Genomic DNA, 69,815 nt, shown 5'->3' with positions numbered 1-69,815 from the left:
GCTGGAAGCAGCTTTGGCACTCCCAGCACCGTTCTCAGAGCCTCAGCTGCTGTGCCTCGCAGAAGATATCTCCCAGACTGCAGGTGTTGCTTCAGAACAGCCACGGAAATGTAGACAAGCTTTAAGCATTATGTTTAAAGGAAATATTCAGCTGTTAAATGCCTCAGCTGTCTACCTCTCTGCAGAGAAGGATGCAAATTTCTGAGTCTAGGCAGTTTCCAAAAAAAAAAGGCAAATTTCTGTCTGGCACTGTTACTGTAGAGTTCTAAGAAATATTTCTCTTTTTCTGAGAATCTGGTAAACTCAATCCAGGAGAGAATTTAATCTTACACTCATATTTCATTTGGCTCAGCTTGACAGACCCTGCAGCTCTACCCTTCAGCCACCTAGAAGCTCTTCCTTGTAGACATATCCATGTCACAGAAACGTGGGGAAAAGCTGTAAATCAGGCTTGGCACTGAAGGGGACGGGGCCTTGCTTTCCATAACCCAAGGTAAAAGCTCCAGGCAGCAGAAGAGCACTGCAGGTGTGTTGGGGTGACTCCACACAGGGCTGTGGAAGGGGAGCAGAAAGGCAGGACTCAGAGCACCCCCAGCTCTGCTGCCAGCACATCCTCTGCCAGTCTGTGCCACTTCCTTCTGCTGCACAGCTGTGGCAAAACAAGCAAGCAATTCTCACTTCATCGTGTGCACATCCTGATTTCTAGAGCTAGAGGTTAGATTTATGTAGAATAAATGTTGGTAGGTCCTGTGTATCCCCCAAGGGCTCCTCAAGGAGAACAAATGCCTTTGAGATCTCTGAATGAACGTGATGTAGGACCAAAGTCATGAGGCTGCAAAGAGCACTGAGGTGAGATCTTAGAGGAAAATATCCTCCAAACTGTGTGAAAACAAACTTCTTAATTGGCAAAAACCACAGTTGGGAAACATCCCAGGCAGCTGTTCCTCAGCTCTCTGGAGCCCTGCCAAGTCTTATATCTATATCAGCTTTGAGCCAAGAAGGTAATGGTTTTGAGTTATAAGCACCTAAAAATAGTCATATGTAATGAAATTGCCTCCCCAGCCATGACTGCCATAAGGGTACGGTGCACCATGTCCCCCCAGAGCTGCTGGGGTCCTGCATGCACTGAGGCAGGGCATCACTGGCCCGGGGTCTGCTCTCACCTGGGCTCATCAGGCTGAAAACCAGCCAGGGCAGAGCCCTGCAGCCAGGGCAGCAGTGTTTGCAGCACCAGCTCCACTGGGAGAGCACAGGATGATCATTCCTAAACATTACCCTTTCAGCACACGCAGGAAGCTCAGTCTTAATCTCATAACATTTGCAAGGAAATCTTTTTAATCAGTAATGAAAGCCAAACATTATCCAGCCTTTATTGACCTGCAATAACAGAACACTGCTGCTACATTTCCCCTGTGCCTCTGCACAGGTTCATTTGACTCGATCTGTGGCTGGTGTTTGTTCTTAGCTCACAAAGCTCAAAGAGTTTATATTATTGATTTGCTGTGTTTCAGCTTCAATCCCTTGGTGCCCCTCGCCCTGAATGAATGAAGTCAGAAAGAGTTAACACCTTTACTTCCAAGGCACAAACACGATGTGGGGCATCCAACCCCACATCCCTCTGCCAGAGCCCAGCACTTTAACCTGGAAGTGCCAAACGCTGCACCAACAGCAATATTTGCAACTGCAGAAGCATCCACAAAATGCAGAAGCATCCACAAAGTGCAAAAGCATCCACAAAGTGCAAAAGAATCCACAAAGTGCAAAAGAATCCACAAACTGCAAAAGCATCCACAAACTGCAGAAGCATCCACAAAGTGCAGAAGCATCCACAAAATGCAGAAGCATTCACAAACTGCAGAAGCATCCACAAAGTGCAAAAGCATTCACAAACTGCAGAAGCATCCACAAACTGCAGAAGCATCCACAAAATGCAAAAGCATCCACAAAGTGCAAAAGAATCCACAAAGTGCAAAAGAATCCACAAAGTGCAAAAGCATCCACAAACTGCAGAAGCATCCACAAAATGCAAAAGCATCCACAAAGTGCAAAAGCATTCACAAATTGCAGAAGCATTCACAAAGTGCAGAAGCATCCACAAAATGCAAAAGCATCCACAAAGTGCAGAAGCATCCACAGACGGGAGTTTGCTCCTGGCAAAGGAAAAAGTGCTGGGTTCAGAGCAGGAGAGTGGAAAGGGCCAGCAGAGACGTGCACCAGGCTGGGAGCAGCCCTTCCCTGCTGCTGGCCACACGCTGGGCTATCACCTGTGTGCAGGTGCAGCCTCTGCAGCCCCACACCCGGGTCCTGCTCCCCTTTTGCCTGCACCTCTTTATTCCAGGAGCACTTGGCCCACAGGCTGGGCATGCCTGGGGGCAGGGGCTGTCCCTTCGCCGCTGTTCCAGGGCACTCACTCAGCATCCCCGAGCAGGAGCTGAGGAGCACCGGCTGCAGGCAGCAGTGGGAGGCTGAAAGCCAAGCGAGCCCAGCAGTGCAGAGAGCACTCAGCACCCCTGAGAGCTGCATGCCACCAGCCAGGGGCTCCCTGCACCGGCTGAGCCTTCCCAAGAGCATCCCCCTGTCCTCAGGAGAGGCTGGCCCAGTGTTTATTTCCAGCTTAGAGGGACCCAAAGCCACAGTAAGTGCTGTACGATTTTTCTCTCAATGTGTTGCATCCCCGAGGCCATGACAAGAGGAGCTTCAAGAAGATTGAATAAGTGGCACAGAGAGGGTGGGAACAGACTGGACCACATCCTTATCTGGAGAAACTGTGGAACAATTTTCCCAGGTATGTCAGCTGCACGAAAGTGTTATTTCTCTCACTCCTCAGAGCCCCCAGCACCAGCCTGGGGCAGAGCTGCCTGTGGCAGCCACAGGAGCATCTGGGAACTGCACTGAGCTGAGCGAGCTGGGAGAGCCCATACAGAGATGCCACAGCTGCCTTTATTTTCCATTCCTTGGGAGCTTTTCCAACGAATCTGAGCTAAAAGCTTGCATTCCTGGGTTTGACTACACCCAGCACAGCCCCTGCCATGCACCCTGGGTAGCACTAACCTGCCCACCTCCTGCCCCCAGCACCAGGGCTCCATGCCAAAGCCTCCTCTGTAATCAGACAGTTGTAGCCTCTCAAGGGCGTTCTGGTGTAAAAATATACCTACACAAGAGAATACAGCAGAAAAAGCAAGCTACTGAACTAAAATGTGGAGGCCAGGAACAGAAGAAATGCTGGCTAGAGTGCAGCCAGGAGAACCTGGCTTCAGTAGCAGGAATCTTGAAAGAACTACTCCAGTGGCTCATGTACTACTGATGCTAGCCATTAACCCCTTCTTTCCATGCAAAAAGCTTAAGCAGAGTTCTGAGTGCCTGCTGGCCCCACAGTCACGGTGTCACTGGGTGCCCCGGGGCATTTCACACACTGGGCTCAGCCCTGTTCCATCTCTGACAGCCCTCAGAGGCTGTGTGCAAACGTGAACAACCAGCCTCTGCATCAATGCAGTTGCCTAGGTAAGGGTATTTCAGAAAGGTTTGTGCTGGGGCTGCGTGCCCAGCCACAGCAAATTTACAGTGACCACAGCGTGACAGAGCACTAAAATATTAAAGTCTTTGTGTTGTGATTGTACTTGGGGATTGCTCAGCTGGCTCTGAAAAGTAGCTGTGACTCTATAAATAGTAAGTACTTTATCATTTCTTGCCTACTTTAAACACGCTGCTGTATTTCAGCTGTGATTCGGAGTAAATCAAATTCCTTGTGAGGTATGGCAGAAAAGTTGTGTGTGCCAGAGGTGCACCCTGAGCTCACATCAATCAGCAGAGCCCCACGGATGTCTGAGGAAAGGATGCCAGCTTCTGCCAGCTGCAGGTCTGCAGGGCAGTGTTAGTGTCACTGGTGCAAGACTGAGATACAAATAAATAAACATCAAACACCAAAATATTCACTGTGGCCCTCACTGTCCCCCTGAGAGCCACCCAAAGCAGCTCTGTAAAAGTGCTTATCCCCTCTGGTGTCATTCACTCCTATAAAAGGATTAGAAGTGTTGTTTAGAGCTACTTAATATTTGCCATAAATCTCCATGCTGTGTAACAGTACACTTTGTTTAGGAATATTACCTGGAAATTAGAAACCCAGTGAGCCATTGATTTTTAAAATGCCATGGGTCCAGAATTCCTTCACAACAGGATGCAAATAAACTCAAAGTAAATTAGTGCTTACCGGAGGGGAAAGGAGAACAGGATCTATATCCTAGGTAACATTAGAAAACAAAAGATTAATGAAACCCTGACTTGAAAACTCTAATGACCAAGGAACTAAAAAATGTACCCGTAAAAGGTAACATTAATTGAGGAGCTATGGGGAAATACACAGCTGGGAGAGCAGAAATAGATTTCCCTGCTCCGAGCAGCACCAGAGCTTGCTGTGCCCCTGTGTCCTCCCGTGAGCTGGGTCAGAGCTGTCCTTTAATGCCCAGCTCCAGGGAGTGTGGCTCACAGGGAGATGGGAACTGCAGCCTGGCACTGCTCAGAGCCCAAGGCTCTGCTCTGCACACTTTTCCCTGCACCTTGCACCCTGGCACGGGCTCTGTCTTGGCCTCACACAGCACTTCTTGGGCTCAGCCAGAGCGTTCTGTTCCCTCTGAGCATGGCTCTGCTCTGAACAAGTGCAAACACTTCCCTGTAGCTGCCTGCAAAGGACTGTGAGGTGCCACAAAGGTAGCAGCAAAGATCCGTGTTACCCCATGCTCCCGAGTCCTGCTTTTCAAATACTCTGCTGGCATCAAAGCATGCAAGTCTGCTTCTGCTCCCACAGGAGAGTGCAACAGGCACAGACACCACGCAGGCTCCCCAGCCAGCACACTGACACCTCCTGAAAGGGTTAAACCACCACCACGGGAAAGCAGGCTGCAGTGCTAAAAATAGAAAAGTAAAAAAAAAAACCAAAACAAAACAAAAAAAAAAAACCCTTCAACTCATCTTAAATAAATCCATTTATTCCAGGGTTTCATAGAAACCATATAGCTGAAATTGCTACAGGATAATTCCTTATAAGCCTTATAAGAAATGTTGCTGTCCCAGAGTCCCACTACAAATCCTGGCAAGAGTATTGGAGATAACAGATTGGATGCCATGGAAACCGAGACAGACCTAATTTGAGCAGTAACCATTGCTGTTATTTATTTAATTCTGATAAGCCATCTAAATGTAGAATGACTAAAGGTTCCACTGTGCTAAAAATAGCAGCCTTGCAATATTTTAATTCGCAAATCGCTGGTGTTTAACAATATTTTGGGCATCTGACATTAAGATTCCTCGTGCACTTTTGGGAGCTCATCATTAACCCCGTTCTGTTCCATTCTGTGAGGAGGAGAAGGGTGCCTTGTCCCTTCTCCTGCCACTGATTTCATACATGCAGGATGCCTTCCACCAGCCCAGGCTTCTCGTGGGACAGGGGGAGCTTGCAGCTCCCTGCTGCCTTCTTGTCCTCCCCCAGGCCTAAAGCAAATGTTTCAAAGAAGGCAGAACTGGGCCATAGGAACCAAATTCCCCTTCTCTAGATGGTGCCAAGGACCTTTTGTGATTGTTTGATCTCAACAACTCCACAAATAAAGCACCTCCTGAGGCACCCCACTTCTGAGCTGATAGCTCCCATCTGTTCTTGCAACCCTGCCTCCATTTCCTGAGCTGGAGATGCAAAAACCTTCAGGTGTAAATTTGCAATTCCTGTGCCTTTGGGGTTTTACAGTGATTCCAAAATGCCTGGGAACAGAAGAGAAACTGCCTTTGGGATGTCAGGACCACAGACAGACCAAACTGAATTTCCTCCTGTCTGACTGTGTTTTTCCCCTTGTAATCTTTGTCTCCACAGCAGGAATAACACCTCCATTTCTCCCCTGCTCTGGATTTTAACCTTAAAGTGTGAATGCAGCTGTATTCCCTGGGAGGTTGTACACAGCATGTACTACAAATAAAATCCTAGATGTGTTTTTGTTCCCAGGAATTCTCTGCTCCTCGCTCTCCTGCCTCCAGAGGGGTCGTGGGGAGCCCTGTTCCTGGCTCCTCAGGGCACAACCCCTCTTGTCAGGAAGAGGGCTTCAATCCCTTGGTGCCAGGTCCAGCTGCCCGAGCATCAGGCACTCCCCACGTCACACCTTCCTCAGGCACTGCCCTCTTCTCTGACAGCTGCCTCAGTCTTTCATTTTCCCACCTTTGGAGCTGGGAGTTTGTGCTGTGGGAGGCATGGATGGAGCAGTGCTGGCAGCACTGTGTGCCAGAGCAGCCAGAGCAGCCCCTGGGCTGATGAAAACACCAGCCTGGATCCTCCCCAGTGAAACCAGAGTGCTGATGGCATCAATGCAGCAGTGCCAGGGAAAAGCAGATAAAGATCCTGGCCCTGACACCTAATGGGAGTCTGGATTTGGTTCAGAAAGGAGGGACATGACCAATAGTGTGTCTCACTCTGCAGTCAGCTGGGCAGAGCCTCTCCTCTCTGCACAGGGCTCAAGGGTGAGTTGTCAGTGTTGTTTTCTTCAACAGTTCAGAAGTAGGACTGCAGGAAGGATATTCTGGGCAAGAATCAAAATGAATAAGAATGGCTTTCAGGATCTGTCACAACCAGAGACAGCATATATTTAGCTTCCATTGCTCTGATTTAGAAACAGGGAGTAATGCTGGGATATTTAGAGCCTTCAAAGACCTTTTTCAATGGATTGCAGCTCCAGAGGTTCCTGCTGGGGTGGACAGGCACTGATACTCTGTATTAGTGTACAGTGGTACACCAGCCAATCTGTATGGGGCACAGTAAGACTGGAATTATTCTGAACGAGCACAGGTTGCAATTACAGGTTTTTACCATTTCCCTGACTGTGCCACAGGACTGTTGCCAGTTTAAGGCTTTAATGGTTAGCAATTACTCACAGAAGTGAAGGGTTCATTCATCAGCTAGGGTTTCACCTCCAGCATGATATGGCTGCACAACAAGCTGCTCTGTTATCTGCCTAAAGGAGATCTTGATGGGCAGGCTCAGGATGAAGAATCTGATACGGTACCTCCTCCAAAAACCTGTTCAAGGCTTCTAACAACCAGGCTGTAGCTGTTACAGAAACAGTTTCCAGTCCAACTTTCCCAAAAGCAACAGTTGGGGGGGCACGTGTGATCTCACATCCTGGTCACCTCTCTTTTCTGATTAGAGTCTGCAGAGATGTTCACCTTCTGAAGAGTACCCAAAGGCTGCTTTTCATAAAGGAAATCTCTCCTGAGTTCTCCAACTAACAGCAGGAAGTAGCTGCTGAAAGGATTTTTGTTCAGACAGTCTCACGGCGCGATAAAATACTGATTATTCATAGATAATAGGAAGATGTAGAATAATTTCAAACTGAGATTTCACATAATAGGTATCTCAGACTGTCTATATTTAGCCTCCCAAATCTATACTTAAACTCCTACGTAAAAATGGCCAAAAGGAAATCAGCCATTTGGAGCTGGTTGTCACAGCTCACATTATTAGCGGCATGAATTTGTTGGTACCATTTAATTTTCTCTTTCTAATCCTCCTCCTCTCTGATCCTAAGCTCCTTCCCCACTGTCTTCTCTGCCTGTTAATAAGGACACGTGGCAGCTACGGAAGGCACTTGGAGAGCAGCACCTCCTGGAGACTTCAGGCAATCCTCAGACCCTCAGTGACCCTAAGTGATGTGGTCCCACTGCTGCTGTGCAGCTCCTGCCTCCTCTGGAGAGCCCCTCCACCACTGCCCCACTGCACTGACACCCCAGAGACCAGCAGAGAGCACGGGTGGCCTATGCACCAATTCACTGAATTAAACATAGTATTGTGTCCTAAATGTACACAGACAGATCCGAGGCTCTGTGGACTTGGAGGGATGTGTCTGTACACGTGTGCACACAGGATGAGAGCACTGTCACCAACACTCTGCTGCTCACAACCAAAACCTTTGGCCACCCATTCCCTGCATCAGAGCTGAAGCAATTCCAGCAATCACAGCGGAGGGCATGGGAACAAATTGCTAATTCCCTTTAATTCTTGAGCTGCCCTTCACCTTCAGCAGAAAGACATGAGTGTACTGAAATAAGTGTAAACAAGGTGAACACATCAAGAGAATTGCTCCTAAAGTTGAAAAATGTAGTCATCTGCTGACAGCTCTCTGTTCTCTCCACACAGTCATAGCAGGGCCACTGTGACTGCAGCCACAGTTGAGTCAGCATTTTCATTATCACCTGCCATTTCCTAGGATTTATATCTTGGCCATTAAAAAAAAAAATAAAAAAGGAAAAAAAAGAGTTCTTGGCTGAAATTTCCACAGAAGCTCCTTGGGCCTGATCACACCTCTGTTCTCCACCTGGTCCTGTCAGCTGTTCCTGCCCAGCACGAGGGTGAAACGCTCCAGCGTGGAATCACTGCCTGTCCAATGACTCTGCACAACCAGGGCTGACCATGGCAGGGGCAAGAGAGCACAGAAGCCATTCCTGCAGAGCTGCTGCCGTGGCTGAGCATGAATTCCAGCCAGAGCTGGAGATGCTCGAGTTAGCTCCCAGTAATGAGGTGTGGCTGATGCCACCCCTGCCGTGCTGTGGCACAGAATCAGGCACGTTAGCACCTGAAATCACAGCTGGGGGTTGGCAGTCGAGGTTTTGCCCTTAAAGTCAGCTCTGGAAGGGTTTGCTGTGTGTTCCTGCTTGCAGCAGACAGGCAGGCTGAGAGCTCCTTTGCCATGCAGCATTCACAAAGCTACCGCCGGCTTTTAGAAACTGTTTGTAACAAATTATTCAGCTGCACAGGACAGATCTTCTGAAGAGATTACTCAGTGGCTATCAGCTTAGGCACAGGAAGATGCACCCCTTATCAAAAGAGGGAGCAGAAGAGCAGCAGAGAGCACATCAGCTGCCTCACTCCCACCCTCGGAGCCCAGGAGTGCTGTACACACAGGAGGTTTGGCTCAAGACTGATGTTGAGCTTGTCGAGCTGGCTCCAAGTCAGACCACAGACTCCCTGCACTCCATCAGCCCTGGGACTGTGGGAGCCACCAAAGCTCACAGTGCAAGCCCACCAAGGCCTCCCATTAATCACAGCCCTGTGCTGCCAGCCCTGCTGCCAAACCTCTGCTCACAGAGACCCCGAGCTCATCTGGCACCCCTCGTGCACGTCCCACAAGCAGCTGGTGCCCAGTAGCAGCAGGTACAGCTGAGAGTGGCACACATGGAACTGCAGCAGGGCCAGCTCCCTGAGCAGCTCAGCCTGCTCCTCCGTGCTGTCACAGCAGCATCACAGCAGAGACCTGCTGCTGGCCCAGCTCCCAGAGGCTGCTCTGGGATGCAGAGAGCATTTCTGCACTGCTGCATCTGCATCCCTCCCTGCCCCCATCCGCTCACCTGTGTCCTGTGGCTGCAGGAGCCCTGGGAAGCAGCAAAGCACCCGCCCCACCTGCTCTCCTGGGCATCCCTGTGCTGGGAGACTTCCAGATCCTCCTACCTGTGGCACAGCTGAGGTCTATAAGAACCACCTTTGGTGTTGTTTACTCACAGCCTTCCTCAGCTCTGTGTTTTCACTGTTTTCTTTGTACCATTTTCCCCCAGAGGAGAAAGGTTTATCCTGTTGGTTCTCATGCAGTAGCCCTGAGTTTCTACGTTTTGTTCACTTCTTTCTTGTGTCCTCTCCTGCCTCATGAAGCCTCCAGAAGCACATCCCACCCCCCGTGGCTGCTTCTTTTCCTCCTGTGCTCTATCCTCACTTACCTTCCAGTGACATTCAAATGGAAGTGCCCTGCCCTGCTGGCAGGCTACTCAACACTCACAACATAACTTAAACGATGGGCCAGTCTTCAGAGACTGGGTTTAGTTGTTTTTTATGTTAAAGAAATTGGAGAGAAACAAAGATAAAATTTCAGACCTCAGCGTATGTTCAGGTAAATGGTGCACGTGCAATTTTGATGAGAAAACACCTCACAGAACTATTTCTGTGAATGCTGAGAAGTGCCTCAATGAGAAATGTAACTCATCTTTTCCCTGGTTTTTCCTAGCTAGAGCTAAATATTGCCATTGGGATATTTTATGTTACATGGAAGAATGAACTGAAGTCTCGGTGGGAGGCTTCAACACAGCAAAATACTTAAGCCCTTGTGTAACTTTAAAAGGACACAAATAGTCCCACTGAAGTCAATGGGATTTAATGCACATACTTCAGAGCCAAGTTGAATCCCAGCCTGAACAAATGTTGGTTTCATCTTGCAGAATGGTGTGACCTGATGCCCTACTTCCAGCCAGAGCCCGCTCTGCTGACTGCTCTCCATCGTGCACAGCCTAAACACTAAACCCAAATCCTGCCTCACGTGCAGCTTAACAGCCCTCCCTTGTTAAAAATCACATTCCCCAGGCACCTTATCTTTCTACCTCCTCTATTGGAAGTAGCACTTGATATGGCTGTTATAAAACGAGATCCCAGGGAAAACTATTTACCAGTGCATTTGCTTTATGCCTTTGTTAATCATTAATGTCTCAGCACTGTCATTCCACGGTGGGCCCTCCCTGTATCCGAGTGCTCCCTCTCCCACGGGCCCTTCGTGCCACCAGCAGGACCCTGACAGCACAAACAGGGCACTGGAAGGGCAGTGGGAGCTGCACCTGCAGGGACTGACTGGTTCCCAGCCCATCTGGGGGCTGTCACTGGTCAGACTGGGAGCCTGCACACCGGGCTGGGAGGTGCTGGGGGGAGGGGGTAAGGACAGGCCACCAGGCAGGCTCCTGGCACTGCAATCCCTGTGCCCAGTGTCCTCACTGTGCCCGGTGTCCTCCCTGTGCCCGGTGTCCTCCCTGTGCTCCAGTGTCCTCCCTGTCCCCAGTGTCCTCCCCCTCTGTCCTGGTGTCCCTCCCTGTACCCAGTGTCCCTCCCTGTGCTCCAGTGTCCTCCCCCTCTGTCCTGGTGTCCCTCCCTGTGCCCGGTGTCCCTCCCTGTGCCCCGGTGTCCCTCCCTCTGTCCTGGTGTCCCTCCCTGTGCCCCAGTGTCCCTCCCTGTGCCCGGTGTCCCTCCCTGTGCCCAATGTCCCTCCCTGTACCCCAGTGTCCTCCCCCTCTGTCCTGGTGTCCCTCCCTGTGCCCAATGTCCCTCCCTGTGCCCCAATGTCCCCCAGTCTGTCCTGGTGTCCCTTCCTGTACCCAGTGTCCCTCCCTGTGCCCAGTGTCCCTCACTGTGCCCAATGTCCCTCCCTGTGCCCCAATGTCCCCCCCTCTGTCCCGGTGTCCCCCCCTCTGTCCCGGTGTCCCTCCCTCTGTGCCGGTGTCCCCTCCCCTCTCCCCCAGCCCAGGGGACACCGGGCAGGGCCAGGTGAGGCTCAGGAGAGGCTGCAGCTCCCCACACCCCTCGGGGGTACCCCCTGCCCCCCGTGTGAGCACAGGGACAGGAGGAGTGTGGGACACGGCACCTGCCCCATGCAGCGGGGCCAAACTGAGTCCAAATTGTGTCACCCCAGACACAACTGAGCCTTACATTTAATGGGTTCAGTCCAAGGGCTATAAATACCTTCAGAAATGGGGAGCAGGAGATGAGCTCTCTCCCAGGGAGAGCAGAGGTGTGATGTAAATCCTTAACTCTCCCTGTCTTTGAAAGGGTTTGATCAACCTGCAGTGGGATTTTTTCTGTTGGTGAAGGTTCTCTGTACCCTTCAAATCAGCAGCATCAGAGAGAGGTTTATCCGTGGACAACAGAACCTCACAGCTGTGTCAGAGCAGAGGCTTCATCCCTACCCTGCAGAGGAGCTTTTCCAGGTTTCTGTTACCAAAAAGGGAACAGGCAAGCTGAGCAAACCTGTTCACTTGCCAATTTAAGGATTACAATTCAACTGAATGCTACAGCTCTGTGCACCAAAGCAACTAAAATATTGACAAGGCTACTTCCAGGACTGATAGCGTTACTAAAAAAAACTTGCAGTAAATAGGGCAATTGACTGGAAGCTAAAATGGGGAATGCTTTCTGGGCTAAAAATTCCTTCAGATATATTTATTAATTCATTATTCAATGATGACGTGCATAGCGCTGCGTACATTTAAACATGAGACACTGCCGTAACTGCTTCTTGAAATTCTGATTTGCTTAAAATATTTAGTCCATTTTAATGTTAATTAAGGAGCAGTCAAGAAGGGAAGCCATATATCTGTGAGAGGAAAAACAGATCTTCTCACTGAAAGGAGACTTGCCCCTTTCACCTTGCTCCTTAGCCAAAATCTTACATGACCTGTTAAACACTCTGGTGTATTTTAGCCATTTGAAGTAATCCCAGCTACAGGACAGCACAGCCAGCAAAGGTCAAGGGCTGAGGGATGTCAGCCGTGCTCAAGAATCAGAGGTGAGGTACGAAATGGAGTGCTACAGCTGTCCAAAGGAAATCAAGCTGCTTGGAGCCTGCTGTGTTCCAAGGCAGAGTCTTTTGCTACTTCAGTAGCGATAATTGTACATCTGGCAGCGAGGATTTGAGAGCAGAAGCAGCTCTCAGTCATTTCTCAGCTGCAGTTGTGACTGGAGGATGCCAGAGCTGGCTGACCAGCTGGGAAACAGCAGGTTTTGCCAACAGGATCAGAAGCCTAATCTTTCTGAACACTGTGATATTATTAGTTTTGAGTTGCAGGTTTTGGGGGCTCAGGATTTTCATCTCTCTGTTTCAGTTCTCCATCTGTTTGCCAGCCCACCCATCCTCTTCTTCAGGCAACAAATAAAGTCATCCACAAAAAAAAAAAAAAAAAACACTCAGGGAAGAATGAGGGGCTGGCAGCTACAACCCAAATCCCAAATTTTGTTATTACAATTGGTTTTGGACCCGTTCCAATAACTAAAGTAGCATTTGTTCAGACAGTGCCATTCTCTGGGCTCCCAAGGCTGTTGCAGACAATGCCCCTCCCGGGCTGACAGGAGGAGCTTGAGCTCAGCCTGGAGCCTGGGGCTGCACTCCAAAGGGCCTGGCAGGGACGAGGCAGAGATCCCATTTCATCTCACCCAGCAGCCTGAAAGCAATTTTCAAAACGCTGCCCAGAAAATGCTGCTGAGAGAAATAAGTGAAACAGGTAAAGCAGAAGAGAATGATGACTGGGAAAGCAGCTGCTGCACTGGAGAGAGCATTGCTCTAAGAAAATCTCTCTTTGCAAATACATCTTCCAGCATTTCACAGTTCAACAGAAAGTACAAGCAGAGCTGCCTCAGGAGATTTTGCTGCAGTGAACAAGTACAAAGAGACTCCAGAGAATCGACAGGCACTTGCATCTTCCTAGATTACTGCATTTCTAGAGCAGTTTGCAAGGAATGTGAAATGGATCTGGGTGACTTTTCCCACCTGTGCAAGTTTCATGAGCAATTTCATTGCTTTGTCCTGCTCTACTATTCTGTTTTCAGTGACAACACCAGCATCACTTTACTGATACCTAGTCAAACACAAAAAAACACAGGCAGAAAGGAGTTCTCCTTCTAGAACACGCCTGACTCATCCTGGTGAGTCAGGCTATCATTCATTTAAGTTTGTCTGATAGCTTTGGATCTCCAGCTTTGGATGGGTGCAGAGATCTTTTCATTGTCAAGGGCCAGAAATTAACCTTCTACCCAGTCATTAAAAACTGTAATGACCTCCTACAAGCAGTGTGAACCAGGAGCTGACTCTGCCTTTGGGAGCTGTGGCTGCTTCTTGCCTTCCCTGTGGTTGGCAGACCACTGTGAGCTCTGGAAGTGCATCTGTTTGTGTGGGAACTCCAGAAGTACTTAATACCCACAGCTCATCATTTGGGCTCTGTTCTTCTCTCCAGTCTCCAAATAACCATCATATGATCCACCAGAAAAGTGCCTGACTGCCACCCACCAGCGCTGACCCCACTCTGAACCTGGGGGATTTCACTGCACTTTCAGCCTGCTGCTGCTGTTCTGCCAGCTGAAATTTCAAATTGCATTTCAGAAGATGTGCAAATATTTTAGCTGCGCAATGAACACGCCGTAGATGAAAAATTACAAAGTAGAAAAGGAGTAGCTGGCTATAAAGCATGGCTTCAATGTTGAATTAAAAAGTCTAATAAAGTGACAGCTACCATCATGAGACACAGACATCTGATTCACTCTGCCAGCAACTGCATTATTTCAGAGAAATATTTATGTGGCATTTATCTTACCCTATTCATCAGCTCCCATCAAATCAAGAGTGTCCCTGCACTACAGACTCTCTATCCTTAAAATAAAGCTGTGAAAATTGAAAGGCTAAAGAGATGAAAGTTATATTATGGATAATGTAGAAATATATGTTAATTACCCATGTATGCAGAACTCCCAGTGCAGTTTTGCAAACAGTGGTCTGCAGTCAGGCAGCAGTGACTGACACGAGGTGTGATGCAGTAGTCATGTGGGGAAAGCACTTGGCAATGTTTTAATAAATGCTTTCCCATCAAAGTATGATCCTGGTTTTTAAAATGATCTGCCTAGTGCAGAGAATCAGTCTGTGCTTCTTCCCCTGATGTTCCCAGGGTATGTGGCAAGCACATTTCTCTCTCTCTCAGGATTTTTCATAGAGGAGCACAGACAGAAAGAAGGAGAAAACAATTTCTATTTCTGCTCCTTGTTTTTTCCCATGTGGGATGTGTTTGGAGAATTGTTTACCTGGGGGGATTGCTTGGTTGGATTCTGGTGAGGATTGTTTGAGACTGGTGGCCAACCCAATCCAATCCAATCCAACCCAATCCAATCCAATCCAATCCAATCCAATCCAATCCAATCCAATCCAACCCAATCCAATCCAATCCAATCCAACCCAACCCAATCCAATCCAACCCAACCCAATCCAACCCAACCCAATCCAATCCAATCCAATCCAATCCAACCCAACCCAATCCAATCCAACCCAATCCAACCCAATCCAATCCAATCCAACCCAATCCAATCCAATCCAATCCAATCCAATCCAATCCAATCCAACCCAACCCAACCCAACCCAACCCAACCCAATCCAATCCAACCCAATCCAACCCAATCCCATCCAATCCAACCCACCTGTGGCTGGACTCTCGGAGAGGGTCACAAGCTGTGAGTTAGATTTGGTGGTTAGAAAAGCAGGTTTGTAGTTTTAGTATCTCCTTTAAATAGTAAATTAATGTATTCTAGCATAGTTATAATAAAGAAATCATTCAGCTCTCTGAACTGGAGTTGGACATTATAATTTCTTCCCATTGTACCTGCATTTACAACAGGGGTACCTGGGCCCTGTCCAGCCCTGCATCATGGCAGGGGTCAGGGATGCTGGGGCTTGGCAGAGAGCCTACCCCAAATTCCCTTCCTCGCTGGGATGGAATGCTGCTCCCACCCGTGCTCACTAGCAGGCTGGGCTGTTGGAGGGGGCACAGCCCAGGGCTGTGCTCTTCCCTGGAGCCTGCCTGGCCTGTGGGTCTGGGTCTCTCAGTGGGATGGATCTCTCTGGATCTCTCAGAGATGGGGCTTGCACGGACAGCAGCAGCAGTTACTGCACACCTCTGCCTGTTCCCACAGCAGCCCTTGGTAGGCAGCCCTGGCTTGGCTTTCTACAGAATCATGAAAAGATTTAAGGACTCACCTTTCCCAAGGTATAAAATGCACAACTCCAAGTCTTTGCCTACAGCTTCGAACCTTTCCCCAGCCAGGTGTAAGCTGGTTCATCACAGCTCAAAGAGTTGATGTTTCCACTTCTCTGGAGCAGGGAAAGGAGAAGGGTGAAGAAAAGCTAAAGGAAGGCAGGATGCACTCTGAGCCTGTCAGATCCTAAAAGGGATTTAGGAGCCTAACTAGCAGCACCCCCTTCACAGAGCCTCCAGGGACAGTGGCAAAGGAGTGCTCAGCTCAGGACACCTGCAGGGCTGTTGGAGACCAAAGCCACAAGGCAGAAGGCTCCAGCTGCAATCAGAGCTCTCTGGGATGTGTTTCCCTTCCAGCTTAATATTTTCACCACTCTAGAAAGAAGAAAACTGGGGATTTTTGCCTAGAGAATTTTTCCCAAAATCAGCCAAACTGTAGTAGCCAACCCCTAGAATTTCCTCCTTAACGTTGGTTTTGGACCAGGACCGTTCAAGTCTGATGTCTTAGAGGACTTTCCATGCATTTTTTCTGACAGAGCTGAGCCTTGCATGTCCTTCTCCTGTCTGTGCTGGCTGGAGGAGCCAAGGGCTCAGTCAGGCCATCCCTGCATTGTTTTTCCATCTGGAAGTAGCGAGCTCAGCAGCCACATTCAGAGGTGTTGAAAGGAGATGCACAGAGGCGTTTGCTCGCTGGGTGTGATGGAGCAAGTACGAGACAGGCAGATGGGTTCTGAAGTCAGCCCCTCTAATGGAGGGGAAGGTGCTGAAATCTGGCTGGTTTGAATCAGAGAGAATAAAACAGACCGTAAAAATGAGTGTGAATGAGTGATTGGCCTGTTTCTTTCCTACATAAAAATACCATTAGCTCATTTCGTGTGCCACATGTTATTTACTGAGCAGCTCGCTGGGAAGCCTCTGTTCTCCACCCAAAATGCTGCTGCTAATGCACAAATGCTTTTTCCCAGAGGGCAGACTGAGGCAGGAGTGGCTCTCCCCAGCATGGCTAACACCGTTATGGGGGCACACATCTGTTTCATCTGCAGTGGCAGCAGGCAAAGGGCTTCTACCAGCACCTGAAACTTGCCAGAGCAGCAGCAGATCTGAAGGCAGCAGAGGTGCTGATGGCTCTGTGCCCTGTGCAGGCAGCTCTGTGCCCTGTGCCCTGTGCCCTGTGCCCTGTGCCCTGTGCCCTGTGCAGGCAGCAGTGGCTGCTCCCCAGCCCTGGCAGAATGAGCCTGGGCAGAGCTGCAGATCTCAGGGTCTGCCCCTCACAGAGCCAGCCTGCCACGAGGAGTCAGTAAATCTGGTGTTCGTGGCACACAGGATGGCTCCTGCAGGAGCCAGAGCAGCACCAGGAGCTGCCACTGGTTTCATTCCCAGCTAAGCTGGGCTGGGAACAAAAGCAGCCCCCCAGGACGAGGTCTGTGCTTTGCCCACTGCCCACAGGCAGGCTGGGAGGGATGGACAGGCAGGATCCTGCTCAGGAAACAGAGCCTTAGGTTCCAGTGCATGACAAGGGAACATAAGGAATAAAAATAGGTAGAGAGCCCTCAGGTAAAGGAAGAAAAGCGAACATTAAACCTGATTGTGAAAATGCTCTTGCTGTAAAATAATCTCTTTTGAGCATATTGGCAGCTGTTTGTTCATCAAAAAAGCCCAGCAACCTTAAGGAATGACAATTTTTGGAAAGATAATTAAACAAGAGGTCAAACATGGCTTGGGAAGCAGGTATGGCAATCACTTAGCCTCGATGCTTGAGAACAGCTGAGAGACAAATTTATACAGCTCCTTCTGGGCACTTTGGGCTTTCATTTTCCTGTTGCAGTGGCCCCTGTCCATCCCTCCCCAGGCCAGCCACGAACAGTGGAGGAGCAAAGAGGAGAATGGCAGATGGGAAAGAGGAACCAGCACAGGGGGACAAACCTGCAGTCCTGCTGCATAGCCACTCGTTATTAGTCCTGCTGCCCCGAGGTGTCATTGGAACCACTGAAATCATGACAAGTTTGGGGGTGCTGCTGCGTGTGGGACCCCATTCGGAGGCCTCAGGGCTCTACATGGAAGTGTAACAATCCAACACAATCCTTTTACACTGCACAGAGAAATCTACACAAACCAGCCCAAGCCACCAAGCCAGAGCCGAGCCCTCACTTGTGTCTTATTCCCAAGAAATATCCAGCTTCCCCTGCACAGTGACACTGCACAGGGGAAGGGGTGCAGAGAGATGCTCCCCTGGCAGTGAGGGCTGGGGGCAGCAGGGGCAGCAGGCTCTGAGCTCAGTGGGGCTGGGGGCAGCAGGGGCAGCAGGCTCTGAGCTCAGTGGGGCTGGGGGCAGCAGGCTCTGAGCTCAGTGGGGTTGGGGGCAGCAGGGGCAGCAGGCTCTGAGCTCAGTGGGGCAGCAGGAGCAGCAGGCTCTGAGCTCAGTGGGGCTGGGGGCAGCAGGGGCAGCAGGCTCTGAGCTCAGTGGGGCTGGGGGCAGCAGGGGCAGCAGGCTCTGAGCTCAGTGGGGCTGGGGGCAGCAGGAGCAGCAGGCTCTGAGCTCAGTGGGGCTGGGGGCAGCAGGAGCAGCAGGCTCTGAGCTCAGTGGGGCTGGGGGCAGCAGGAGCAGCAGGCTCTGAGCTCAGTGGGGCTGGGGGCAGCAGGGGCAGCAGGCTCTGAGCTCAGTGGGGCTGGGGGCAGCAGGCTCTGAGCTCAGTGGGGCTGGGGGCAGCAGGCTCTGAGCTCAGGGGGCTGGGGGCAGCAGGCTCTGAGCTCAGTGGGGCTGGGGGCAGCAGGGGCAGCAGGCTCTGAGCTCAGTGGGGCTGGGGGCAGCAGGCTCTGAGCTCAGTGGGGCTGGGGGCAGCAGGCTCTGAGCTCAGGGGGCTGGGGGCAGCCCCAGAAGCTGCCAGCCCCTCCATCAGCCCCAGGCACAGCTCGCTGGGGCTGGCTGCCAGGGAGAAGAGCCGTGGCGTCTGCAGAGCTGCCCGGGGATGCTGCTGTGCCCGGCAGAGCAGGCAGGATGATTCAGAGCTGCTTTAAACGACAGGCTTCCTTCAAAGTGCCAGCCATCTGCAGCCACACGAGCTGCGAGTCCGGTGCCTAGGGGAGACAACTCAGTTTCTCTACTAAATGAAGTGGAAGAGGCACCTTACTCACTCTCACCCGCTCTAATTGCTGCTGTTCTCATCAGCTTTCAGGCCTGCATGTTGAATAAGAGACAGAGTTCCTGTTTCAAAAGCACCCTTGGTTCTTCGCTCTGTGCAAAGACAACGCCGCACAGAAAAAGGTCTCAAGCTTTGTTGGGGCAGGCTGCTGAAGATGCTGATTGCCTTTCTCAGAGACACGGGGCAGGACGGGCTCCTGTCCCCAGGAGCACGCAGGAATTGTGCTGAAAACACACAGCTTCCCCCAGACTGTTCCACTGCAGGTGCTCAGATTAGTGGGACTGATTCAGAGGGGTCTCGTGGCTCTTCCCCTGGCACGGGGTAAACTAATTGCTGTGAAAGAATTGCTTTGAAGCTCTGCCCTAAACGGCACAGCAGGAGCCACAGGTCATCCCAATGCATCATTTTTTAATTCCACATCAATGCTAAAGGCATCTAGAATTCTGCAGCAATGGTTCTTTACCATGACCTCTGTTATTGTCCCAGTGACCACTCACTTGTATTTCTTGAGTGAAGAGGCTCCTTTTCCACTCCCAGGATGTGATTAGAGCTTTAGCTGCTCTATTGAAAGGGCTCCCCTCACAACCTTTTGTTCCAAATGTGGAGAGCTCAGACTCGCCTTGGTTAACACAAAACTGGCATTTTAATAGCTAGGCAAATTGCTCAGGTTTCTCACAACAAGGCGTGTTAATGAATCCTGCTATTATTTTTGTAAACCTTCTTAGAGGGGACCCTAATTGACCCCAAACCTTTTTGAACTGCTGGCCTAGACAGACTCTCCACGCAGCAATTACTGCACAAGGCTCTGTTCCCTCTCCACAGGAGATGTGACCAAGGAGCACACTCTCATTTTGGCCCCAGGTGAACCCATATTCAGTATTTTTCCCCAGTGCCCATCCTTTGCCCCTCTCCCGTGGCACTGCCCTGATCTGAGGGCTGGGATCTCCTGCAGTGCCAGTTCCAGTCAGAGGATTTGCAGCACCCAAGGGAGAGCAGGTGAGCTGTGGGGAGCAGCTGGCAGTGATCGTTTTGAGGATCATTGGTTGGACAATTTTAAATCCCTCTAACACACACTTCATTCATTTTTGTGCTCTCTAGTTACTTAATATGAAGGGCTCTGAGATACAAAATTATCTAGCTTGCTGAGGTCTAGATATATTCCACTGTATCAACCCAAATGTTTTCATCAACTGAACTTGTAAATTCACCTCAAAATGCTACACTGAGCTCCTTCAAATAGATTACATTTCCCTTAACCCACAATGGTAGAAGGAACGAAGGAAATTTTTCCTTCTATAATTCACTACTCAATCTCATTCTTTGAGATTTCTTTCAGATAACATAAACAATCCATAAAATTTGTGGTTCTCTGCATGCATTCAAAACCCAGCAGGTTTAGTCACTGTTCTATTTGCATTAGCTTGAAGCATAAACACCAAAGACTTAAAAGAATCTCTATTCGGAGCAGGTAAAAAAAAATAAGGCAGAAAAAGAAAACAGCAACAAAAATAACTCCTTCCCTCTGCATCCTAATGCAAACCTAAATTCATTTTTATTTAAGGCACTGGTTGTTTTCTGCTGTTAAATGTACCACAGAGGCTATAGGACAGAAGATTACAGAGACCTGCCATAATCTATGCAATGGAAAAGAGAAAAAACGTTCAAGGCTCTTGACAGATTATTCACTCTTTTAAGGACCAACAGAATCAAGATGCACCAGATTTGCATGGGAAAAACAATGGCTCCTTTTCAGAAGGGCTTGTTTCAGTTCAAAGTTTCCTCTCATTTGCAATAATTAAGCAGCAATGAGATTGATCATGTCATTCAGATTGTACCGAGCATTTGCATCTCCTCAAGTGTGTGAGGAAGTGCTCCAGGAAGCCCCCTGCCAGAAAAAATCTTTTCTCAGGCTCTGCTGCTGTTTCTGCTCCTAGAGGTGAATGAGCAGCCCCCGAGCTGCTGCTCCTGGGCTGAGGAGCCCAGGCCTGAAGGACAGGCAGCTCCTCCTGAAGATCAAAACATGAGCCCGAGGTGCTCTGGGGCTTCAGCAAAACCAAAAACCTGTGTTCTCATTTTTGCTTCGTTTCACGTGTCCCCTGCACGGCCTTGGGCCACTGCTCCAGCTGGGAGTGGCTCTTCCCACCCAAAAAGCTCTTCCCCTGCAGGGCACAGGGCAGTACCCAGCTCAGCCTTGCACTGTGTGATCAGAGGTTCAGCTTTGTCCCCTTGCACCCCAGTCCTGCTTGCCTGCTGTCCCCTCCAGTTGCTTGCAGCAGGTTTTGCTTTAAAGCTTTTTTAAACCACTTTTCCCTCACCTGTCCCCCATCCCTGCTGCTACTGGGCAGTTTCCAAACTCTTCTCTTAGAGAAGGTGAGGAACTTGCCTTCAAATCCCAGCCCCTGTTTATTTATTAAATATATGCTTTATACTCTTCTGCTCTTACATCACTGTTCCCTTCCTCCTGTAGGACACAGAATTTGGAATTAAAAAGCCAAACCACATCAAAACCCCCAACAAGACCTTGTCTCAGTCTTGTAGAATGTCTCCAGCCTGCAAGCTGTGCACACACTGGCAAGATGGACATTTGCTCTCTTCTGGAGGTAGGTATTGTGTTACTTTTCAGAGGAAATCAGAGGGGAAAACTGAATGGACATGAAAAATAAAGATCTGTGCCAGCTCATCTTGCTTTGGATTCTACAGAGCCTGTGCTGGAGAAAAGGTGTTACTCAGATTTAACTCTGAATAAATTTCTGGATGGCTCAAGCTCCTTCTCCAGATAAAGACAAACCTCCCCCTGCACAGGCAGGATGGTGGTGGAAGCTGCCTGCAGAGGAAATGCCCAGGGAGAGGTGAGAGCCAGGACTGGCAGGAGGCAGGGTGTCTGCAGGAGTGGCAGGCTGGGAGCCAGTACAAATCCCAGTACAAATCCCAGTACAAATCCCAGTACAAATCCCAGTACAAATCCCTGTGTATGTAAAGCCACACAGGTGGGATGTGAGACACGAACCCCAGGGCTACAGAAGGTCTCCCACAATGAAATTCCTTCCCAAATTACTCCACTTCTGGTACATTTTAGCTTTAGTGGCACACATCTCAATTTGTCTCCCATGAGTTTGTCACTGTTGGGAGCAAAAAATGAAGGCACAAATGGCATTTAGAACTTCCACTAGACAGATTAATTAAACTCATTTGATTTCAGGCACGATAATTTGTTTTCCTTCCATCCTGCCATCAACAACTTGCTGCCACCTGATCTTTTCCAGGAAGGCTGAGGGCAGCAGCCTCTGGCAGAGGGCTCAGCTCCAGGCTCCAGGGTCTCCTGAGCAGAGGGGAGCGAGCTGGGCCCTGCAGGTGGGAGGAGGGTGACTTCACCAGCTGAAATAGCACATTTTGGAGGGGGGACATTGTGCAATCTGAAATCCTATTCAATAATCACGCCTTGCTTCTGTTCACTGCTGTGCAGAGAACTCTTTGAAAGTTTTAAAGCTTTTTTTTTTTCCCTTAAGAAAGAAAAGGTGCAGGTATTTGGATCATCGAACAGGGAGAAAAAGTTTCCTCAGATTTCCCAAACCTTAAGTTATTGTCCTCTGAGATTACAGCAGCTGTTTCCTACAGCTAAAGGGAAAAACAGAACCTAAAATGGAACAATAAACCCCCAAAGGCCCCACATCTACAAATGAAGAGCACGAAGCACGTGAAGAGCTCGATGTGGGGAGCAGCCTGGAGGATGTGCCCACAGAAATGCCAGCACTGCTCCAGGCCACGAGAAAGAACCACAGAGATGTGTAAGGCAAAGGAGTTGAAAGGGGGGAACAAACCCAAACCCTATTTCTGGCTGTACTGCAGAGAAGACAGAAGTGCTGATCATTTTCCAAACCCTGTAATCTGAAGTGGCATTTTCTGTTCGTTTTTAATCAAATGGATTGTTTTCCTCCTTAGAATGGTGCTGAGCCTCTTAGCATTGCTGCAGAGCCAAGACACTGCTAATAAATATTTAAAGTCTCAGAGCTTTAAGTGAAAGGAAGGATTTGTTGGATAATATTTCATTTCCCTTAAACTGTTTATTCACCATTAAAATTGAAAATTTTAATTTTATGGGGATTGCTCAGAGAGCTGATGTTCAGACATCTCCACAAAAAAAACCAAGAGTCGGGAAGACAGTCTATAAATAACCACCTTGGAAATAAACTTCTGTGATTTGGACATAACCCAGATGAGATTTTCAAGTGTGTTGTAAATTACCCACAGCCAGGGCATAGGTCAAAAGTATTTACTAGCACTGAGCTTCATTCCTCACATTTACCTGGCAGCAGTGTTTTAAACCTGGAGCACAGAGGCCTGAGGGTCAGTTTTGCTCACCTCCAGCCCTGGGGGCATTATTTATTTTATTTACTCCTGTGCTGACAGAGCAGTTTTGTCTCCTGGCCTTGCACTAGTGCACACGATGAAATGCAGGAGGATGAATCCAAACTTTGGTGCTGCTTTGCCCCAGAGAATGGAGCACTGCCCTGCAAAGGGTCACGGCAGATCTTCACACCAGAGGTGCCTCCAGCAGCAGGGGCTGCCTGCCCTGTGCCCCAGTGCAATCACCCCTCTGAAGCTCCCCTGGGCACCAGCTGCCATCCTTCCTCAACTTTCCGAGCAGTGCCCAGCAGTGCAGAGCACTTTGGCTGCCTCTCCTGGTGAATTTGGCTGCAAATCATTCTTCAGAGCAGAGCTGTGCTGGCTCTGAGAGCTGGCAAGAGCACCGTGAGTGAGCACGGGCAGCAGAGAAGCACTGCAGGGCACTGGGTCAGGGAACAGAAGAGAAAACAAGCAGGTCACATTCACTGAAACTCCAATCCTTGTGAACTGTTCTGGGATCCCACAGCTCTGACAGGCTGGGGATTCCAGGAGGAAAATGTCTGGGAATGAGCAGGGGCTCGTTCACCAGGGGTGCTGGTGGGAGGGGACAGGGCAGGCTGTGCAGTCCCTCTCTCCAAATTTCCCCTCTCACTGCCTCCTGCAGCAGGCCCAGGAGCCCTGGGGAGGGCTCCCAGTGTCTGCAGCTGCCTCTGCAGTCCCCCAGCTGGCAGGGATGTCCTAAAACCACGGTTATTAAGCAGAGAACAAGCTTTGAGTGCCACTGCTTCAAGTACCTGTGCCTCAGGGAGCTGGTTGGTGCTGTCAGTTAGGGATGCACAGCTCAGAAATATCCCTCCCTCTTCCCTGCACATCCTCCCCTTGGATTTTAGCGTTGATGCCACTGACAGTTCTGCTCCTGAAGGGCAAGAAGGCAAACTGTAAAGGGCAGGAAGAAAGGGAGGTGGGAAAAGTGAACAGGACGCAAGGATGCCCTGAGACAAGGAGAGGATAAAAACTACAGATGAAATATGATTAAGGCAACGAAAAGGAACGAGGGAATAGCCACAAATGTTGCCTTAGAAATGGGCAGAACAAGGACACAATGCTATTACTGTAAGCTCAGTGTGAGGTGCAGGAGCTTTGGCTGGGGAGGGTTTGGCTGTGCTGGTTGAGACTCACTTCACCCCAGTTTGAGCTATCCAAGAATAAGTTTGATGTATAATGTGAGCTGTCAGTTGAGGCTGCTTTGCTAGTTAACAGAGAAGGAGAGAAAGAGAGAGACACCTCCCTCCTCCAACAGGCATCAGAGCAAGGCACAATGAGCCCTCCTGCCAGTGAGGAAGGAATCAAGCTCAGCTGGATGCAAGCCTGGGGCAGGACAAGCCTCTGTCTCCCACACGTGCCTGGCCTGACAGGGGTTGTGTCATCTCATGCCAAGACACAGCAGCAAGCCAGATTTTCAGCTGATATTTCATTTAGCTCTTGCTCTGTACACTGATGTTTGAGCCTGGTGATCTGCCTGAGCTCTCCAAACCTGCAAGAGCTGAGCTTTCTTTCACTGCTTTGTCCAGAGTTTGAGGTGGAGGTGGTGAATTCTAAGTTTAGAGTGGCTTCAGCAGCACGCTGTGTCTACCTGTGCTGGCACTCCGCTTTCTGAAAAGATGATGACCAAACCAAATCCAGATTTCCTTTTAATCTGGCCTATTTTAAATCAAACTGCAAGGAAAGATACTAAAGCTGCTACTGGGAAACGTGCTGCTCCATGAATTAGTAATTGTGTTTATCTTCTACATTGGGGATTTTTTTGCCTGTGTTGCTGTTTTCTTACTGCCACTCAACATGAGGAGCCTTTATTTGAATGAGACTATTTCAAAGCACTTTTACACTCATGTAGAGTCAGGCACTTATTTACTTTCTGACAGTTATTTACTTCCTGTAAATATTTCACAGCCACAGGACCTCCCAGATGAAAGCAGAGTTTGCTCTGTGCTCCTGTTCAGGAGTCTAATTAAAACCAGAATGAAATGGGAGGGATGGAGCTAAGTGCTAACTGCAATGGATGGATCTAGAGGGAATTCAGCAAGGGAGCCTTTTCTTGGCACAATTACTGAAGCATAAAAGCGGAGGAAAAGCGCCCAACTCACAACTGAAAGGCCTGGGATTGGCAAGGAGAGGCTGTGGGAGATGGCAGTGCTGCTGTACAGAGCCTGCTGCCAGCACTGAAAAGCTGATCCTGGGTGCTGTCCCACATCCCTGAGCCCAGGCACCTCCCTTGGGCCAAAGGGAGGCCAGCACAGGGCTGGGCCAGCAGCAGCCCAGAGCCACGGGGTGAGGGCTCCCAAAGCCCCCAGGGCACAGCCCCACCAGGCCAGTCGCTGACCCTCTGCTGGCCAAGCACACCTGGGTGGCCGGTGGGACCTCTCCCAGCGCTGGGGCTTTCTCCAGGGCGTTAATCATTACAGCAGGAAGGCAGCCCTGGCAGGGACTGTGCTGTGCTGTGCTGCCTTTTGGTCTGCACGAATTCATTCCCCACATTCAGAGCTGCAGAAAAAGCCAGCAACTCCAAAGGAATCACATGAAGAGAGAGAAAAAATAAATATCAGGCATTACTTCCCCTGTTTTGGTTTGTGGTTTATTTTTTGGTTTTTTTTTTTTTTTAGAGATGGCTTGTTTGCTTCTTGGTTAAGGAAAGATTACTTAGCACAGCTGTCTAGGGGGCAAGGGCAAATTGCTTCAGGTTTTGAGTGAGAATTTTTCACTTAAAAGAGTGCATTTGGAGACAGGGGAGATTATGAACAATCCTTTAACAAGATCCTCAAGCCATCAGGCTGTTTAACATTATTGATCAGTGCAGCAGAGCACATTTTAAGAGAAATCTATCAGATTAAAATGGAAATAGATTTCTGGTTCTGACTGCTCACAAGCTCCATCTCCCTTGGCAGCAGAGAGCTCCTCTGAAGGAGGGGCAGTCAGAGGGGGTGACCCTGGCAGAACGAGCTGCCCTGCAGCCCTGCCAGCTCCCTCTGCCTGGCCACAAGCACAGGCCCAGCAATCACGTGTGGGATGCTTCCATCCCAGCAAAAAAGGGAGATTGCAATAAAAAACCACATCATACCAGAAGAGACATCTCCCAACAGCTCATTGCCACAGCAAGCCTATTTAATAGGGAGAAACATCACTTGGGTGTTATTTTAAACACTCTTCTTCCGAGAACATTGAACACTAAGTCAAAAAACATCCAGATCTGATCGATGCCACCCACCTAGACCACAAAGCTTTCATCTCCAAAGGGTCCCTGCTGGGGATCACAATTCTGAGGATTTGTTTGCAAAATAAATAAAAATAAGCACTTTGCTTTCAAATTAGTGCCCCAGAAGTTGATAGCAATAGTAGTACACAACAGAAATTATTTGTATTGATAGCTGTGCTTATTCTAATGATGTTGGCATTCTCTGTGAAGATTAATTGGCAATAATGTTGCCAAAACTATTACACGTGAAATATGCACCATAAACCTAAAAGAATTTGACTGACCTATGTTCTAAAGTAAAATATTTACAGTAATGAGATCCTAATTATCCTTTGTTATGGCAGGCCATTCTCCCCACTCCTCTTTACTGATAGATGTATTGTTTCAGCATTTTAGCTCCATTTATTTTCTCACATTTGCATTTCCTTATGCACATAAAATGAGAGGCGATCATTACCTTCTTCACTTTGTATTCAATTTACATCAACAGCACATTACCTCATCCCAGCTCATTTATCAACCACAGAAACTTGATAACAAAAGCTACTGTCAGTGATGAATAAAGATCATTTCAAATGGAGCAAGAAGAAACAAGATGAATTACAGGTTTCAGGACTTTTTGTTTGCTCAAGGAAAGGAAGATAAAGGATATTTTCCACCTAGACAAGAGGGATCTCATGAGGCTGCAACTCATATTCAGCATCTCCTCTTCAGCTGCTGGGTCTGTGTTGCACACACAGGTAACCCCAAATACCATGAACCATAAATGTCTGCGCCCTTTGCCTCACAAGGGAACGTTCCTGATTTTCTGCATTGAGTGCACAGAATTTATGGTTGAGAAGCTCGAGGAAAAGCTTTACCAGCCACCCAAGGGGCTGCTGTGGCCTCAGAGCCGTGAGTGGAGCTGCAGCCTGGGAGACACCAGCACGGCCCTGGCAGCCCCTGGGCACCCCCGGCACACACTGGGATGCCCCTGCCCCATGGTGGCACAGCGCCCAGCTGGCTCTGCTGGGCTCTGGGACATCGGGGACCTTAACTTCAGGGGCTGCCCAGGGGCAGTAAACAAGCAGCTGCACTTTGAACCCCCGACTGAGCTCGGCCGCCCGGACAAGCTGTCAGCGAGAGCTTTGGCCAGGGGGGAGAAGATGGCAAATGCCCCCCTCATACTCTCCATGTGTCTTCTGGGAGCTTGTCTTGCTGCTGAAAACACAGGTGAGTTCATTTAAAAGCGAGCACGCCCCTCACTTTTGGTCCAGGGTGTTAGAGATGCCAGCCTGTGGTGCAGTGTTGTGAGACAGCAGCTCAGAGGCACTGCTGCAGTTCACAGCTCCTCTTTAAAGCCCTGGCTCTTTGCTGGGGGGATGAAATAACAGCTCCTGTGCTGATTCCATACAGCACGTGGCACAGGGATTAATTTTCAGAATGGATTTTTTTCTTAGGTTTTTTGCACCTTTAAGCTTTCAGAGCTCGATTCAGCCATTTTAGAAGGCACACACGGGAGAGGAAAAGAGGAGAGCACTGCTGGTGCAGTGACAGTCACACCTCTTTGTGTGCCACCACTTTATCCTGGAGAGCAAACATGCTCACATCCATAAAACACTCATTGGATTTGCCACTGCGAGGATTGTTTAAAGGCAAAGCCACCATAAAAAGTGGTTTTAACAAAGACTGTAGGATGCAGCCAAAGCTGGAGACAGGACAGAGCATTGATGGATGTGGGCAATCACACACAGTAATGCAGGCTCTTGCTTGATTTATCTGCAGCAGCAACAGTTCCAGCAGAGGCTGGTTCACATCCAGTGTGAGCTCCTGCCTCCTGCAAGGCTTTCCTCTTTCATTAAAACATTGCTGGAAACAGGTTTAAAAAAAGGCTGTTTCCAAAATGTTTGCTCAGCAATGAAAAGTGAGCAGAACGTCGTATTTTTGCCACCACCCGCCCAGGTGTACCCCCTATAAAATACAGTGGACAGGACAGGTGTGCCCTGCCAGCACTGCCTGGAGACCTGTGTCACTCTCTCAGCTTGTGGTTCAGAAGCTGGTAAATGAGGGTATTCTCAGGCTGAGGATGGTTTCCAGCCCCGTGAGTGCCATTCCTGCCACCCCTCAGGGCCTGCAGCCTTCAGTCCCCATCAAGTTTTGTTTGGAAAAGCAGCACGTGGGACCCGTAAGGAACGGAGAAAGCCCAGAGGGAGGTGAAGGGAGGTGAAGCTGCCCTCATTAAATGAGTTCTCAGCATTAAACGGGTTCGCTGTGGCAGGTGCCTGGCACGTCCTGCCGGGAGGAGCCCGCTCAGTCTCCTGTAGAGGCACTGCCAGTGCAGGGGCTCCTCGCCTGTAAGCAAGGAGCCAACCTGGGGCCAGCCAGACCAACCTGCCTGGGGCTCATGAGAGCTCCACCAGCCCATCTCCTGCAGGCTCAGCAGGGCTGGGCTCTGCTCTGGATCTGCAGGACCTGGCCGTGAGCAGGGACGAGTGGCTGGAGCTTGTCCCTGGGTCTCCTCCTTCCCTGCCTGGCCAAGCTCGTGGTGTCCCTGAGCCCCAGTGGGGCCCGACCCCTTCCTGCACAGAGCCCCAGGGGAGGGTCCGTGTCCCGGCTGGCCCCGAGAGCCGCTCTGCCATCTGGTGACAAAAAGGGACACGCTGAGCGTGCTGCGGGAGGGTGGAGAGGGAGGAGAGGCTGGGCAAGCAAAGCAGGGACATCCCCTGGGTGAGCAGAGTGGTTTAGGGAGGTGAAGAAGAACCCCCGGCAGAGCAGGGTCAGGAGCAAACCCTGCCACAGGACAGCCACCGCTGCTGTCCCTGCTGCTGGGACACACAGCCCTGCCAGGCAACACCCACGGTAGCCCGTGATGGGGCTGCCCCTCACCAGGCAGCCACCACGGCGAGGCTGCTGGCCACTGTGGCCATCCCACCCGGCCCAGGGTCCCTGCAGTGCCAGCAGCTCTCGCTGGTGGCCCTGCCCAGGAGCGTGGCCACTGTGGAAGGTGGATACAAAGAGCCCACTGAGGAGGTGGCCCAGGGGATGAGGAAGGCTCGTGTCACCCCTCGTGCCTGCAGGAGATGCTGGGACCCGGGGCCGTGGCCAAGGATGAGGAGCAGGGAGAGGAGGACGTGGCCCCCTGCTCCCAAGGGCCACAGCTCTGCAGGGGCAAGTGGCCTTCCAGAGCCAGCACAGGCAGACAGAGCAGGAGCACCTCTGGGGCCAAACAAGACCTCACCAAGCAGCAGCATGAAAAAGCCTATTATTTTCCCCTCTCAAACAGCTTATTCCAGTCTGTGCATCTGTGATGGAGATTCTCACGCCATCTGCTTTAGGGTATTTTAAGCATCAAACTTCAGCTCTCCCAGTCACCCCCTTGCCATCAGTCATTTCTGCCTATTGACTCTTTTGACGTTTGGCTCTGCAGATCTGATCCTTTGGACTGGGCTGAAGTGGGGCAAGAAAGAAAGCTCAGGCCCACAATGACAGTCCCGAACTGTCTCTGGCCATGGGGCAGTGGGAAACCTGGAAAGGGCTGGTTTTTCTGGGGGCACAGAGCCCTGCCAGCCCAGCCCTGTTCCTGTCCCCGTTTCAGTGTTCATTGGGAGCCAAGAGGCCAGCTCGGTGCTGCAGAGGCAAAGGCGAGCCAACTCCAACAGGCTGGAGGAGGTCATTCCCGGGAACCTCGAGAGGGAGTGCATAGAAGAAAAGTGCAGCTATGAGGAAGCCCGAGAAGTGTTTGAAAACGAAGAGAGAACGGTGAGTGCCACGCTGCTGCACAGCGGCAGCACCGTGTTCCCTCCAGCTGGGGCACAGAGGGGCAGCAGGAGGGAACAGCAGGAGAAAACCTACAGGGCCCAGGGCAGCATCTGGCTCTCCTTTGTGCTCCATCAGCTGGGCTGGGGAGCTGCTTTAAAAGGGGTTATGGAGGTGGTGGTTTCCCTGCAAGTCTTTCCCTTCAGCTTTGGAGCCATCCAGGTACTGCTTCAGTCAGTCAACACCCAGAAATTAGAAAACAAAGGAAACTTTTTCTTTTTTCCCTTTGCAGATGCAGTTTTGGCAAACATACGTTGGTAAGAGCTGCTTTCTTCATGTTCTAGTGCTTCATATTCCTCTCTCAGTGCATAAAGACCCGATGTTACTGTAACAAATGTATTTCAGCATCCAGAAACTGTAAGGGCAGAGCCAGTCAGAGCCTTGCACCCCAAATCCTGCAGCACCCAGCCTGGGTCTGTCCCGTTTGTATAGAAATGGCAAGCAAAAAAAAAAAAAAAAAAAAAAAAAAAAAAAAAGGATGTCTCGGTCAGCATTTTATTTGTTCAAGCGGGGTTTTTCTGAACAAATTTCAAAAACCTCGCGGAACAAAACCAGTTCAGGCAGACTGCTGGCTCTCATTGAGCCCAGGTCACGCTCTGGGCTTCACTTTCAGCTGTGCCACAGAGTAAAATACCACAGCGATAATTAACACCCCTTCGGCAAACAGCTAATGCTCTGTTCTCAAGCACAGATCTCCAGATAAGGCACAGCCTTGTGAAGGCACAGCGTGAATCTCTAGAAATGCCATATTAAAGTGGAGACTCAACAAGATCATAGCAAACAGCTGTTTGCAATTCACACCCTTACTTCACTGTTTGCTTTCCACATCTACTTCTTCCTTTGCAGCCTCCATCCCCAACGACTCCTTGGTCCCTTAACAAAAAGATTTCAATGCCCACTACACCATCCGAAACTAATTTTAAGGACATTTCCATAAATGAACTCTTTGGTAGATTGGCCAAGTGCCCAGAACATCTCACTAAAAAGCCTTAAATAATTCAGTTTACTCAGTCCAGACTATAAAATAAAAACATTGCATTTGCATTGTTGGACTGTCCTCTGAAAAAAACCAACCGATGAAACTCCACGCTGCATTTGTTTCCCTGCCACTGTAACAAATTAGCTCATCAAAAACGAGGAATGCCATCTATTCCTGTGTCACCCGGGGTGCCTGGCTTGCTGCTCAGAGTTTGCTGCTGTTCCCAGCGTGCAGCCCACAGGAGCTCGCCCTTGCACAGCCCCAGCCCTCCCCAGGCAGCACAGCAGCTGCAATCCTCCCTCTGCCTGCAAGCCTGCCACCAGCGCTCAGACGAGCCCAAACCGTTTTGCTGCCGTTTGCATTTTGTGTTCCAGCCCTCTCCTGAAAGCCCCGTGTGCTGCCACCCTGTCCTGCCACCTCACGAACCCAGCAAGGCCTTGCCTTTCTGCAAGCCTTGGCACAAGCACTTCGAAGGGCATCCCCCCCATTCATCATCACTGATCTGCTTCTGCAGAGTTGTAGATCACCAATTTTGCAATAGTGAGTATTTTCATTAAAGCCTCAGGCTCTCAGCTGGAGGCAGCTGTGAAAATAAAAGCCCCGGCACATGAGGAAACACCTAGAGCAGGTAACAGCAGTGCAGGAGTGAGGAAGAAAGAGCAACACGAAGGTTCTCAATCCTAACACACAGGCAGGTCTCCACACCCCAGTGGGCAGACCCAAACTTTCCCAGAACGGTGTTAGTGCTAAAACAACCCGGACTGGAAACTCAAAGCACTCCTGGAGTAGCAAACCTTCTAAACTTGTCTGATTTGGCCAAGCCATGAGGTGCTGCTGAGATGTTGCAGGAGGGCGACTGCAGAGGGGCTCTGCTGAGCTGGGCAGAGCTCAGGGGGACAAGGGACGGGTGTTTTTAACTCTGCTGTCTTCTCTCCAAGATGGGGATCAGTGCAACCCCAACCCATGCAAGAACGGAGCCGTTTGCAAGGATGAAATCAATTCCTACGTGTGCTGGTGCCCGGCTGGCTACGAGGGCAAGAACTGTGAGATAGGTGCGTGCCAGGGCTGCCCCAGGGGCCGTGCTGCTCTGCTGGGAGCCCCTGGGACCAGGGGGGTCAGACCTCTGCTGGGACCAGGGGGGTCAGCGGCACCCTCTGGGGCTGTGTGGGACACAGCTTGCTTTGCTGTGAGGCAGGAAGGTGTCAGTTCAGCCTGCTGGCACCGGGGATGGCAGGGGGACACGCCTGGGGACGCTGCAGTGGCTCTCTCTGGTCCTGCCCAGCCCCAGCTCCACCTCTCTGAGCGCCTGCTCTTGGGCAGGGCTCAGTGGAGACTCAGGCTCAAGGTCTTCTGTTCAGCTGTGCCTGCCAGGGCAAATGTTGACACAGAGCCCTTCCTGCATGTCCCAGCACAAGCCTTTCTGGGACTGCTCAATCAGGGACAGCCTGCTGCCTGCTGAAAGCAGAGTTTCCCACAGACCCCCCATGGAACCCCCATTCTCCCACTCCCCTTTCTCATGCCAGGCTGAGCAGCGGGTGCTGGGCAGGGCAGGACTATCCTGGCCTCCTCTCAGTGGCACTCTGCTTAATTCATAATTATAATTATCAGCAGCAACCTTGATTCTGGAGGCAAATAAAAGGCAAATATTTTCCTGATGGGCTGAGGAGTTCATGAAAACCAAACAGCTGATAATTTAAGCAAGAGGGATATTCAGCTCCTATAATATAATCAGGGGCTGTGCAACTCGCATAATGTGCTAGACTCACTGCACTAATAAAAGATTCTCTTTCTAGTTGTATTTCTGCTCTGGCAAGAGAAGAGTGTACGTTAAAAAGAGCATTTCAAAGTTGCATCAAATTTAAATAGTCTCATTGCAGATTTCTTGGGGAAGTGAGGAGCAAAAATAGAGCTGGAAGTGAGGCGTGAAGAAGAGCTCTGTAAAAATAGTAAATGATGGCATTAAAATGGCTACAGGAAGGGAGGTGTCCTTGAGGAAGTAGGAGTGGAGTTAATCTGCTGTGAAGTCATTTGAAAACTCACTGAGAATTGCAAGGGCCTCTGCAGATTTGTGGTTCCCCACCTCCAAGGTGTTGCCCCCACAGAGGAGTGAGGGCTGGGGTGGGAGAAGGCAGGTGCAAGGCATGGGAACCTCGCTGTGCCTCAGGCTGTGTGTCCCATCACACATCCTGCTGAAAGGGCTCCTCCAGGCCAGCCTGGACAGCGATGGGTACGGCAGGAGGAGCACAAGGCTTGCCTTGAAGTTTGGAGCCCAGCAACAATCCCAGCACAAAGCCCTGCTTGGGTGCAGGGCTTGCTCCAGTCTGATACAGGCTGCTCCCCCCCACTGCCAAAAGCACAAAAGTGGGGAAATCACGTGGCTTGTGTTTGTTACCAAATCTTTGTTACCAAATATTTGTTACCAAATATTTGCAGGAGTCCTTTAGGGTCAGGCTGCCACATTTCAGCCAGCACGCAGCTGTTGGAGGCAGCAGGCTGTGCCAGGGGGGCTCCATAAGCTCCTCACCCTGCCTGCCCCAAGAGGTGCCCGCTGCTCCTGCCTGATGGGCAGGGGTGGGATTGCCCTGCTTCCCCATCCCCTTCCCATAGCCTGGATCAGCCACGGGGAGTTACTGAGCCCAAACCCCCGAGTCTCAACAAATCTCTGACCAGCTGTGTTTCAAAAGAGCTCTCACAGTTTCATTTTAATTTCTTTCAGACTTCACGTGTGCTATCAAAAACGGAGGCTGCAAGCACTTCTGCAGTCATCAGCCCCCACAGAGGGTTGTGTGCTCCTGTGCTGCTGGCTATAAACTGCATGAAGATGGGAAGTCCTGCGAACCTACAGGTTAATTTTTAAATTGTTTTTAAGAGATTTGGGTTAAAGTTTTCAAGGACTTGTCCTGGATTTAGTTACGTGAATTTCATAGATGCAATATCCTGTTGGAAACCTTGTTGCTTGTTTTCCTACTTAGCAAAGGTAGAGCCCGACCCTGCACTTTCCCCAGGGGAGATGTGGGGTCTGGCTGGAAGGGTTCAATCATCCTCTAAAACATCAATTTTTTTAACCTGGGTGAGTGGAGATGCAGGGTACTTGTCCAGGAATTTGTTCAAAGGCAAATGCTGTTTCAGATGGCTGCTCAGACAGGCTCCAGCCATCTCACATGTCTAGATATGGATCAGAAATTTTCTGAAGGCAGAGGGTGATGTTCAGCTACCCCAGCACCCAGCCAGGGCTCACTCCCGTGTTCTCCCAGTACGAGCTAACAGTTAATTACTGATTCTGCACTGAGGATGCTCGGAACTTCTCAGAACTAAAGAAGATTTTAATTACTGTAAATCCTCCTGGTGGTCTCTTTCATGGCTGGTCATGACCCAGTGTCTTATAATCGAGTTGGGTGGGTACAAGTGAAGCTTTGTGCTGGTGCTGTCCTCCCAGCAGCGTGGATCTGCAGAGACCCTCAGTGAGAACTGGACTCTGGCTTAGCCGTTGTGTTGGGTGGGGTGGAAGGAAAATGCAGTTCTTGAGGCTGCAGCTTCACAAAGCACTAAGGAATAGCTGGTTCTCCTTGTGCTCCCCAGCTGTACCCTGCTCCTAGACCACTGCAATACCTGTAACTACACTGACCCATGCAGACCCAACCCACAACACAGCAAATAACTGGGTGTGAGCATCTCAGAAGCACATCTGGCAGAGAGGAGAGTGAGCAGATAAATGTTTGTCATGTGAAGTCAGTTTAACATTTGCTGCTATCACATTTCCAACACCTGATTGCAGTGGGATTGCACACCCACCCACACCTGCAGGTACCTGCAGAGGGGAGCTCTGTCAGCTGCAGCAGGCAGTTTGGGAAATATCCTAGGGCAGGAATCCTGTCAACAGAGGATCTCATCAAGAGCTCAGGCCTGTGTTGCCCAACATGCTGCATCACTTTCACTGGGCCAGAAAGGTTTACTGTTAGCAAGAAGATTGTCCTTCAGGTTGGGCAATTGTCCTCCCTGCAAAAGCTGACTTTTGTTGGCTCTGAAACTGTCATTTCATAGGCTAAGCTTGCAGGTACCACTTTCCATCACTCAACACTCATTTGAGTCCTGTCCCTAAAGTGAACTGTTTAAAAATAAAGGATGAAGTCTCAGTAGGCCACACTCACGTCTGATTTTACACTAGTGTTTGTTTGCTCAGTGCTTCTGAGAGCTTTTCAGATGAAAGACAATGCCTGGTGCTATTTACTATTTTGACTGCCACCAGCAGCAGGAATTCTGCACACACTGTGTGGGAGAGGATTGGGAAGAGTTCGTCTGAAACAAGTCTACAGATGAGTTCTTCATTAACAGAGAAAATGCACAACTCTAGGAAGAGGTTATTAATGTTTTCCTCACCTTGGTGCCAAGCAGGATTATCTGTACAGTTGGCAGCTGTTATTTCCTGCCCTCTCCCAGCTGGCAGTTTATTGTTCTGGAGTCACTGCTGTGCAAATGGCCAGCACAGGATTCCCAAGCATGCAGCACACATCCTGCCAAGAGCAGGCTCAGCTGCCCCAGCCCATCAGGCACAGGTGCTCAGCACAAGCTTTTTTCACTTTTAAAGCCGTTCAGATGACATTCCCAAAGCCCAGAAACAATCGCTGCTTTTGCTACTGTTCCGTATCGCTCGCCCTGCGGCTCCAGGACACGGGCACGTGTGCACAGGGAACGTGGCCAGCCCACAGCCCTGAGCTGGTCCCAGACCCTGCTGAGGTGAGGCAGCATTTCCCTGCTGGCCTGGCCTCCCCTTAGGTCGCTGTGGGTGACCCAGCCAGTCACAGCTGTGACTGTTCCTCTCCCAGTGCCATATCCCTGCGGGAGGATCACGGCTCCTGAAGCCAAGAGGAAGCTCACCCGGTCCATGAACACCTTTGAGCACTGGAACATCACGGGTGATGACCCTGACGATGGCCCCGGGGAGGTGCAGGACAACGCCACGGAAAGCAGCGCTGCTGCCAGCACCAGGATCACACCTGTGCTCAGGACGGGCACGCGCGTTGTCGGCGGCTCGGACAGCATGAAGGGAGAGGTGCCCTGGCAGGTACCAGCTCTCTCTGCAAACCTTCTGTAACCCCAGCAGTCCCTTTCTGAGTACACATCATCTTCCTTTTGAACACCCACAGCCTGTCTCTGGGGTTAGACTGGCAATAGTCGCAAGCCTAGCAGGAGCACAGCTTCTTTTCACAGACAGTTTTATGCCACAGCAACAAAACTTGCCTGCACGGGGCTCTCCTCTGGCAAAGAGAGCCAGAAGTCAGAGTCACAGCAGCTTTACCTGGTGGGGCACAAAGGGTTGAGCTACAGCAGCAGATTGCCCAGTAGTCCATGAATGTACCAAAAGTAAGCTGAAGGGAGTTTTGCAAGGAGCAATGCAACTCAATTTTTTGGCACCAGCAGTTTCAGCAGATCGTAGAATCATCTAACAGTTTGGGTCAGAAGGGATCTTAAAGATCACCTAGTTCCAACCGCCTGCTGTGACCAGGGCCACCTTCCACTGCTCCAGGCTTACACAAGCCCCAGAGTGTGATTTGCCCCTGCTCCCACAGGTTCTGCTGGTGAACAGCGAAGGCTTGGGCTTCTGCGGCGCATCCATCATCAACGAGAAGTGGGTGGTGACAGCAGCACACTGCCTGAAGCCGGGCTACACCCACAACCTCACTGCTGTGGCAGGTGAGCACCTGGGCAGGAGGGGGGGACGCGGCACTGGGCTGGCGGTGGCTGGGCAAGGCGTGGCACAGGGCAGTGACCGCGGTGACGGGCAGCGGCGGGACACGAGCTGCTGCGGGGCACGGAGGCCCCAGCTGAAGCTGTGACACTCCATCAGCCTGGTGCCTGCAGGTCCCACCGCCTCTGGCAGGAGCAGTGAGCCGGCTCTGCCTCGGTCCCAAAAGCACAGAGCTGCCGGACCGCAGCGTAAACGCAGATCAGCCTGGCCATGAGTGAGCTCCCCTGAGCCAGAGGCTCATCCAGGCAGCTTTAAAGCCCGGTGGAAGAAGCATTCCCCTCCCCTGAGCTTCTTTGCTTCTCCGCTTTCATCCCTGAATCACATTTTCGTGACCCCAGCAACACCAAGCATCTCTAACGTAAGAAAAGCCACCTGAAAGTCTCCCCCACGTTTGTCTTGCGTTCACACTGTACAAACAGCCTGGGAGGGAGCTGACATTCCCTCTCTGCCCACAAAAGCCCTCGCCGAGCCCGCAGGACGCGCTCACCTGAGGCAGGCTCCGCAGCAGCGGCGGGGCCGGTGCCGCTCAGCGCCGATGGTGCGTCCTGGAGAGCCCGGTGGGCGAGCAGGAGCCCCGCAGCACGGCCCGAACGCCGCGGGGGCTGCGGGACAGCGCTGGGGAAAAGCCAAAGCCACCCTGGTCCGGCTTAGGCCCGCGGAGCTGCGGGACAGTGATGGGGAAAAGCAAAAAACATCCTGGTCCGGCTCAGCCCGCGGGGCTGCGATGGGGAAAAGCCAAAGCCATCCTGGTCCGGCTCAGCCCGCGGGGCTGCGATGGGGAAAAGCCAAAAACATCCTGGTCAGGCTCAGCCCGGCCCCGGGGGCTGCGGCCAGGGCGGCCCCAGCTGCTGCCCCTTCACCCACCCGGGCGCACGGAGCGCCCGCCCTTCCCTCTCCCCAGCTGTCCCGCAAGGCGGGCAGGTAACAGGTAACAGCTAACAGGTAACAGGTTACAGGTAACAGGTACCAGGTACCAGGCTGCGGCTCCTCGATCGCAGCTGCAGCTGCTGAGCCTCGGCCGGGCACAGGGGCACCTGTGAGCATCGGGGGGCATCGTGCCTTCCCGCGCCCCATCCTGCCCCGTGGCTCTGTGGGTTTACAAAGGGCAGATTGAGGTTTATTTTCGCTAATACATCATTTATTTTAGACCAGTATTTTTCATCAGCGAGTTCTGCCCCTTTTGCTGCAAGGGTGACATCCCCTTACCTCTCTCTGAGGGTGCTACACCCCCAAAACAGCCACTTTGCTGCTAGCCCTGGCAAAAGCATCTGCATCTTTGGTGCCTGACCGGACGATGTCACACCTGCCCGGTGTCACACCTGGGCTGTGCCGGGGGCCTGAGACGTGAGGGAACGTGCAGCTGCCTCTGACAAGGAGCCAGCAGCCTGGCCAGAGCAGTCTGAGCGCTCAGCCCTTTGCAGCCCCTGGGCTGGGCTGGGCTGGCAGCAGCAGGGCGCGGTCCCGGGGCTGCCGCGGGGGGACCCAGCCCGGTGCCGCCGGTGTCCGCAGGTGAACACGACGTCAGGAGCGACGACCACACGGAGCAGCTGCGCAAGGTGGTGACGCTGCTGCCCCACCCCACGTACAACGCCTCCATCAACGAGTACCACAACGACATCGCCCTCCTGGAGCTGGACCGGCCCCTCACCTTCAACAGCTACGTCACCCCCATCTGCCTGGGCAGCCGCGAGTTCACCAACGCGCTGCTGAAGCAGGGCGTGGGCACGGTCAGCGGCTGGGGCAAGGTGCTGTTCCGCGGCCGCAAGGCCACCACCCTGCAGGTCCTCAAGGTGCCCTTTGTGGACCGGCCCACCTGCCTTAAGAGCACCTCCACCACCATCCTGCAGAACATGTTCTGCGCAGGCTTCCCGTCCGGGGGCAGGGACACCTGCGAGGGGGACAGCGGGGGGCCCTACACCACGGAGATCGAGGGCACCTGGTTCCTCACGGGGATCACCAGCTGGGGAGAGGAGTGTGCCCTGCCCGGCAAATACGGCATCTACACCAGGGTCTCCAAGTACGTGAAGTGGATCAAGCAAACCACGAGGCTCCCCTGACCCCAGGGAGCGCGGTGTGCCAGGCTGGAGGATGGACTGGGGACATGGAGAGGGCCCACGGCAATCTCCGTGGTTTTGAGAGATCATTGCATTTCAATAAACATTTCTAAATGAAGTAACTTTTGCTCTTGGAAGGCAGGAGTTGAGAGAATGCAATGTAAATGTGGTAATAAGGAAATAAAAAGCCCTTTTAATGACCCGCGGCTGAGTTTCTGAGTGCACTGGCGCTGCTGTGGTGGTGTGAGTCCCCAAATCCCAAATGCAGAGGTTGGTGGATCAGCAGGGGGATGGTTCACACATGTCCCAGTGTGCCACCAGCATTGCCCACAGCTGGCACACAGCAGTGTGGGCAAGGGAAGCCCAGCAGGCACTGGTGCCCCAGCAGCATCCCAGGAGCAGGAGCCCACAGGGGAGGTGAACACGCACAGCAGTGCACCCACAGTGCCCCCAAACAGATGTTCTCACATGGAGGGGAGGCTGGGGGCGGCCTGGCCCTGCTGGGATGGAGGCAGGGGACACTGGGGACACCCTGACCCTGCTGGGATGGAGGCAGGGGACACTGGGGACACCCTGAGCTGTGCTGGGATGGGTGCAGGGGACACTGGGGACACCCTGACCCTGCTGGGATGGAGGCAGGGGAGGCTGGGGACACCCTGACCCTGCTGGGATGGATGCAGGGGACACTGGGGACACCCTGAGCCATGCTGGGATGGGTGCAGGGGACACTGGGGACACCCTGACCCTGCTGGGATGGATGCAGGGGACACTGGGGACACCCTGACCCTGCTGGGATGAGTGCAGGGGACAGTGGGATGGGTGCAGGGGACACTGGGGACACCCTGACCCTGCTGGGATGGAGGCAGGGGACACTGGGGACACCCTGACCCTGCTGGGATGAGTGCAGGGGACAGTGGGATGGGTGCAGGGGACACTGGGGACACCCTGAGCCAGGGCAGGGTGTCAGCAGCTGCTCGTTCAGACTTCAGTGTAAGTGCCAAGGTGCCCCTGTCACATTCATTGCCTCTGCATCCAGCAAGAAACTAACTGGATCATCTGCCACTGCTTACCTTAAAATCAAAATGCATCTAAGAAGGTTTTAAGTTGTTCCAAGGAAATAAATAAAACCAACACTGTGAGCCCTTTTTTTCCTCTAGTATTATAGCAGACGTGTCTTTGAACAGAAATGCATATTCTCAGATGGATTTATTTAACAAGTTTTTAATCTTTAAATATAGATTTAACACATTTTTACAGGTACATATACAATATAGTTCATTTAAACTTGCAGTCAGAGAAAAGTCTCTACTGTAATTTATACATATTCATGAAGAGCCTAGTTCAACAGCATACTCGGGGGAACATACCATGTGTGCAAAGTTTCAAATGTTAAAAACCTCAGACTGTACATTCAGATTTGCAGAACTTATCAACCTCATAAATTAATAAAAGCTTAGATTTAAAACTATGGAAGACAAAAAAGATTAAAATCATTCAATATGCAATGTGTGCTATGTTTCAGACAAATATTTACAGTAGTACCTCAAAATGTGTATTGTTACCACTATAAAGAGCCCCAGCAGTAACTTTAGCCTTTCCCACCTAATTAGTGCACTGTGACTGATTTGAAAGTAGAGGAAAAGAGCCTCCAGGGGTGTCCCAGCTGTGCACTGTGATTCCAGCGGGGTCTTGGTGCTGCTCAGTTCACACTCAGCTGCTCCCGGCTCTGAGGGTGCACAGGGGTCACCCCAGCCCTGCAGAGCCAGGCTGGGGAAACGGCCTCTGGGGCTGGGGCACCCCAGGAACCCCGGCCAGCAGCTCAGCAATCCCCCCCACACAACAAACCCAGCATGTCTGAACTCGGGGCTGTGTCTGAGGAGCACAAATAAAAGTCAGATCATAACGGTGCCCCTCTAGTCCACGGTATAAACATTTCCTTGGGCTGGGGCAGAGCAAGTTCACTACTGCATGCACACCATTAACCCTGCTCTCCACACACTCAGGTGCTCTTTGCACACATCTGCTTCAAAGTTCAAACCACCTGTACCTACCTATGCTCTACAAAAGCAAAACTAGACAGAGAAACACAAAATTAAATTATGAGTCTTCAACATTCTTTTTCCCTTCTCAAAAATTCAATAGATACATCATTGTTAAAGATGCTGAAAAAGTCTTATCACAAGAACATCCTTAGTGCAAACATGGACATTTAGCTTGGATTTATGGCACGTGTTCCAAAAGTACATACATTAATGTAAACTTCAACACTTGCTAGATACAGGTTTCAGCCCTGGGACGCTTTGGGACCCTAAGTGATTGGTGACAACCCTGAGGTGTCAGTTTGACCTGATCCAGACCTCACTGAAATCAGGGAGGCTGACTGCAATGGGCTGGAGTCAGACCCTAAGTGCAAAAAGAGGATCTTTAGTGTTATTGCTTCCTCACACGTGAGTCAGCCAGATGATGCTCTTACAGAACATTACATTCACATAGCTGAAGCAGATACTTAAGAAAAATCCACCCACAAAATCAATTAAGCAGGACATACAGCTTCTTAGTTTGGTTTTTCTTTTTTTTCTTTTTGGTTTACCAAAACTCAACTCTTGTTTGCAACTTCAACAGTTGTCAGCTAATAAATAGGCAAAACCTACTTCAACCTGTAGAGGAAATTTCAAGCATCTAAACAAAGTGTCAGGAAACTGTAGTGTACTTCTCTGATGAAACATGATGTATGTCATGGAAAAACAGCAGGAAAAATTAACAAAATACCAGAATTTCCACAGGCGAAAAGAAACAAAGGGCAGAGAATGGCTTCCTTTATGAGCATGAGAAGCTGCTTAGGACCCCGGTCCCACTCAGTGCAGATGAGGCTGTGGAGGTCTGTGAATGTGATGAACAGTACAGGACAACTCCAACTACTGTGCTAGTTCTCTGTAACACTTAGCTGAAAGCTTCCAAAGAGCATCGAAAATAGGATGCTGCTAGTTCACCCTTAATTCAAGGGGAACTAAACTTTCTCGTGTTACACAGGGCAGCATCTATAAAGTAATGGAGAATGATGTTAATATTAAAGCATTTTAGTCCAAGAAATACATTGTTCCCTGTAATCACGTAACATTTATATAACAGAAAAAAAAAAAAAATAAATGTACTCCTGCATTTCTCCCTAAAAGCTGGGCTCCCACTGGCTTCAGTGAGAGCCTTGACTAAGGCAGGGCCGCAGGGTTTGACTCATTTCCATCATCCATCACTTGATTATCACAGCAAGGCCAGCTGGTATCTTCTCTGGGCTCCTTCCTTGGCCAGGCTGGGGATGGTTTTCTGGCGTCACTAAAGAGCTGTTCTGTGAAGCTGGCTGGCACCGCAGGGCCAGGAGAGCCCCTGCTTTGTGCTTCAAAGGCCAAAAAGAAACCAGCATTGCCTCTAGGGGAGCCTGCACGGACACACAAGGCTGTGCTGCAGCCACTGAAGTGCATGGGGGCAGGGAGCAGTGCTGCAGTGCCAGCTGCAGGGCACCGGCACCAGGGCGTGGGCAAAGCCTGCACCTTTCAGCCAGCGTGCCTCCAGCAGCCTGCCAAAGCTCCAGCCACACAAACACCCTGGCCAGGCAGCCCCAGGGATGGTCCAGGGGGCACAGGACAATGCCAGTGACTGTCCAAGGGGCACAGGACAATGCCAGTGACTGTCCAAGGGGCACAGGACAATGCCAATGACTGTCCAGGGGACACAGGACAATGCCAGTGACTGTCCAGTGAGGGCACAGGACAATCCCAGTGACTGTCCAGGGTACACAGGACAATGCCAGTGACTGTCCAGGGGACACAGGACAATCCCAGTGACTGTCCAAGGGACACAGGACAATCCCAGTGACTGTCCAGGGTACACAGGACAATGCCAGTGACTGTCCAAGGGACACAGGACAATCCAGTGACTGTCCAAGGGACACAGGACAATCCCAGTGACTGTCCAGGGGGCACAGGACAATGCCAGTGACTGTCCAGGGTACACAGGACAATGCCAGTGACTGTCCAGGGGGCACAGGACAATGCCAGTGACTGTCCAAGGGACACAGGACAATGCCAGTGACTGTCCAGGGGACACAGGACAATGCCAGTGACTGTCCAAGGGGCACAGGACAATGCCAGTGACTGTCCAGGGGACACAGGACAATGCCAGTGACTGTCCAGGGGGCACAGGACAATCCCAGTGACTGTCCAGTGAGGGCACAGGACAATGCCAGTGACTGTCCAGGGGGCACAGGACAATGCCAGTGACTGTCCAGGGGGCACAGGACAATGCCAGTGACTGTCCAAGGGGGCACAGGACAATGCCAGTGACTGTCCAGGGGGCACAGGACAATGCCAGTGACTGTCCAGGGGGCACAGGACAATGCCAGTGACTGTCCAGGGGGCACAGGACAATCCCAGTGACTGTCCAAGGGGCACAGGACAATGCCAGTGACTGTCCAGGGGGCACAGGACAATCCAGTGACTGTCCAAGGGGGCACAGGACATGCAAGCTCAGTCCTTCAGGCACTGCCAGGGGGGGAAAACCTCTGCTCAGCTTCATGGCATGGAGAGTGGGCACAGGGGATCCCCCTAAGGCTTGGAAGAGAGGATTTGGCAAGCAGGATGTTAAATAAACAAGGAGAGGGTCTGGCATGTGGAACAGGAGCCTGTGCCCACCTTAAATCACCAGAATGGCTTGGGTAGGAAGAGACTCCAAAAGGAATCTGGTTCCAAGCCCTGCCGTGGGTGCTGCAGTGCACCTGAGAGGTGAGATCCCTTCTCTTGCCTGGCACAGACCTGCCAGTGCTGCACAGTGTGATCCCTGGCACACTGGCCACCAAGGAACATGCAGAAATGGTTTGCCTCCTGCTCCAGTGCAGAAGAGGAGTTGGGATTGTAATGCTGGAGCCCCAGCCTTCCCTGAAATGAAGAGATAATCTTGCATCTCCGTGTTAATTCATGGAAAAGCCAAGTCAGTTAATCAGGCAATGCCTGACCACTTGCGAGGCAGCTGAAACTACCAACACATGGGTGAGCCTCAGCAGTAGTTCCATTCTGAGTACTGCCCTTTCTGAGCACAGTTCTCTCCAGATATTTTTCATTTTGAGCTCTGCATGTTACCACCTGCAATACAAAACTGCTCCTTCATCGTGCACATTAAAAAAAAAAAAATCCACCATGGGTCTGCACAGCAGAGAGAATAAATCTGTCTGGAAGAAAGCAGCAAGGACTAATCTCAGAACTTACAGCTAGAGGCACACCAGAAGGAAAATTCATTTTCAAAATGATCTCCAAGCCAGCCACCTTCCTCCCAGAGAACCTCATGGCTTATATCCAGGCCAAGATTTACAAGAGGACTGTGGATTTGCAAAGCTGGAATGGCTGGGAAGTGAAGCATTTACCAAATACCCCTCTGCTAACTTAAAAGGGACAGCAAAAAGTTCCCTGTAAGTTCATTCTGATCTGTATTGGCTCAACACTGGAATAATTAGCAGGAGGGGGGAGGAACAGCTTGTAGGCATGCAGGTAGCAGCCATCCTGGGCCACAGGATAAATCTAAGGAGAAATGTGAAAGTAAGGGATTTATTCTATTCAGCTAAAGGCTTTGCCCTGAAAAAAATCCCAAAGCCCAGATTTGTACGAATTCTGCTATGAAACTGTGTGACTGGACACAGAGTTTTAATTAGGGGAACCTGGAGCTGAGCAGTAAGACAGGCACTGCCCCCACAAAGTGCCAGAACTGCCTCTCCCCAGCACTGAAGTGACTCCAACACTCTCCAAGCTCTCGGGGATCCCACAGCGTGTCAGTCAAGCCTACACTGCCGACATGCAAAGCAGCACTTCGGCACGAGCAGCTCACAGTCCTGAGGGATCCGAGGCTCCCTCCTGGCCCTGCTCGGCTGCCTCGTTCTCCTCTGCTGTGCTGGAGCAAGAGCTCCATCTTCTGAGGAAGCAGCAGAGAGCCCAGTCCCGGCCACTGCCGAGGAGTCGGCGGTCACCTGCGGGGTGAAGTGACCAGCCCCAGGGTAAAGGCAATTGCTGAGTGCACGAGTTCTGTGTGAAGATCGATTTTCAGACTGCAAGTTGCTTACGGCTCTAAGGACACGCTGCTGAAAAGCTCTAGGAATAGCAAGAGAACATCCTACATCATCCCCCAGTGTTTCCTGGAGCGTGTGTAAGATCAGAACCATGCCTTGGGACTGCAGGCAGCATCAGAAGCAGCAGAGAGAACAGCTACCTTCGCAGGGAAAGCAGAGCCCCAGTGCTCTCAGAGCCTGGGACACGGCTCTGGAGTAGCTGGGCAGTGGTGTGGGACTCACAGGAGGCATTTTCTGTGGCTTCACCCCGGGGAATTGCCCTCAGTTTGTACTCAGCAGCTTTGTAAGCCAGTCCAGAGCTGACAGTCTCTAGGTTTTTGGGGATATGACCACTGACAATGCAAACCAGGGTTCAGAGTTTCCCAGCACCTTTTTTTGAGATGCATTCACAGCTGGAAAACCCTTCTGCATAGGACCTGGTGAGATGGGGTAGCTGTACATGGAGAGGAGGTCAGGGGAGCCATAACTGCATCTTGAAAACAGGGTGCCAGTACACTCTGAACACTGGTCAGCAAACTACCCCTTACAGAAAATCAGCAAACCTTCAGCCTGGGAGATTTGACTGCCCTGCAACAAAGGGGATAAAAAAATACCTTCCTGTATAGGAAGGACTTCATTGAAATATACCAAAAACCACCAAGAGCTGACTGGAATTTTAAGCCTTTCGGATGGCTTCCTTCACATTCATAAAAAAAAAAATAGATTCTGACAGAAAGAAGTATTTAAAGAGAAATCTCCTTGCAAGATTTGCTTCATACAGTCATAGCTAGTAATTTTTAATTTTTTTTTTTTAATGGACTAAGTCAATGTGGGCTTCCTGAGCTGTTCCACCTCCAGCCCTGGTCTCCCACTTGCAGAGGACAGCATGGTGATGAGGCAACACATGGAGCAGTGACACTGTGGACACAGCAAGGGCAACAGGCTGCTCTTAAGGCATTTTCTTGTGTCATCTCTTATGCTTCCCTATCTATTTGTATGTACAGTTGCAGCTAGAAAATGAGAACTCTGGGTTTGGAGACTCCAAGCCTTTGGCTGAAACCTGGTCACCTGTTTATAATAAACTTTATCTAAGGATGGATTAACCAGCAGGCAGCAGTGAGGGCAGGAGTGAGGCAGCAGGGAGGAAGTATTGCCTTTAGAGTGCTGGGGTCAGGCCACGATGTCTTTTGCAGCAGGAGGAGATTCTGAACCTCCTGTTCACACGGGGTTTGAGCTACAGCAGGGAGGAGGCAAAACAGTCTTGGGAATCCCTGGTCAGACTCCATCTCTTCTCCCCGGTCTTCTACCCAGTGCTCTTGCAATGAAATCTACGTTTTTAAATGCTTGGTTTTAATTTACTAGTGCCTAAAGTCTCAGAAAGATCTTAACGTGTTAAACAAACAAACAAAAAAAAAACTTAATTTGCTACTTTTGCAGGCTTTTTGGAATAGCTGCTTGCTTTCCTATTTTTCCAGCAGAGGCATATGCAGCCAGATTTAGTACATCAAGTGTAATGCAAATGGCTTAAAAGACCTGATTTGAGATATGAAATATTGCTGCTAGGCGTGCTATCAAATACCTGCGACTTTGGCATTCCGAAATCTGCAGTCACCGACTACAATCTGCAGACTGTGGACAGGAATCCAGCCTTCTTTTCTTCTGTTTAGGTTTTTCACCAACCTTTGAATGACAACAGCATTAGGAACAGAAGCCAGCCAACCCAGAGGCAGTTTGGTGAGGGCACGCTCTACACAGCTGGGGGTGCAAGCAACAATTTGTTCCGACCAGGGAAGCGTTTTAACAGGACCTGGCCATGCATTTAAAGCATCATTCCCACCTAAATTTAGGAACCTAATTTAAAAGCCTACATCTCTGTAGACACTGGAGGAGAACAGGACTCCCTCTCAAGTCATGCTGCCCGAGACCTCCAGAGATGCCAGTTGAGGAAAAGCGGCTACTGAAGGAGTCAAGGGCAATTATTTCTCTCACTCCTCTGCCATTTAGACTGGTAGGATGATTTTAGTCAGGGTGCTGTAAGTAAATTCAAGCCAAGATTTAGGTAGCTGGAAACACTCATGCTCCGAAGTGACAACCCTCTGTCTCACTCATGCAGTGGAATTTGTGCTAACAAAAAGCTTGGTGTGAGAAATCTTTGACTGGCACTGGCAGAAGCCCCCAGGAGTGGTGAACTTCCAGCAAACCTGAGATGCTTTGCATCTGCTTGGCTAACAACAAACTGAATTTCTCAAAATGCAGTGGGACTAGACGATCCCTGCAGATCCCTTGCAATTGAAATATTCTATTTTATCCTGTTCTGATTTCCCCTGAAGTGCAAGGGCTGCAGCTGTCAGCCAGGAATCCTGCACGGGGCATTGACATCTGTGCACTTACAGGCTGGTGCCTGCACAAATCTGACCCAGGTTCCTGCCAACATCACCCTTCCCACACCCCAAACAAGGCTTTGGCACACTGGGCTCCCTCCTGCTGAGACCCTGGGCTGGCTGGTGAGAGCTGCTCAGAGTCAGCCTGGAAAGGGAAGAGCCAGAAACCTCAGCCAGCTTGCTGTGAGCCTCAGGAGGGGCATGCTGCCCCTCCAGACAAGGACACCAGTGGTCCAGCAGGCCAGGGGTGTTCCCAGGGGATGCTCCCAGCCCCCAGGAGAGGAGCAGCTGTGAGGTGTTCTCTGTGAGCCACAGCTTTACACACAACAGAAACAGAGCCTGCAGCCATCCCCCAGTGCAGGGAACACTCCTACAGCTGTCTGAGGGAGGAAAACACCTTGCAGTTACTCACTGTGGCTGGTAATAATCCCAGAGGAGCAAAGCCTGGAGCTGAGCTGGGATGGACAAAGGGAAGCACCATCTGAAGTGGGGAGAGCATGGCAAGAGGGGCTGTGAAGGCATTGGTAAATCCCAGCTCAGGCAGAGACCCACGGCAAGGGAAGTCCTGACTTGTTTCCCCAGGCCAAGCCAGTGTGGATGGCATCTAGTCTTGGCAAGAGAATGAATTCTCCAGCTTTCTGGAATGGTCTAAAGCTCAGTCAGGAGCTGCAATGAGTGTATCACCAGGCAAGTGACATTTCAAGGGACTGCCCTGCAGGTTCTTAGAGATAAGGCAAAGTAATCCTAAAATACCTACCACTGTCCCTCACCATCTTCATGCAAGAGCTGAATTTCATCCCCATTTTTCACCAGCAGGTCCTCTGATCCTCTCCTCTTGCAGTCTGCAAGGGCTTTGTATTTTCCTGGAGACTGTGGTAGAGAGAAAATCTTAGCTTATTTAGCTGCATTTTGCATCATGCAGCTGTGATTTCTGACTGCTGCGGGGAATGTGCCAGCTACCTGAATTAAAATTATTTCAAGAAACTGTGGCTGAGACATGGAAACTCTGAGAGACACGGGCAGGACACATCCAGGACGCAGTGAGGAGCACGAGGCAGGCTGAGCCAGCATCCCAGCCCTGAGGCTGTCACACCCCCACCTACCAGCTGGTTCTCCTCCTCCTCGGTGTCCGAGCAGTTGGAGAGGTACTGCTGCCCCGACCACTCCTCCAGCCCCTCGCAGATCTCCAGGGACTGCGACGTTCCTGGCCAGCCTGCAAGACAGCGTGGGGCTCAGGCTGGGGCCCCGCGGCCAGGGAGGCCCCGAGGGAGGGGAAGGGGCCGTACTTCTGTGGGGCTGTTTCTGGGGGGACACCGGCCCGCTGTCCAGCATCACCGGGCTGGTGCGCTCCGAGTCGTTCTCTTCCGAGCTGATGGAGGCTCTCTGCTGCTTCCTGAGGGGGTCAAAAGGAACAAAAATCAGTCTTGGCTTTACTTCGCACATGAGCACCTACTCCACGAGGTTTTGTTGAACAGGGTCAGAAATAGCACTGGTACCTCTCAGTGTATACCTCTGTGAAGATTAAGGACTTAGTGCCCGGCTCTCGACCTTTTTGGGAGGGGAAAGGAGGTTGCTGCAGTGAATTACAGCCCTGAATTACAGCCCTGCCTTTGCTCTGCTCCCTCTGCAGAGGAGCTGCAGCTCAGGCCACGCTGCCAGGCTCACGGGTGTCCCTGCAGACCCTGTCCCCAGGCCACGGCCACCAAAGGGTGAGCAGCAGCACAGCCCTGCTGTCCCCTGCCCAGAGACAGGGACGGGCCAGCACAGAGCCAGCAGCAGCCAGCCCTGGGTGCCCAGTGATGGGAGGGACCCAGCCCCAGCCCCAGCCCAGCACTCACCTGTCCCCCAGCTGGGAGGAGAGCGGGAGCTGCTCCGAGCACGAGCCAGGCTGCTGCTTCTCCCCTGCTGCGAGGGCAAACACAGCTTAAATCCACTTCTGCACTAGCAACTGCACGCTCGAAGCATTGCTTTAAAAATTAGACCTTCTGTACAACCCTATTGTATTGCAAATGCAGGAGAACCCGGTGGGGAGAAATGCTGATGTGACTCCAGTTCAGAGGGCTGAAGGATTTCTTTGTTATAACTATGCTAGAATACATTAATATACTATTTAAAGGAGATACTAAAACTACAAAGCTACTTGTTCTAACTACCAAATCTAACTCTCTCACAACTTGTGACCCTCTCTGGGAGTGCAGCCACAGGTGGGTTGGATTGGCCACCAGGCCCAAACAATCCTCACCAGAATGCAACCAAGCAACCACCCCAGGGAAACAATTCTCCAAGCACATTCCACATGGGAAAAACAAGGAGCAGAAATAGAAATTGTTTTCCCTTTCTTCTCTCTGTCCTCCTCTATGAAAAAATCCTGAGAGAGAGAAGAATGTGCCTGCCACACTATTGGTTTCTGTCCAGAGAAAAACAGACCCATGGGCTCCTGCAAAGCACAGACTTAATTCTCATTAAGGTGGCATGTTAGCACAAATCCAGCACTGAGCCTGCTCCTGATACGCTTCAAATTAGGCATCTGGTTTGTATCTCATTGAATTAAACCTATGGTAACAAATGTGAAATAATGCCCAAGGTAATGACAACCAAAAAAAACATACTTCTGTGATTCATTTTCACATGAGCACCCAGTTTTTACTGCTCCAAGGTATGTTATTCCCCTGCAGTGTAAGGCCTCACTCCAGCATTTTGCCACCAGGCTTCTAAAAATTCATTCTCCCGTAAGAATTAGTGGACTTGAAGATCAGCAATGTGCCAATAGAAAGCTTCTGCTGCAGAGTGAAAGCCTCAGAGAAATTGATCAAATGTACCTTTTATAAGCTCTTGCTGCTTAAACAAAATTTTTCTTATTTCATTCAACCATGCCATCTTCAGATCTACTGTTTGGGCCTGGAAGAAGAGAAAATTGTCTGAATTTTGAATTAAGAGTCATCCGTTATAATGTAGGAATAAAATCTTACTTTTCTATGCTGTAATTATCTGAAATCCCCCTTTTTCCCAAAGCTACTACTAAATTTTAAACACTCTCGATCTTTTAAAACTGATGATTCCCATTACACCCAGGCAAGGCACAGTGGAAATTGTAGAGCCATCACTACAAGCACGAAGACCAGTGGGACACATTTTCTCCTCACAGCTCCCAGGACGTGCAAATACCCAGATTTCTGAGGTACAAACCTGCACCACATACACCTCTTCTCTCCCACTGTACCAGATCTCAAATTTCCGATGATCTCCCTTCACATTCTCAGTTATCCCAACTGCATTCATCTGCAAATCCAAACGAAAAAACAATTAAACACAGTCCAAGCTCCCTCTTCCCTAGGAATGCAGACTTCTGACAGCAAGTTAAACCTGTCTGCATTGAATTTAACATGTTTCATCAATTTCAATTTACGTAGCAACTGAAAGTCATTATCTGTCTCATTCCTCCTGACTCTCTATCAGCTGCATTTTGGATAAACCTTCCAAAATGAATCAATGGACCTTTGGGAACTTTTCATTTGGCAACCAGTGGAACCAACTGAAGCATCATGTCAGCTGCCTCTTTCAGCACAGAATTTCTCAGATTTGGCATATGAAGATTTATACATACGTGACATGTTGTAATGCATGTTATTTATCCACATGCAGTATTTCTTTCCAAAAAAAGGTTAATTTTTGGGATGCCCAAGCCTGGCTTCCAGGACACGTGCAGGCTTGCAGCTGAGTGCTGCTTTACTCATTTACCCCCAGCCACTTCTGATGGTTTGGACGAAAACACCAGAGGCACAAATCCTTCAGGACCTGCACAACTTGACCCACCTGAACCAAGCTCAAACCATGATTAGGAACTCTTCAGCAACAGGAGACCTCTGACCTCCCTCCTGAGCTGACAACTGCTGTAACACCTGATACCACACGAACCATCCTCTCCCTTAAAGCAGGGTTTGCTGGCAATTATTCACTGATTAAAGGATGGCCAAAAATAGCTCAAGCTCCACTTGCGTGTTTTGGAACAGATGTAATAATAAAGGTATCATCTATCATAAATTATTCACGCAGACTGGATTAGACAAATCCACTATAAACACAAACAAAACCTTAGAAATAACATCTGTTCACCACTGCTGTTCCTCCTTGACAATATGTGCGTGCCCAGAGCTTTTGGTCTGGAAGACTTGGATGATTTACAGCATAGGTGCCAGGGACAAATGTTCTGTTCCAGCAGTTTCACACAGTGGTGCCCCTTTTCAGGGACATGAACAGCCCCAGGCAGCAGGAACCAAGTTGCTCCTGACATCACAGAAACATTTAGGCTGGAAAAGACCCCTGAGGCCATCGAGTCCAACCACTGACTCCTGTCCCCAAGTGCCACATCCACAAGGCTTTAAATCCCTCCAGGATGGAGGAGCACTGCCTGGGGTAGCTGTGCCAGTGCCTGCCCACTCCTCACATCCATGCTGAATGCCCCTGGCACAGCTTGAGGCCATTTCCCCTTCAGAAAGCAGGATGAGGCTCCATTTTGGTTTTAGAAAAACTTAAAGATTATGAAAGCTGTTGGAAGGGCAGCCTAGAGAGCACCTCATCCAGCCACTGCAATTCCCAGTTCTGTGCACCTTGTTTGCCTTGGCAGTTTATAGAGGCTCCTACAAAACTGCCCAGGCATCAAGCTGTTAGAAATTCTGGATGATCTACTGTGATGATGCAAAGAACAAGCGCCAGGGAGAGACAGATTTAAGGTCTGTTCATTGAGGTTAGTGGATTCCAAATTCCATTTCCTCCCCCTGCCCAGGATTTACTGTCAGCTGCTGGATCACTGCAGTGCAGACCAAGCTGGGTTAGTGCAAAGCTCTGGGCTGGTGCTCATCTGCATCAGCTTCCCCCTGGCACCAGGCACATTCACCTGGCTTTGCAGTAACCTGCACCCTCTGGGTCACTGGAGCTCAGCTGAAGAGCTGTTTACCACTGCTCATTCCCACAGGATGCAGAATATCATCCTGAGACTTCCTTTGGTTTGTTTTATGGATGATCTGTTACACAGCATCTGCCCAACAGATGCTCATTTCAACCCTGAATCCCCCAAAAACACTGCTGCAAAGAAAAGCCATCTCCTGATACTTAGGGACATGGTTTACTGATGATTTAGCAGTGCTGGTTTAACAGTTGGACTCGATGATCTCAGAGGTCTTTTCCAATATCATTGTCTGTGATTACAAATCAAATTAATGTCAAGCTCCAGAAAAAGGATTTTGCCCCCAGCACAGCAATTCTCAAAACATATGTACAGGTGTAACCCTGTCACATCCATGGATTCTCTAACTCCAGCCTCTGTGTGCCAACACAAAGCAATCCTCTGGAGGCAAAGGAACACTGTGGACACATTGCCTGGGATCCTGAGCACAGCATTTTCTCCTCTGAGCTGCATTTCCCCTGCCACACCTCTTCAGTCCCTTCAGAAGCATGTGTGGTAAAACAAGCCCTGCAGGGGAAACGAGCTCCCAGAAAGAAAGTGATGCTGTGTGGGGAACATCTGGGTAGCAGACATGCAGCCTGAGCCTTGCTTCCATGGCATCCTCAGCTGGGCTGAACAGACTCCTCTGCTGTTACCTGCTTTTCTGGCTGCCCCTGGCAAAGCCCTCCCCAGACCCCACTGGGACCAGGGACCTGCAGCAGGGACCTGCTCTGCCCCCAGGTTCTCAGTTTTTTCCAATCTAATACATATATACACATATATATATACACACACCCCTATGGGTTTTCATTTCTCAAGAAAAACAAGGCAGAGTCCTGAGAAAGAAATGCTGCTATTAGAACTGCTCATCCCACCCAGTGTGCCAGGAGGTCTCCCCTTCAGAGCAGCACTTTGGGAATTTTATTGATAAGAGTTAGCATTTAAAGTTGTTTACACCCCTCATATTTTGCTGCGGGCTGCCCTTGTCATCTGATAATTGTCCTTCAGCTGGAGCCTGCCAAAGGAGAAGGGAATGGGGAGGAGGAGGAGGTAACCCTGCATCCTCCTGTGGATGTAAAGAGGGCTCAGGAGCAGCCAGGCAGAGCCTGCCCAGCCCCCCTGGGGCAGGAGGAGCCCCCCTCTCTCCCAGGTGGGCTGGGGAAGACAAAACACCCTCCCATGGCCTCAGCAGCCCTGAACACTGCAGAGGGGCCAGGCACATCTGTACCCTGGCACTGCTCCGTTTCCCTGGCACAGTCACAGCCCTGACTCCAGGCCAGGGGCTCTCCCAGCTGCTGCCCCAGCTCTGGGGGTCCTCAGAGTTCATTCAGCCATCAGCCTTCCGTGGATATGGCACGTCTCTGTGAGACAGCACAGCCCTCAGCAGCAGAAAACAAGCCCCCATGTCAGAGAGAACAATCCCCTCAGGCTCTGCAGAATTACCACTCTGCAGTACACATGGCTGTGTAAAACACCCTCATGTTCATGAACAGAAATCAAACCCCTTACTTTCAGGAAGTGCTTAAAGCTGTACGATGAGGTTTTGTCGTATCCATCGCCGTGCTCCTCTCGCTTCTTGCAGAAGACCAAGGCTTTCTCATAGAGAAACAGGTGCCTCTGCATGGGCTTGAACCTGGCCAGGTCCTTCATTTTTGTGGGCCCTTTTCGGTGTCCTGCCCAAACACTGAAAGATCCCTGCATCAACACCTTCCCCAGCTCGCTCAGGTCACCCTGGGGACAGCAGGACAAACAGAAAAGAACAAAAAAAAGCCCAGTTAAAATGTGAGGGGACTCTCCAAACAATGCTGGGACACAGGGCCAGCTCTGCTCCAAGGCACGTCCCTCTAAGAATAGGTCTTCCTGGAAGGATCAGAGGATCTTTTGGGAGTGGTGACCTGGTGCCAGGGGGGAGCACAGCCCTCATGCAGGCCTGCAGCTAGTCTAGAAGGTCAGAAACTGGAAGAACTAAAGGGAACAGAAACCCATCCAGCTCCTATGGAAGAGCATGTCAAGGGTTCTGGCTACTTCAGTGGGACAGGGAAGTGAGATTTGAGCCTGAACTGAGGTATCAGAAGATGGAATTCTCCAGGAGGCCAGGCCTGGGATCAGCAGCTTCCCTGAAACCTTAGGAAATGCAACCACTCCAATGGAAAAGGCTCAAATTCAGCCTGAGAGTCGTTTGTTAAATGCTGAATGGGAAATGCTGAATGGGAAATGCTACAGAAACAGCCCAGGAGAGTCGTTCGGTCAGCCATGAGAACACAGAGGGGCACACACTGGAAAAATGCTCTAGAAAACCACAAGGTGGCAAGTGTGGCCACCGTGCAGCTCAGGATATCCCCAAACCCCTGAAACCAGAAGGAAGGTTGTCCCCTGTGAGGGCTCCCTGGTCCCACCCATTGCACATGTTCTGTTCTGTTCTCTCAGCTCTCACATTCTGTGCATCACCCAGCCCTGTGCAAGGGCTCTCTTTGCTCAGAGCTACTCACATCATATCCTGTGATTGAAATCTGATGCATGGAGTCGTTGACTGACTTCAGCAAATCCAACATTGCAACCAGAGCTTCTTGAAGTTCCTGAACTCCATCACAGCTCGTGCTGTACTTTAGCAGCTCCTGAAAATAGAAATAGGAGGGCACGTGTTTGCACTTGAACAAAGCAGATTTTTCCACCTTGCCCAACGTTTCCAATGCCCAGAAGTGACCTATGCTGAGTTTCTCTTTTCATGTCACTGGGAAAAAGGCTCCCTCTAAAGCACAGTCAGTATGAGGTGTGGAACAGCTCAGTGAGGGATGGTCTATTTTTAATGTGTTGCCTTTAGGATGGTGTCAGCATAGAGCAGCATCACATTCTCCTGATTCCTTTGTGTTGTGTTTTCCTGCTTGGTAAGATATGGCCAATAAGGCTGGGCTTTTTCATTAGTGCCAATATGCCCTCAAAGGAGCTTGCAGCTGGTGATTGTCTTCAGACTGGCAGGCACAAGGAACAATTTATAAAATCCAGAGCCTTCAGGTCAGTAAATGGAGGACAGAATAATTCCACCACTGAGATAACACTAGGTTCATTTCAGATCTCCTGCATACAGCTGCATGTATGCTCATTCAAGAGGCTGGAAGGTGCTTCAGAAGCTGCTACCCAAGTGCTACTCCTGCCTTACAAAGTGAGAATAACTGCACTGCCCTGCCTCAGATGGGGGACACAAGAATAAAGGCATTGAAGATTACAGGTGCTATCAACACCCGAGGAGAAGAGATGCAACAATTTATTTCATTCATCAGATCCTCATGATCATCTCTGGCTCTGTTTTCTTACAAGTGCTTCTGTAATTTTGCATCTCTGAAGAGATTCAAACAGTCTTCCTCTCCTTAAAAAATGGCCTCTTAAAAGCACTTTCTCCTTTTTCAGGTATGTGAACATTCATCTTCACTGAAAGCCACTTCAGGAGAGGCCAAGACAAGCAATATGTCATCCAAAGCTTGGTGCTGATTTACAGGTAACCTTTAATTGAAAGACAAAACAAATCTCATCTCTCTGCTGATGCCCTTGGGAAGCAGAACATGAAATACCTTCAGGAGTAACTGGTACTTCGTCAGGCGCTGCACTGGTTTGAGCAGATAGGAATCCAGCCCCAGCTTGTGCTCTAATTTTCTTTGGCATTCCTGGAACACAGAAGTCAGGCTAAGTCAGTTCTGCACCATCTGTAAGCAGATATTCCAACAGCACAACCGTGGGGTTTGATGACTGCAAAGGTTTCACGTCAAAGTGTTGAATGGTACCCGCAACTAAAGAAATATGATAAAGAAATATGATAAAGAAATATTATAAAGAAATGAAATATTATAAATATTATAAAGAAATGAAATATTATAAAGAAATATTATAAAGAAATGAAATATTATAAAGAAAAGAAATATTATAAAGAAATATTATAACAGCATGCAAATTAGCAGTGAGTGGATCTGCCCTGTACTCCCGGGGTACGAGAAACGCCAGCATCTCTTTCTGTGAGCATTTTGTGTGCACGTTGCACGCAGCACCAGGCAAGAAGCAGAACTGTGGGCTGCTGAGGAGGGTGGTAGGACAAGGCAGTGTCCCAGGTGGGGCTGCCTGGGGGAAGCAGCAGCTCACCTGGAAGAAGGAGCTTTCGGAGCACTGCCTCCACAGGGACTCGGAGCGGGGCTTGTTCTGGCAGTACTTCTCATACATCTGGAAATCCTCCCGCTGCAAGGCAAGCCCAGGGCAAGTCACCCTCAGGGACCCAGTGCTGCCAGGCAGCAACTCGGGCCAGCACCCAGGCTGTGGGTGCTTTCGCCTCTGCTGCCAACTTTAACGCCTACGATGACAGTTTGGGTGAAAAAAAGCACAGCAGGGACCACAGCTGCGGCCACAACAGCTGCTCTGCCGTCCCTGCTGGCCACACACGGCCACTGCTGGCCCGGCTGTCGGTCCTGAGGGCCAGGAGCCTCTCACCCGACCAGCACAGACGAGGTGTGGCAGAGTGTGACAAGCCGGGAGAAACGAGTCTGCTGGACACGTGAAAGTGATTCACCCACCCTGTCCAGGAAACAACATCCCACTCTCTCGGGTGCTCCCAGGCAGTTTTCCAGACTGTGCAGGAAAATTCTGCAAGAGATGGGAGAAGGGAGAAGAGCACAGCAGTGAGCAGGGGCAGGTTTGGGTATGCCAGCACTCCACGGGATGATGGAAGGGGGAGAGAGCAGCACCATACTTGTTGTGGAAGTCATAGATCTCGGGCATGTTTCCGAAGAGAACGTCCTTCCTGTTCCTCAGCACGGGGGGCAGGAGGATGAGCATGGCAGGATTATCCATCTCAGCCCTGTAGCCCTGCCAGATGAAAAAGGGCTCACACTCAGCTGCCATCTCCTCACAGGCAGATCAAAAGGGGACATGAACAGACTTCCAATCTGATCTCTCTGTTCCCAAGTGCAATATCTCTTTTATTCCCTGGTTTTTGGTCTCTAAAACCCTGTCTTCAGTCCCTGGGCACACGGGGTTGTGGTCCAGAGGGGAATGGCGTGGGACAGGGGCTGGCAGCACTGCAGAGATCTCCCAGTTCTCCAAAGGCAAGTCAGCCTGGCTGCAGGAGAGGAGCCACAGGAGTGTGTGTGTGGGGAGAACACACTCTTGTCCGTGCCCAGGGGACACAGGGGACACAGGGTGTGTGTGCAGGGAGTGCAGCTCCACACAGCCTCAGCAGAGCCCCTGCAGGAGAGCTGCAGACCAGAGACAGCCTGAGAGCAGATCAAAAATCCGTGGGCTTTTTGCTCTTGCACAAGACATGCTGAGCACTAGGGTCTCCTAGTGCTCCTCAATGCTCCAGGAATGCTCCAGGAATTCTGGGCTCTGTGGCTCCACCTGCCCCTTGACATCAGGGGCTCCCAAACTGGGGAGGAGTGGGAAGGGACAACACTGAAATACAAACTGTTGGGGGGAACCAGGAAATAATGTAAAGCTCCCCAAAGTAACAGGCCATCACTGCAGCAGATATGGCAAATTTCCCAACTGCAGTGCAGGGAGCAGAGCTCAGCACCAGCAGTGCAAAGAGGCCCCCAGGAATGCCACTAGCCACAGCCCAGGCTGGCCCAGCTGGTCACCAAGGGCTGCACAGAGCCAAGGCCCTTCTAACATGGGCAGCACAAATGTGTTCAGTATGCACAGCACATCTCCTTTGGCTTTCCAAACCAGCCTCTCACACTCACTGTGCTTGGAATCAATGTTCCTTACACTAAGCAGGCATTTTGGAGTTGATTAAGGATAAGCATCTGCAAAATTAGTCATTTTTATTTAAGGCCAGCAAGCAGGCTTCCCTCTTTAAAGGAAATACTATTTTCAGAAAACTGAAGTCTATCTGTCCATTTTTCTCTATCTAGACTCGATGTGCACAGCAATAAATCTGTGTACCTGCCAACTGCTTCATCACAGAGAGTGTGGTTTAACAAAAAACCCAATCAGTGCAGGGAACCTACACTGCAGTCCAACAGATTTACATCCTGCTTGCTCCTGGGTGAGAGAAATGTGTGTGGGGGGAGCTGCTCAACAGCCAGCTTGTTTTGGCCCTCAGCAAGAGTTGTTTTGGAATGAAGCAGTAATGTCTAAAACAACAGTGTGAGAAATCATTGTCAGCTTTCTAAAGTAATGTGCTTCATACAGTCACGAACTTCTGAGATAGTATTGAGACAGAATTCTCCCAAGGATAAAACACAAGCTGCTTCCTTTTGTCTCCTAAAGGCAAAGGAATTTAAGGAACAGTCAAAATAAACAGGTTTTTGTATCTTTTACAGGCACTGCTAAGGCTGATTACCAGTGCTTTTGTGTACAGAGGGATTCTCCTTCACTGTAGGTGAAAAGCTCATCCTGACACCAACTGTTCCTGCAGATGCCTCCAACAAAGACAACCTAAGGAGCAAACTTGAGCATTTCTGACTAGATGGGGGTCTGACAGTCTGGTGGAAGCATGCCCTGTCACATCTGTGCTCAGTCTGACAGAGTGGCACGTGCCCCTTTGTACAAGTCACCAGGGAACAGGAATGAGCACCCTGGAGAAGTCACTCACCGTCAGAACAGTGAAGAGCTCCTCCACATACACTCTCTCTGTTTCTATAAGCTCATTGATGACATGGCTAAAATAAAAATAAAAAAAAAATAATAGAAGTGCATTATTTTCATGTCTACAAAAAGCCCCACAAGTGATCAGTGCAGCTCAAGGAGCCCAAAACATTTTGTGATCTCATTAATAACCAAGAGGTAAAAGCACAAGAGAGGACACGTGGGTCAGGCTGGAGGAACACAGGGATGGGGCAAGGACTGGCCAGAAATAAACATCATTTTAGGGGATGGGAATGGGGTAAGTGCTTACCCCTTCAGAATATCCAAGCTGTCGTCACTGTCTGAAATAAAGTACTGCAGGGAATTCCTCTTCTCCTGGTAGTCGTGCATGACTTCGATCTGGAAGGGAAATGGGATGCACTGGGAAGAGCTGCAGGGAGGGCCCTGCAGGGGCAGGAGGAGCCCAGCCCCTGGTGCCAGCCAGGAAACTCTCTGGGGAAGGATGAGCTGTGCTTCCTTGTACGAACCTCGGGCAGTGAACCTTAGAAGGGAATAACACGTAGTGGGTAGCCAAATATCCCCAGAAATTACCCTGCTACATAAAATGTGAAAATCCTGGTAACAGAATTCATTAGTGGAGAGGCCAGAGAACAGTTTCCACAGGGGAAATATCTGTGGATGGGGATATTTCCTAATACACACCTCTGTTATGTCAGAAATAACTTCAGGGAACAACACAGGAAATAGGTATCTGGAGATTGTAAAATCAGTCAAGACAGAGCTCAGGTGTTGGACTAATCCAACTAAAGCACATGCATACAAGAGGGTTTGGGTCTGCTTGAGTTTTTTAAAAGGAGAAAGAAAAAAAGAAAATAAAGAGAGCCTCTCCAAATCCAAAGTACGCTCAATCTTCAGAGGAGTTTCAGTTTTTCCCTGTATAAAACTAACTCAGATTTCATGAATAATTCTTACCTTGCGAGAACTTGGAGTTTTTCTTGAAGTTTTCTTCCCAGGAAGAGAGAGATCAAATGAAAATTTCAAACTGGAATTAAAATCTACACCTTGGATAGAAAAAAGCAGAATTACATAATGTACATCTATGGTGAAGGGGATTCTTCAGACAGAAACTAGTAAGTCAGGAAGAAAAATGGGATACACTTTAAGAATAAATCATTAGTTAGCTAGTACTGATAGCAGACTGACAAAATAAAGGGTATTTATCTCAAACAATACTGATTCCACAAAGCACGTCCCACGGTCATAAAGGCCATAAAGTACAAATATTTAGAAAAAACAAAATGCCTCCCTAAGGGAACACAGTAATCAAAACCTAACGAAGTCTCTGAAGCTTGAGCATATGATAACAGCAAAAACAATAAAAGCAAATGAACTACAAAAAAGAACATCCCCTGCTAGGACACTGTTAGAAAGTCCTTTTATGAACTTTTATGGGCAAGATGCTCAGCTGCAATAAACTGTTTCTCCATCCTGCACAAATTCATTGATAGTGTCAGTAAATAAATAATTACAGGTCGCAATTGAGCTGCAGAGCTAAACTGGAAGCTTAAACACAAAGCACCAGTCTCTCCAGTGAGCTGCATGGCACCATTCAAACAGTTTGTAAGAAGGATGGGGACATGCTGGAGAGAGCCCAGAGGGGACCAGGGAGAGGCTCTGAGGGCAAACTGCTGCGGGGAGCCCGTGCTCAGCTGGGGCAGCTGCTGCAGGTTACCACAGCCAGGCCTGGCAGGTGTAAGCACGGAGCTCTGGGTGCTGCAGACAGGCCAGAGAGGTGCATGGGTGGGGCCCAGCACACACGGGAGAGCCCAAAAGAGGCGAGGACTTGCCAGTGGTCCCGCTCAGAGACCGCCCTGGCAGGAAGGCACACGGATTTGGAGCTGGACGGGACACGGGCACCAGCCTCTCTTGCAAGAGCAACTCCAGCACTTGGGCCCTGCCACAGCCTGCAGTGCCACTTCTGCACATCCCACTACACCTGAGGGCTCAGGGTGGGACACATTTACTCTTCCCCCCTTCCCCACCCCCAAAAAAATGGTTTAAAAATTAGAACCACATTTCTCAGACGGGCTTCAAATCCAGGGCAAAGACAAAAGAGGAAGAATCTGTCCTCAGACAGAGACAGAAGGGGGGGAAAGGGGCATAGAAACGTAAGGAAGAAAGGAATAGAGGACGAAAGCGATGTGCTCAGAGTTGGTTTGGTTTCAAGCCACACCATAAACCCCATCCACGTCAAAGCACTCCCAGCAGAGCTCAGCGTGTGCCTTTGACACTGCCCATCACGCCAGCAGCCCTGCAGCAGTTTGATGTTTGCTATCAAACAGACTTTATTAAAAAGCTCTCTTGTCGTGATCCCTCCAAAGAGGAGCCTTTTGTCTTTGCCACGCTTGATCATTGCTTTCAGGAAGAGGATTAATGGAGCACACCTGTGCTTTGCAGGTGACCGAGGGCCTCTGCCAGAAAAACTTGTGTCCCATAAAGGCAAGAAAAAAGTGCAGCTGAGTGACAGTGATCTCACAACATCCCACAGAGGTGGCCACCCATTTACCCCACTCTTTAGGCCAATATTTGTCTTTAACCCTTTCCTCTTTCTAGAAAGCTGGAAAAGCTGTGCTAGGTAAAATGGGCAATGCTCTAGTTTGAAGAATCAGAGCTTTTACTGATTGAGGAAAGGGCTTCAGAAGGTAATGTGCTTTGGAGAGGGTGGCATCAGCCAGGGAAGAGGAAATCTGGGATTTATTCGCTGCACTGGCCTGCATCTTGAGCTTCATTCCCACCCCTCCACTTGGCTATTTACATTTCTCATTCCCTGAACTGAGGCTGCTTTTGCTGCTGTATGACACCTGCTACAACTCACCATAACCAATATTTGTTAATTCATCATAAAAACCTTGTGTTAAAACAAATGTTTAATTGCTTTTATGTACTCAGATCACTGAATTGAATATTCTGACATAACTGAGCGAGTCCCTGGTTGAAAATACATGGACGCTACTTTGGAATCTCTTTTAATTCTGCCTGATTCATCCTTGGCAGCCCTGAGTGGAAGTTTTAATGTTATCATTTAAAGCTAACATGGTGCCACATCCCATTACCAAAACTAAGGCAGAACATTCAGTGACCTCAGTTCAATGAGAATTTGTAACTTTATGGGCATTAATTATTCCACAATTGGGATTTAGGGAAGACACCCTGAAGGAATCAAAAGGGCTTAAGCATCCAGCTCATTTCTGTTCATGAGATTTGAGCTCCTCATTTCTCCAAGCTCCTTTGCAAACATCAGTCTAACTTTACGTCAGTTCCAGCTCAAGACAGCCACAGAGAATAGGCAAGCTAATAAATGTACAAACCTTGCCCTTTTTTCCCTGTGGTATTAATTCACCAGTTTCCAGCCCAGCAGGATGCCAGTACAGCAGAACTGGAGGTGTGCACTACTTACAGCTCTTTTTTCACTGAGTGGGAAGTGGAGATAAATAACAACCAACCAACTTCACACAGGTATGGGAGCACAAACACTGGAGAGTTAATAAATCACCTGCTATATATTTAACACTATCCAATAACTATTCTCAAAACCATCCTAAGCCTTACTCTTCCTGCCTCGGAGCAAAGTTACCAGCTGAAAACACCATAATTCCACAGAGTGTTACCATGTTTAGGAGAGAATAAGGGTGACTTTGCCCGGGGAGGGTTTTCTGGCCGAGGAGCCACCAGCTGGACGGGCCGCACGTGTTTGTCCAGCAGCTTCTTGAAGCAGGACTGCCTGTTCTCAAACATGCTGCGGACGTTGTCCAGCTTCACCTGCACCGACTGGATCTGGCACTGCAGAGAGGGAAGGAAGGCTCACACGCTCACCACTCACCTGCACTGTGGCCCAGAGCAGAGGTGACAGCACTGCCACACGGAGCAACCCTGCTCTTCACCCGTGTGACAAGGAACTGGGGGCCTCGCTTACCTTCAGCTCAGACGTTAAGACTGACTCAAAATCGCAGTGCAGGGCTTGGGGATCATAGTTTAAGTAGGATGAAGAGCTTTCAAGAAATCTTTCAATGTCCTGGAGTGCTTTCTGAGCGCCTTCTTTAGACTGGCACTTGTCCATCTGCTGGTTGGCGAGCAGGTAGGCACCTTCATCACAGCACTGCAGAGCCTGGGGACAGCACGGCCAGTGAGACCCTCCAGGCACCTCCACTGACACGAGCTCCTCACTGGAGTATCACTGCTTGCATCTGGATGCAGCCACTGCCAAAGACCTCAGCACTTACTGAGGTTTGGTTAGAAAGCACAAAGGCCTCGTTTTTTTCTGTAAGGTGACTGCAGTCCTCAACAGACCCAGCCAGGCTGCTCCTGCTTGTAGCTGGCTAAAATCAGTGGCGTACCTGCCATGGAGGCACTAGTGCACAGCTGACCCCAGTGAGAAGCAGGTGTTTATTTCTCCAGCTGGGAAAGATGAAGTCAGCACTTTGGAGCCTACAGGGAGGGTGCCCCGTTTCTTGAGGCTCAGTGCAGACCTGAACTGGGGCTCATTGGCACTCACACACTGAGGTGTGCACAGGGCTGAGAGGACGCTCCAGCCACGAGCAGAGAATTCCCAGTGCTGTGAACGGGATGGGAGACATGGAGAGCAGGACCACGCTGTGCTCCAGCACAGCCCCAGCTAGACCCTGGGCACCAACCAGGCCTGCAAGGAGCCCAGGAGAGGAGCCTGTCCTGCAGCTGAGAGGCTGCCAAGGAGCTGTCTGTCCCCACAGATCAGCACAATGCTGAAGTGGCACACACAGAGAAAAAGGAGCTCCCCAGCTCCCCGAAACAGGGAAATGGAACAGGGTCAAAATTCACTGTTTCTCTTAATTGGCCTCAAGCACATTACAGCCATGTGCCTTCTGGCCTAATCAGCGTGAATTTCCCTAAATGAATATTTGATGCTGATTAAGATATCAAAGAGCGTTGGAGCCACATGACTCCATTTCCATGGTAGCACACAGCAGCTGTGCCTATCTGCCAATCTGTCACCTCATTTCACACTCAGCTATGTTCATTCTTAACAAACCACTCAGGAAAAAGGGCTGGAGTTTATGTGAGAGCATCACCTCTGCACACTGGGCACGGAAACCTCCAAAGTCAATCAATACACAGATGTAGCATGAAAGCTCCACCAAGAGCAGCAGCTGAGCTTGGTGCTCTGTGGAGATGCCCACCTCTTTCTGCTGCCCTCACAGCACCAGCAGATACCTGTTTGCCGACTTCCCAGCTAAGGGAGGGGTGTGGCACTCCTCCAGCCTCTGGGGAACACCTCCCTACCATTAACTGTGAAGAAAAGCCGCAAATCTCAGATGCTTCCAGCGAAGAAGAGAGGCTAACCCCACGGAGAAGCTGAGCAACCATCTCCTCAGAGCACTGTGTCCCTGAACTCTACCTGCTGAAGGCGGGTGTGGAGGTCCAAGGTCTTCTGCAGGCGCACCTGCTTCCTCTTGATGTCCTCAGCCAGGAGGTCGGAGAGGTGCCGCAGCTCGTTGCACTGCTGGCAGATCAGGTTGAGGGCGTAGTGATGGTTGGCTGCCAGCTGGTGCCCGTGCAGTATCACCACCTGGGCCTTCCCTATCAGGTCCTGCAGGCAAAGGGAGAGCCCAGGCTGCACAGCCGTGGAAATGGTGCCAGAGTGCCCACAGGCACCAAGGTGCACTCCCACCTCAGCAGAGCTCAGGCACTCTTGGACGTGGCTGCTGTTAGGAGCAGCCAGCACACAGGACAAAATGGTACCCCACCATCTGGGAAGAAAAACCTTCCTATCCATAAAGGGGGTGAAGAAGAAAACAGTATTTCACCAAAGCAGCGACGCTGTGAGTGCCTGCTGGCAGTGCATCGCTGCCCCTTCCAGGAACCACACCCTGAATAAACTGCAGCTGATGGCCAGTTCAGGCCCACCGTGCTCCCAGGCATCAGAGGGAATTGGAGTAGTTCAGGTTTATCTTGATGCCAAGAACACAGGATCTTTTCTGCACACCTCAGTCAGTGTAATGGTTCTGGTTTCTCCAGGGCTGGCTTTCCTGCTGCACGCTGCCTGGCTTTATGATCCTCCTCCCTCTCTCCACAAACATTCCTCCCAAATGGCCAGCAAGCCTCACACCTTCCTCTAGAACTCTTCTCTTCTGTGGCCAGACCCCTCAGGATTTCTCTGCTGAGCCTGGCCCAGGTGCCCAGCACATCCCTTTGCAAAGGTCACATCCTTAGCTGGGCTCCTGTGAATTGTTTCACTCTTCTTTCCCCTACATCTCTTAGTCTTCACCCATATGTTATGTTCAAGCCACAGAGACATCAGGATACAACTTTTTTTGCAACTCCATGTGCCTGGTAACAAGTTTCTGCCTATTAGCATAGCTAAAGCACTTAGAATATAAATAATTCTTCTTCCAGCTCATTAAATCCCACACCTCCCCCACGTTCAGACATTTATCTGTTCCGGATTTTCACGGTGGCTCAGCAATTTAATTTAACTCTGCTAATTAAATACCCTGTTTCTGGCTTTCAGAGTGATCACAGCCTTGCTGCTCAGAGCAGAGACATGAAATCGATCCTTTCGTGCAGCACTTACCAACAAATTACACCAGAACCAGGTGATTTCAGCAAACACCTCCTGCCACAAATACACAGTGTGGCTCTCGTGTTTCATTAGTGCTTCTTCTGTGCAGGATTGTCTCACCTGAGCCATGCCATGGAAATGATCCAAGTCCTTGAGCCTCTGTTTCACCTGGGGGACGCTGTCGCCTGTGTCGGGCAGCTCCGCTTGCTGACCCATTAAAAATTCAATGGCATTCTTGACCTGGACACAAAGAAGAAGACTGCTGCAAAAGGATACCAAGCACAGGCAGGAAATCCTTCTGAGCCCAGAATTAATCACACTTGGGCTAAGATTGCTAAATCCAATAATACAACTAGCGTCCAAGAGCTAATTTCTAAATTCAAAGATGCTTCCATCAGCAAAATCCACGCGGCTGCAGGGCAGTGATTCCTAAATTAGCTCTCAGAGAGGAAGCACAGCCGTCTCCCCAGGCTAGCTAGCCCTGCCACAGTCAAGGAACAGCAGCATAAATTAAGCACTCTCAAAATAAAAAGCATAAAATCTTCTCTCCATCAGATCTCCAACGCTCCCTTCTGCCAATGGAAGCACATCTGAGCCTACCTCTTGAAAACTTTGCTCAAACTTCCACAGTTGTAAATATTGTTCCATTTTTAACTGGTGCTTTTCCCAGAAGCCATCAAAAGCAGTCTCCATCTCACGCAGCTGACCAAGCAACCTTGGGCACAGAAAAAGGACAAGATTGGGACAATCTGCAAATGGGGGACAAGCAGAGATGGACAAGACCTAGGGGTCACTTACACAGGTTCTTCTGGACACAAGGTCTCAGAAGAAGTCAACAGACAGGTCCATGTGACTTGAGATGATCTCAGAGAGAGATTTAATGAAATCAGCACTGCAGAGGAGAGCATCTGTGTGAAGCAGTTGTTGCTATCTCCATTGACCTGGGTAAAACCTGGGAGCCTGGCATGGGAGAACCCTGCATCTGCTCCACAGCCTCCTCATAGCAGTGGGGATAAAGGTCAGAGCAAGTCAAAACCATGAGAGAAGTCACCCAGCAATCTGATGGGCTGGAGCACAATTCTGGTATCTTTGTCTTTGATAGGTGACCTAAGCAACACATCCACACCTAAATAATTTGAGTGTTTCCACTGAAAAACCAGGGAAATGAGGAACACAGTGCACTCACCGATTCACCGTCTCCCAGTCCCCAGGCCTCTCTTGCTGCTGGTCCTGACTGCATTCCCCTGAGTCTGGCTCTTCAAAACTGCTCAAAAGCAGGTTTCCCTCCTTTGTGACTGCTGTAATATCTTCCTGTGTAACACAAAACATTTCTCTTTCAGGCTACTTACTGTGAGGTAAGGATGAGTCATTTTGTGTTTCTCCTGCCTTAGTTTCCCTGTGTGAAACAAATCCCCAACAGATCAAAGGACTCCCAGCAGATGTTTTTGTCCTCCTAACATGGAATTAACCCCTGGAGCTGCACGAGGCTGAGCCATGGACGGGTCACCAGGCTGGGTGGAAACGGCCACACGTGAACACACCAGGCCACAGAATGATTCAGGAGGCCAGCACTGGCCCAGCTCTGTCCTGATGAGCAGCTGGTGGTGGTGTGAGACATCTGTCCACGAGTTCATGTTTTCAAGCAACACTGTCCACAACTTGAAGGCTGTGCTTCTCCACCAAGGGCAGGAGAGGAGGATGTGAGAGGAGCATCCCATGGGGGAACAAAGCCAGGACTGAGCCCACACAGCACCACTCGCCACAGCCTCTACACGTGCAGTCAACACCCCCAGTACAACCTCTCTTAGGGAAAATTTACACCCTTGGGGTCCTCATCAGCATCAGCTGAGGTGCTTTGTGCTGGCTGGGCTCAGCCCCAAAGCAAACATGTGCCTATTTCCAGGAAAAAGAGGCCAAATGCGGAAATGAGGAGGGAGAAAACACATGTAGCTGATGAACTGAGGTGGAAGAGGCCCTGGAGGAGTGATCTGTGTATGGTTCCATTGGAGAGCCAGGTCCTGGAGGAGTAAGAGCCCATGCTAGGAGATGGCCAGGTTTTTATTGCATCAGAAACAATGGCAAAATCCCTTCAGGGAGAAGATTCAGAAAGCCCAGACTTGCTTCAGTGTCTGCCTGCCCCAGATAGCTCACAGCAACCCAAACACCTCATCAGCCTCAGGGCAGCAGCCCAGGAGCAGGACACAGCTGCAGAACTTCCCTGACACTAAAACACCCTGAAGATGACCACAGGGCAAACCCCATCTCCCTCTGACACTGCCCCAGGCAGGAGAGCCAGCAGAGAAATGGTGCAGCATGTTGTACACTGCAGGGGGCTGGTATTTCATCCTCCTACACCTCACTCTCCAGAGACCCATGCTCCTTCTTTGATTCAAAGAAAGCAAAGTGGCCTGACCATCAAACAAGTGGTAACTTGACTTTTTCTGTCCAGTATATCAGCAGGGTTCATTTCTCAGTTACTCTGTTTAACTATTTTCTGTCATTTTTTTTCATTGTGCCACTTTCTGCTCAGCATCACAGCTACATAAACTGTTCTGATTTATTAACTATTTGAATTCAGGAATCAATTGATTCAATTCAGAACCAGTCCTGGGGTTGTCATGAGAGAGACAAGGATCCCATGTCTTGCTGTCACCACAACCTGTGCACAGTTTCTCATCTGCTTTTGTGTCTCACGGCCTTAGAAGGAACAAAGTAAAAAAGCCAACAGACCTCCTTTCAGACAAAAGCTGGTGAGTGGTTTTGATAGTTGAAATTCATAGATGGGGAATTAAAAGCAACAGATGGCTTGTACTGAGTGCTGCTGTGCTTTCTACACAAATGAAAACACCTGATGTGTTTTATTTCTCCACAGAGAGAAGTGGGCACTGCTGGCTGGTTTATTCACTGCTGACCTACACTGTGGAGCTGCCAGCTGCCCCTACACTGTGGCCACAGTCCTGAGCCCAAAGCTGAAGTCACCGAGTCATGTTGCAATAGATGGAGCTGCTATTTCATATTACTCTCTTCATTTTCAAAGAAGAGATGGAGGCCCATTGACAGTATCTATAATGATACTTTCTAAACATGCACACACATATTTATGCCTACACACAGCACAACTTGGATGACATTTTCAGCATTTCTTAGAGGCAGCTTTCTGGGAAGTCACTGTCACATGAATGACAAATGATTATAAATTAAAATAGATACAATTCTTTGACTTAGGTAAATGAAACCTGTCACAAAGCAAAGCAGCTCATTCTTCAGCCACACAGCACAACTATTAACACAGTGATTGCTTCTGAAGGAAGGGTTTGGGGCCTGTGCTGCTCCCTGAGAGGTGCAGGAGCACCAAAGACAACAGGCTGATAAAGCAGCAGCTGGCTGCACTACACCTTCCATTGACTCCTACCATAATATTAATCACAATAGCAAAGAGCTGAAAAAGAAATTTTAAATATTCAAGAAAAAAATGTTGTTTAAGACAAAACCTGTAGGGCTCTCATGAAGACAGGGATCACATGGTGGGATGCTCTACCATGTGCTCACACAGAAATCTTCACCTTGGTGCTCTCCAGCACATTTCCCTTAAGTGCCCCCAGGGAGGATCCACCAGGCAGAGGGACAAACCACCCCTCCAGACCTGCTGATGCAGCTTTCTGCAGCCAAGGGGGCGAGGCAGAGGGGATCCCAGCTGGGCACGTGAGCAGGCAGTGGCAGAGGCTCCCAGGCCCTGCTGGCAGGCAGCCCTGCAGCCCCAGGGCAGGAGCAGGCTGCAGGCAGCGGCTGCTGCAGGCAGGAGGGTGCTGGCAGCTCAGCTCGCTGCTGCTGGCAGGGTGACCTGCCCACTGCATGGCACAGGCAAGGGACACAGGGACAGCCAGGATGGGCTCTGCCTCGTCTGACAGCACACAGGAGCGAGGGAGGGAGCGAGGGAGGGAGCACTGGGCACCAGCCAAACTGAGCACCAACCCAGCACTGAGCACCAACCCAGCACTGAGCACCAGCCAAACTGAGCACCAACCAAACTGAGCACCAACCAAACTGAGCACCAACCAAACTGAGCACCAACCCAGCACTGAGCACCAACCAAACTGAGCACCAACCAAACTGAGCACCAACCCAGCACTGAGCACCAACCCAGCAGTGAGCACCAACCAAACTGAGCACCAACCAAACTGAGCACCAACCCAGCACTGAGCACCAACCCAGCACTGAGCACCAACCCAGCACTGAGCACCAACCCAGCAGTGAGCACCAACCAAACTGAGCACCAACCAAACTGAGCACCAACCCTGCACTGAGCACCAACCCTGCACTGAGCACCAACCCTGCACTGAGCACCAACCAAACTGAGCACCAACCCAGCACTG

The 69,815-nt window shown here is 50.3% G+C and overlaps 2 protein-coding genes across 5 annotated transcripts in view; one reads left to right on the top strand and one right to left on the bottom strand.

The window, feature by feature from the left end:
- The first annotated feature begins 27,367 nt into the window (after nt 1-27,367).
- Nucleotides 27,368-39,072, top strand: F9 (coagulation factor IX). The gene is made up of 8 exons (XM_053990162.1): nt 27,368-27,510; nt 29,873-30,036; nt 30,326-30,350; nt 32,011-32,124; nt 33,789-33,917; nt 35,896-36,134; nt 36,640-36,763; nt 38,328-39,072. The coding sequence occupies exons 1-8, from the start codon at nt 27,444-27,446 to the stop codon at nt 38,873-38,875; spliced, it is 1,410 nt and encodes a 469-aa protein (XP_053846137.1). The 5' UTR covers nt 27,368-27,443; the 3' UTR covers nt 38,876-39,072.
- A 1,001-nt stretch (nt 39,073-40,073) lies between these two features.
- Nucleotides 40,074-69,815, bottom strand: part of MCF2 (MCF.2 cell line derived transforming sequence) — a 59,014-nt gene continuing 29,272 nt past the window's right edge. For 2 of the 4 annotated variants that reach the window (XM_053990160.1, XM_053990158.1), the window contains 23 exons: nt 66,629-66,753; nt 66,043-66,157; nt 65,563-65,682; nt 64,279-64,470; nt 62,821-63,012; nt 62,516-62,687; nt 59,820-59,908; nt 59,158-59,246; nt 58,855-58,921; nt 57,010-57,125; nt 56,834-56,903; nt 56,409-56,501; nt 55,847-55,939; nt 54,770-54,895; nt 53,790-54,011; nt 50,525-50,617; nt 50,158-50,236; nt 49,177-49,243; nt 48,625-48,731; nt 48,442-48,551; nt 48,096-48,208; nt 46,537-46,637; nt 45,080-45,875 (listed from right to left, as the gene is read on the bottom strand). In XM_053990160.1, coding sequence (XP_053846135.1) covers nt 45,769-45,875; nt 46,537-46,637; nt 48,096-48,208; nt 48,442-48,551; nt 48,625-48,731; nt 49,177-49,243; nt 50,158-50,236; nt 50,525-50,617; nt 53,790-54,011; nt 54,770-54,895; nt 55,847-55,939; nt 56,409-56,501; nt 56,834-56,903; nt 57,010-57,125; nt 58,855-58,921; nt 59,158-59,246; nt 59,820-59,908; nt 62,516-62,687; nt 62,821-63,012; nt 64,279-64,470; nt 65,563-65,682; nt 66,043-66,157; nt 66,629-66,753 — 2,658 coding nt within the window. In that variant the 3' untranslated portion in view covers nt 45,080-45,768. Of the gene's footprint in view, nt 41,911-45,079; nt 45,876-46,536; nt 46,638-48,095; nt 48,209-48,441; nt 48,552-48,624; nt 48,732-49,176; nt 49,244-50,157; nt 50,237-50,524; nt 50,618-53,789; nt 54,012-54,769; nt 54,896-55,846; nt 55,940-56,408; nt 56,502-56,833; nt 56,904-57,009; nt 57,126-58,854; nt 58,922-59,157; nt 59,247-59,819; nt 59,909-62,515; nt 62,688-62,820; nt 63,013-64,278; nt 64,471-65,562; nt 65,683-66,042; nt 66,158-66,628; nt 66,754-69,815 lie in introns of those variants that run through there. The other 2 variants (XM_053990161.1, XM_053990157.1) reach the window with 2 other exon arrangements.

This window comes from Vidua macroura, chromosome 14, assembly GCF_024509145.1.
Source record: "Vidua macroura isolate BioBank_ID:100142 chromosome 14, ASM2450914v1, whole genome shotgun sequence".
NCBI classification, from domain to species: Eukaryota; Metazoa; Chordata; class Aves; order Passeriformes; family Viduidae; genus Vidua; species Vidua macroura.
The sequence above is the reverse complement of the archived record's forward strand: the minus strand, read 5'-3'. Positions and strand labels throughout refer to the sequence as shown.

Excerpts from the sequence above, each read along its gene's own strand:
- F9 (XM_053990162.1), top strand. The coding sequence starts at position 27,444 with ATGGCAAATGCCCCCCTCATACTCTCCATGTGTCTTCTGGGAGCTTGT. Across the intron at positions 27,511-29,872 it reads TCTTGCTGCTGAAAACACAG|TGTTCATTGGGAGCCAAGAG; the intron begins GTGAGTTCATTT and ends TCCCCGTTTCAG. Across the intron at positions 32,125-33,788 it reads GGGCAAGAACTGTGAGATAG|ACTTCACGTGTGCTATCAAA; the intron begins GTGCGTGCCAGG and ends AATTTCTTTCAG.